Source organism: Pseudorasbora parva, chromosome 17 (genome assembly GCF_024679245.1).
Source record: "Pseudorasbora parva isolate DD20220531a chromosome 17, ASM2467924v1, whole genome shotgun sequence".
Taxonomy (NCBI): Eukaryota; Metazoa; Chordata; class Actinopteri; order Cypriniformes; family Gobionidae; genus Pseudorasbora; species Pseudorasbora parva.
Genome location: NC_090188.1, coordinates 36,453,359 through 36,525,447, shown reverse-complemented (window position 1 = coordinate 36,525,447; position 72,089 = coordinate 36,453,359). Strand labels below are relative to the sequence as shown.

At 38.4% G+C, this 72,089-nt stretch overlaps 2 long non-coding RNA genes and 1 pseudogene across 2 annotated transcripts in view; all 3 read right to left on the bottom strand.

The window, feature by feature from the left end:
* LOC137045305 (uncharacterized) overlaps nt 1-240 on the bottom strand; it is a 2,424-nt gene extending 2,184 nt beyond the window's left edge. The window contains exon 1 of the long non-coding RNA XR_010898733.1: nt 1-240. This exon is cut by the window's left edge and continues 33 nt beyond it. This is a non-coding gene — a long non-coding RNA (uncharacterized lncRNA).
* A 24,596-nt stretch (nt 241-24,836) lies between these two features.
* On the bottom strand, nt 24,837-38,485 carry LOC137044735 (uncharacterized; annotated as a pseudogene).
* An 8,017-nt stretch (nt 38,486-46,502) lies between these two features.
* On the bottom strand, nt 46,503-47,202 carry LOC137044579 (uncharacterized). The gene is made up of 3 exons (XR_010898615.1): nt 47,145-47,202; nt 46,729-46,752; nt 46,503-46,608 (listed from the first exon to the last, which is right to left on the bottom strand). It is a non-coding gene; the product is annotated as an uncharacterized lncRNA (long non-coding RNA).
* Between the last annotated feature and the right edge of the window lie 24,887 nt (nt 47,203-72,089).

Here is a 72,089-nt window from a genome sequence, read left to right as displayed (position 1 = left end):
GTGGTTGAAGGAGGAAACCCCGTGCAAGATACAGCGCTGACATTCTGCGCATGCGCGATGACGGGAAGTTATGAATAAATTAAAACATTACGTTTTCTCAACTTACTTGTTTGTGTTCAGTGGACGACATATTAGTAAACTTGCAGTGAAATCGTCCTTATAAGTAAACTCAACATTGTGGTCAAAAATTTGTCCACTCAACTTAAAATCTGAAACTGAGTCAACAATTTGCAAGTTGGATTTTTTACAGTGCTCTCAAAACAACTCCTCCCTCATGTGAACTGAACTGACAGGGGAACAGAAGCTCATTAAATATGCAAATCTTACCCAATCCTAGCCATGGGCATTTACTTCCAAGTCTCCAGTGCGGCACGATCATCAAAACCCAGTGTACAGGAGAGAGCCTCAAACCAGTGTAGAAAATAAGTTATTAGTTATGATGTTTTTGAATGTAAAAACCACACAAACGTCATACGTTGACCTCAGACAACAGTATAAAATTGAAAAAGCCAGTTCATGACACCTTTAAAGTTTGCAATGAAGCAATAAAGGTTGAGGTACAATCACCGGTGTATATTTTATTGTAGTTTTAAACAGCATAATTATAATCAAATTTTGCCGTTAGAAGTATCCTTTGGCATCATTTGTCACTTTACTGTATTTTAACAACAATCCATATATACAATCCAATCCATATTCTTGATTTCTGTTTAAAAAAAAAAAAAAAAAAAAAAAGCTCTCTTTTTCTTCTTTTTTTTGTCGAGGACACAATGGCTTTAGTTTTTCTGCCCTCAGCAAAGCCATCATTTACAATTTAGCACACTTAACCACCCTCCCTCCCAAACACACATAATTAGGAAACTATCGCACACAGGGGTGGATTGACCCACTAATGTGACCACATGAAGACTTATGGATAACTATATTATTGCATGGATGAAAAAAATAAATCATAATTAATTTGGCAGTAGTATAAAAGGAGTTCTTGCCCCTAAATAATAAGGTAAAAACAAATACAAAAAGGGAAAATAGCAAAGGTTTCTTTTTTCTTCTTCTTTTTTTTCTGTTTGAAAAAACCTTGTTTCCATTGTAACATATGGACATCAAAGCTTAAGCCGAGCAGAAAAGTGGAGAATGTAGGGAGCTATTTAGAAAGAGTGGAAATTATTAAGTCAATTTGGTGGGAAGAGGGTTCAAAAGCTGTCATCAAACTGTTTCAATAATGAGCTGTTTCCGTTATTATTGAGTGGAAAAAATGACGTTTTCCAACCCCTCAAAGATCTGCTGATAATTGGATTGGAATTTCAAATGAGAGCCCTCATCACGGCCATCCTAATAAGAGACCTATTTTACGAAGTTAAATTTACTCTGAAACCATACAAAATACATCAATGAATTACAGTCACTTCACATAAAATACACCTGGCATCCAATCCAGCTGATCTATGCCACTGATAAAATGAAAGAATCTAACATTTTCATCCACTTTTATGAGAGGATTATCAATCTGAGATGTCATCGCTATTGGACGTGCTAATAACTGGCTAGCACATTCATTTGAAGTTTTCTCAGTTCCATTATTCCCACTGCTACCATATCTAACCTGTGCTGCACCAGAGTCATCATGCATCATTTATGATGCCTTATCTCTGTATCTGAGCTCTTGTCTTTTATGAGCCCTGCTTTAAACCCTCTCATTAGCCTTCAGTAGCTTTGGGAACCTTCCATTATTGACATTTCTCACTCAGTAGCAAGGTTTGTTTGATGGGAACAGCATCTCTATTGACAAACCGATAGCCGGGGGGGCACCGAGACCCTGACAAGGCTCCACGCAGCCTGCCGCCTGTCCAGGCTACGGGCACAGAGAGGCTCGTGATTGTCTTTTGAGGCATTTCTCTCGCAATGTCTCATATTTATGTGTGTGAACTGAAGAGTTTCTCCACAGTATTTACCCTCCTGCAACATGAGTTAGCTCATTTGATCCCTCAGTGTGCATTATTTATAATGCAAACACACAACCTAACCAAACAGAGACTAAGCGTCCTTCCATAGGGACTAAATGTCCACATATTGAGCCTAAGGTGAAAACATAGAGACTAAGTTGAAAGTCCATATATAGAGCCTAAATGTCTCCACTTATAAAGACTAAACATCCTTGTATAGAGATTGAATGTCCAAACATAGAAACTGAGATGAACTTAAAGTCCATATATAGAGAATAGGGGAGAGCGGGGCACAACCTAATGCTTTTTAACTTCTCAGTTTGTGTAAATCTACTTGGGGTTCAGAGTTGGGGTTCTTTTTTTCCCACATAAATTGCACACATGTATAGTACAATTATGTGGTTTTGTTTCAGTAATAAAGTATATACATTTTTCATGTTTTACCCCGAAACAATAGAACTGATGTGTGACAACATGCCCCATTGGTGGAGTACACTGTAACACGTGACGGGTACATTGTAACATGCACAAAATGACAGTTTAAAATGTTATCTGATCTAATCAAAAAATATACAAGACAAACTAAAATATTTTGTTAATGAAATACAATATTTAACTTTTTTAAATATAATAATTATTTTAAAAATCATCAAAAATTAGCTTTTTTGTTTGACAAAACAATGGAAAACAGCTATACAGCATAGTTAAAAACAAAATAATAATTAATAGTTTCTGAACATTGACTCTTTATTCACCCATTTCTCATGGTTTCTCAAAAGAATCCATAAAATTATTCAATATACTGTAATAGTATAGTTTTAATTAGGGCTCAACGCAGCGTTACAACGCATCCCATCTGCCCAACTGAGATTTAAACCCGGCTTGTGTCTTCTATAGACTAAAGATCATTGCATAGAAACTGAATTTCCAAACAACTGAGATTAACTTAAAATCGATATATAGAGACAAAATGTCCACACATAGACTAAAGGTCCCAGCATAGAGACTTAAAGCGGACTAAAAGTCCATATAGAGACTGCATTTCCTCTCATAGACTAAATGAACAAATACACAACTATATGTTCTTACAAAGAGACCAAATGTCCAAGTAGAGTAGATGTCACATATAATAATAAATTTTATTTATAATGCACTTTATATTAAACAAAATCTCAAAGTGCTACAGAATTTAAAAACAAAAACAAAACAATCAACAACAATAAATAAATAAAACCGAAAAATAAAATAAAATAAATTAAACAAGTAGCAAGTCAATTAAAAGTCAATTAAAAGCTCTGCTAAAAAGGTGGGTTTTAAGACCACGCTTAAAAGTATCTATAGTCTGTGGAGTCCGCAGGTGGTCAGGGAGAGCATTCCACAGACTGGGGGCTGAAGAGCAGAATGCCCGATCCCCCATAGTACGGAGATTGGCTGTGGGAGTTTTGAGGCGATACAGCGAAACAGAGCGGAGGTTACGAGTGGCTGTTTGTGTGGTGAGGAGTTCCTTGAGATAGGAGGGAGCATCACCATGGATGCACTGGTGGGTAAGGAGAGAGATCTTGTACTCGATCCTGAACGACACAGGAAGCCAGTGGAGTGATTTTAGAATGGGGGTGATATGGTCGTATTTGCGCACCCTCATGAGGATCCTAGCAGCGCTGTTCTGAATACACTGCAGCCTCTGGAGATTTTTGCTAGGGATGCCAATAAGGAGCGCATTGCAGTAGTCCAGCCTGGAGGAGACAAAGGCATGGACAAGCTTCTCCGCATCAGCCAGTGATAGAATGGGACGAAGTTTGGCAATGTTTCTGAGGTGGAAGAAGGAGGTCTTACACAGGTGTTTGATGTGCGCTTCAAAAGTAAGCTGTGATTCCATTCTGACCCCCAGATTCGTGACTGAAGTGGAAAGAGGAATGACCTGATCAGAGAAAGCAATGCTGGTGATAACGGACTTCTGGACCTGAAGTGGAGTGCCGACTAGGATAGCTTCAGTTTTGGAGAATATAGTTATATATATATATATATATATATATATATATATATATATATATATATATATATATATAGAGTTAATATAGAGTTAATATAGAGATTAAATGTCCACAGATAGTCAAACAATGTCCACACACACTTAATCTAAAAGACCGTACAGAGACTACAAAGGCTATAAGTTGTATAAATGCAATAGAAACTAAATGTCTATGTAGCAAAGTTGAAGTTAAGGGAAGATGGAGGCAGGGAATGTAAAACTTTAATCACAAAATAAACAACAAAACGAAAGTAGAGCGGCAGCCCCTCACGGAGGACTGACTCACACTTAAACTAAAACAAAACAACAACATAAAGTCCCAGGCCTGGTACTCTCTCATCCTTTACTATCGTCCCTTCTCCTTTTATCCTTCTGGAGCTCCTCTGTGAGACTCGAGACCGGTGGGGTGAAGAGAAGAGATGAGATGAGGTGAGAGAAAAGGAGATGGAAAAAGGAGGAGAGACAAAGGTGAGAGGGGAAGTGAAAATAAATTCTTGGTCCTGTTCCCAAAATGCAACTGAACTTCTTTGTGATGCTGAATACCCTTTGTTGGATGGCTTTAGACTCTTCCACCCCCTGGTTGACAGGAGGATGGCAGCAATCTCAAAGGCCGCATTTACATTGCAGGTCTTGAAGCACAATTCCGATTTGGTGACTATATCCGCTTACATCATTGTGGTGTGACAGGCAGCGGAGCAGGGACCGCGAGAGCGGGCCGGTGATTAATGTTGACGAGTGCCAGCTGCGTGGCACACCGGTCTCGTCTCGCAGCCATGTGACGGGAGCATTAAAGGAGAAACAAGAGCTGCGGAAGACGAGAGAGGACCAGGCCTGGAGTTTATGTTATGTTTTGTTTATGTGTTTGTGGGCAGTCGTCCGTGAGGGGCTGCCCACGTTTTATTTTGTGTGTTTGTGGGCAGTCGTCCGTGAGGGGCTGCCCGCGGTTTTACTTTCGTTTTGTTTATTTCTTTTGAATAAATGTTGAACGTTCGCCGGATCCCACCTCCTTCCTTCCCATCTCGAAACCCGGGAGGAAGGAGGGACATGTTGTCGAAGAGCCCTCGCTGCTGAGGGGGATCGCGGTGCTGAGGAGGTCGGGCAGCGCGGATGAATGAGGACCACGAGGGCTGCCCGAGGTGATGGTGCTGGAGTGAAAAAGGTGGGACAGAGACCTCGCTGCCGTGCCCCTGGGTCGAGGTGGGGTGGCTGCCGTCCGAGAGGGAGCGGAGGAGTCGCCGCGCTTGCCGTGGGCCGGAGCCTGCTGCCATCCGCCTGATAGGGGAGGAGCAGGGAGCGCGGGGCTCGCTGCCGGGTCCCTCGGAAGGAGGAGTCACTGCCGGCCGCCAGGGGGCGGAGGAGGATCGAGCTGTCCACCAGGCGTCCAGTGCCATCGCACAGCACCGCGAGGAAGAGCCTCTCGGCGGGCGGAGGGCCGAACGGCAGTGTGTCTGGGAACCGGACCAGAATTTTTTTTTCTCTCTTTCTTTCTTTTTTCCCTCTCTCCCCTCTCTCGTCCGCGGGCTCTTCGTGCTCCCGTCTACATTTCTCTCGCCTCTCTGTCCTTACCCCCAGGTGCCGCGGCCACCGTGATCGGGGCGGGGGGGGGTGGGGGGGTGGAGTAGAGCGCAGTCTCGGGAGTGCCTAAGGCTTGCGAGGGGCGATGGGGGTATGTGGTGTGACAGGCAGCGGGGCGAGGGACCGCGAGAGCGGGCCGGTGATTAATGTTGATGAGTGCCAGCTGTGTGGCACACCGGTCTCGTCTCGCGGCCATGTGACGGGAGCATAAAAGGAGGAGCAAGAGCTGCGGAAGACGAGAGAGGACCAGGCCTGGAGTTTATGTTATGTTTTGTTTATGTGTTTGTGGGCAGTCGTCCGTGAGGGGCTGCCCGTGGTTTTACTTTCGTTTTGTTTATTTCTTTTGAATAAATGTTGAACGTTCGCCGGTTCCCGCCTCCTTCCTTCCCATCTACGAACTGCGTTACAATCGTCTTTTTAAAGAGACCCATATCCGATATTTGCATTTACACTGTACAATGGCCAAGATGTTCTTAACCGGAAAAGGAAGTAAAATGGCGCGGTATTTAATAGATGCAGACAAATTGATTATTCAATGTTTTGCTTTCAGCACTTTTCTACACATCTTTAAATGTCAGCAAAACATTTCTCTCCTAAGGACGAGAAAAAAAAGGAGAGCCCTTGATCGCAGTTCGTGTCCTCCTGAGTTGACGTCATTCGCCTCCGTCCCTTTTTCAATGACGCGAATGCACGTATCAGAATCATATCGGATTTATTACCACATAATAGTGAGGCCTGGATCTGAGGATATCGGAATTCATGCGTTTTTTTTCCTGCTTACATGTTCCCATCATATCCAATCTGTGCCACATGAGAGGAAAAAATTGGTTCACTTGAACCATGCAGTGTAAACAGGGCCAAAGTCTCCGGCGAACAATGGGCGACTCGTCCATCCCCTCAAGAACCCATGGACGGCTCTGCTTGCCACAGTTCACAAATTGAGACTAAATGACCATACACACAGGCTACATATCTATATATAATTTAAAATAAAATTGACTAGATGCCAATACAGAGAAGTAAAATTTCCACACACAGATACTAACTGTTGGGATATGGAGACACAATTTTCACACTTAGATACTAATTAGTATATGCAGGTTCAAACAGGGATAAGCACCATTATGTGGTCACTTGGTTATTGAATATTATAAATGTTCAGTCGCTGACATTTTAGCACCTCATTGGCTCATGACGTGATCCGGGTGATTTTCATATCTGTAAACAATTAGACTGGGCTGAATAATGTTACCATTTCCCCATAGTGCCGTGTTTTCTTTTCTTTTCTTTTTTTTATTGCGGATTGCATTCCTTTAGAGATATGAGAAAAATGTGTTCAGTCGACTAATAACATATCACAGTCTGAAGTCTCTCAGAAATCACTTCAAACTCAATTGAACAAAGCTATTGACTGAATCAAATTGAAAATAAGGAAAATGTGAAATGTGGTTAGCACGTATCCAGTGATTCTCATTGGCCGCCCCACGGCTGGTGATTTAATATAAAACACTGTTGATCTACTGAGCTATGTGTCAGACGCAGGTTGTTCCATGTCACAAAGGATTGACGACGGGGAGAGCATGCCCTTCATGTCTTGACATAAAAAACAGCCAAATGTATGCTCCATAATACCATTATTCAATCAGCTGATTGATTTTGTACTTCTGTTTGGAGTTATAAGTTCAGACTCATCTCCCTTATTGACTCGTACAGCAGGACGGGGGCCTTTCTCCTCTCACAGTGTAATTGCATTACAAAATCAAAGTCCTCTTCCTTTAACTCCACGGGGCAGAATGATAAATCCATGCTTACATCCGGAGAGAGACGGGTGGTTGGGGGAGAGAAGGAGACGAATGAGTCAGTGCCGCATTCAGGCTGGGGCTGATTGCTCCAGGATTTACTTCATTACTGTGTTCTTATCCAGTTAAGAGCGAGACCAGAGAGAGGAAGCCATTACAGAGGCCCAGCACTCTGAGAATGCTGAATCTGCACTTTCATTTCACTTAGCAGCCACATTTTACAGCATTATTTAGAGGCAGTGTTGAGACTTCTCTGTGCTGATCTAGAATCTAGAGTTCAACTGGTCAAGATGTGTGTTTTTAACACCCAGGTCCAGTCTTTTTGGAATGCTATTCAGACATTCTTCAACATTCTCACATTGTCTAAGTTTATTTGCTATAGATTAGACAATGGATAACATAATAAAACATAACAAGAACTCAGAGTTAAACTGTGTCAGAACAAATTCATCCAGATAATGTTGATAGAAAGGTAATTGATTACAATCAGCTGATAAAAAGTACACAATTTAGATAATACCAATTTAGGTCAACCAATGACTAAGCAATGTTTAATTCGGTTCAGTCTGTAGTGTAAAAGGTCGCACTAGCATTTAAAGAAAAAACACTTAAGCAAAACATGGTCAGGTCAAAGTGTCCGAATCATTTTGGTCATTTTATACGTTTTACTGGTAATCCACTGTAAAACAATATTTGTTGTTTTTTGTTGGTTTAACTTAAAAAAGTAAGTAACCTGGTTCCCCTAAAATTTTGAGTTTATTGAAATTAAAAATTTGAGTTGATACAATGAAGGAAATTAGTTTTATAAATAGAAACTCAAAATATTATTGTATCTGAAACACATAAAAAAAAAAATATAAATCATGCAAATAGCACTATTTGGCATGTTTCACTGCGACATCAGAAATAAAACACACACAATTACCCAATATGCTTACAAAATCTTTTTCTATAATATTTTAATAAAGGTTGTCGAATCTCAAAAAACGTTCATTGTATTAACTCAAAAGTTTAATTTCAATTAACTCAAAATTTTAAGGCAGTCAGGTAACTTTTTTTCTAAATAATTTTTTACAGTGTATGAATACTTTTTGGGTATAATATGTCATAGTTTCCTTTATGTTGCTATCCTCACTTATAGTATGGAAGCCTGTTTGCATCACTAAATAAAAAAATAAAAAGAGGAAATGTGTCTTCATCTCAGAATTCTGACTTTTTTTTCTCACAATTGCGTAATATAGATTCAGAACTTTTTTTTTTTTATTTATTTTTTTATTTAGTGTCGGAAACAAGCTTCCATACTATAGTGTCCTTGTCTGGCTAACACCAGACCAAGCACAATTTCAAACTGAACATTGGTCTGGGGAGTCTGCTCTGTATTTTTACTGCACAAGAGGCGTGATAAACAGGCATTATTCAAATAACTTAGTATGCAATTGCACTGTAAAAAATGATATGTCCAATAAGTTATGACAACATATGTTTTTACATTGTTTAACTCAATGTTAAGAAATGTTAAACTTTTTTTATTAGTTATGTAACTCATTTTTAAAGTCAGTTTAACCTAATTTAAGTTGAAATAACGTAAACATCCACGTCGATTGTACTCGAAAAATTTGAAAAAGTTACAAATTTGCCTTTTTTTACAGTGTGGATAGTCCTTCAACCAATCAGACAACAAGAGGCATGATTAATGGGCAACAACCCGTCATTTCTCTATCTGTCACCGTGTTAAACCCGCCAATAGTGTGCCAGGTGGATAAGCCATTCTGTGATTGGTTCCCGCAAAAGTGTAATAGAAGCAGTAGAAATTAATGTACAGGTTTCCAGACTAAGTTGCTGGGCGAAATCAAATCACCGGCAGATCAGGCTGGGTTTACCCAGTCTAATATTGTCCTGTACCCACTAGTAAAAAGTCTATCTGGTGATTAAATAATTTTTTTAGTACTAGATATTTGCAAGATATCTATTGAAGGCAAGTAGCAGAACCCAAGTGCAGTTTATTTAAACTCCAATAGTACACATATCCACAATAAATACTAGATTAGTGAGTGGGAGTAAAATGAGTTTTGGCTGGCATTTGATATGCAATTTATGGCGTATTATACGCTCAAACCCCCCAACCCACCCAAGAGTGTGTCATATACACACCAATAACTATGTACCATATGCACAGCAGAACTCATTTTTGTGTATGCCTGCCACAACATTGCACACTCATTGATTGTGTTTGACTGTACTGGAATAGACTGGACTGGACTGGACTAGACTAGACTGGACAGCAGGTTACAACATACAATACTCATCAAGGACCAGGTCAAACATGTGGCTTTACATACACAGATGCTGCGTCCCAATTCGCCTACTTATATCACGTCCTAAAAGTATGTACTCTTTTTGTGAAGAAAAAGTACATACTTTTGAGTGTGTAGCAGAAAAGTATGCAAGCTTCAGGACATACTACTTCGCCATCTTTAACGGACTCTGTCGCTTAGTTACGTGCATCCCGTCACCGTTTAACTGCCCTGTCAATCATCGTCAGATTCGTCACAGTTCAAATCCTCCACATTCAGATTAATCTCCTACCGTATCGGAGAGAAATGTAGCCGCTCGTTGATCTGCCATTTGTGGGTCTTTAATGCAGAGACTCTCCTCATGTGTTTGCAGTTTAAATATAATGATGCATTTAAAAGTTAATGGCCAAACGTGTCATTACAAAAGTTCACAATGCTGCTCCAGGTGAAATATAATGTGGACAACACTGAATAAATATATTTTTGTCAGGTTAAATACTGAGAGTTGGTCACTCAAACCCCTTTATCTAAAGTTCTCTACTTAACCGTTGGACTCACACATCTGCCATGTTTGTAGTTTTTTAATACTTTTTTCTAATTGAATTCCTCGTTTAACTTGCAATGGGTTGTGGGCAATATCAGCCGTTAAGAGTGTGCGTCGATCTGTACTTGGAATTCTGACCGGAAATAGTAGCCTAAACCATCCAGGTATTTTTGGAATACTCTTTTCAACATACTACAGTTTGGAACATACTAATTCTATTTTCGAATACTATTTAGTATGGATAGTATGTGGATTGGGATGCAGGGAGAGATAATGACTAACAAGACACACCTGTGAAAAATGATCAAGACAAATAACTAATGACAGCATGACACAAGATCACATGAGGGCATGGGAATCACATGACAACCAGGAATCATGACAGTGAACATGACAACATAAAAGCATGAGCATGAAACGTGTGTGTGTGCGTGCGTGCGCGTGTGCGTGTTTGCGTGTGTGTGCGCGCGCGTGTGTGTGCGTGCCCTTGTTTATATTACCTTGTGGGGACCAAATGTCCCCATAAGGATAGTAAAACCTGAGATCCCCTACATTGTGGTGACCAGCCAGCAGCAGTCCTTACTTTTCAAATGGCTTATAAATCATACAGGATGCGTTAGTTTCAGAAAGTAAAAATGCAGAATGTTTCCTGTGATGGGTAGGTTTAGGGGCAGGGGCAGTGTAGGGGGTTAGAAAATATGGTTTGTACGGTATAAAAACCATTACGTCTATGGAGAGTCCCTACAAAGATAGTGAACCAGATGTGTGTGTGTGTGTGTGTTAACAACATTACAACAATATTAACAATATTACAATGTTAGTTCATAGAACATTAGTACGCAATCACAAGTTACCTTCTATTTGAGCACTGCTTCCTTGTTCTGCTTTTTTTTTTCTCACATCAGTTTCTTTCATTTGAGTTGAAATATCAGATTTCATTTGAATCGATAAATCACTTGCTGTATTGTTCATTTGTAAGTTGCTTTGGATAAAAGCATCTGCAAAATAAATACATGTAAATGTAATGTAAATATTTACTTAACAGAGGTTATTTTCTCCAAGAATTATTTAATTTGATTTAACTTCATTTTATAATTTATATGACTGGATACACCCTGAATTTTTCACAATTTGCACACAGTTTGGTTTGGTTTTAATTTGGTAATTATTCAAATAAAAAATGGACAAATGTTACTAGGGAAAGTACCCCCCCCCCCACACACACACACACACACAGACACACACACACCAGATTGTACATGTACATGAAGTAGATTTTGCTATTGAATATAACTCAATACTTGTATTTTGAATGGTTCTTAATAATATTAGACTGATTACCAGTTTAACTACATAAATTATGCATTGCATTTTCATGGTCAGACCTTTAATTTGCATACATTAATGCAATGTTTTACAATCTGTAAAGACACTAACTAACTAACAGATTGTGGGGAAAAATGCATGTTAAAAATGTTTGCTTTAAAGATTTGCTTTTTGTGGTATAGAGTGTGCAGTCTTGCGCGAAGAAGTAAAACCTTATTGTATTGTGTTTTGTGCTTCATGGTTGAGTAAAGTGTGTTCGTCACAGTTCAGTGCCGAGCTGCAATGCCGTTTGGCAGGCGACAGGTGCGTCAGCTGCAAAAGCAACCACGTGCGAGAGTATGCAAACGTTCATGTGCCTGTGGACAGGCAGGCCGTGATGCCGTTTGCCATGCACCTTGTGGCTGCCCATTAATATAATTAAATTGCACTAAAAACTTTCCCTTTGAAACAAATTAATTAAGATGCTATTATTTAGCCATTGAGAGGTTAATGACCATCATTAGAAACAAAGGCAACATCCACCATCATTAGCCAAACTCAGTTATTTTGTCAATTTTGGTTATTTACTGGGCAGAAGATTAATGAGGGCAGATACTGGCCCAGACGCTAATTAGCTTTAAAAACATAACACAATCCATCAATGCTTGTGATTGTTACAGCGACACACACAGACGTAGACACACACAAACAGAATCACATATACACACAAAACGCATGTTCTTACTCTCCCAGACAGTATATTAAAAAAAAATCAAATTAAATGTTTAATCTAAAGAAATGTTTAAATCACTACAATGTGTGCTTACTATATAAAATGTACACTAAAATCAAAGTTAACTTTACTCTCCTTATCAAAATCCTCAGCATGGCTATAATGCTAAATGCTGACTCCCGGTAATCCAGTCTAATCAAATCCAAACTCTCTCTGGACTGGTTTTGATGGAGTGATTTTGGAGTGATTCAGCAGATATCAGATTTAAGAAGTAACTACAAACTAATAAGCAGTATAACATATTTGCCCTATACATGGCATGCACTGCAAAAATGGTTCAAAGGAAATTAATAGGTGTGACAAAAATTCTTATTGGATGACACATTCATTCCAAATTCTTTAATTTAAAGTTTAAAAAAAAATAGTTAATGTATTTTTAATCTGCACATATTTTATTATGTGAAAATAGACTTCTAGCCATGTATTACCATACTATCCTTGTATTAGCATACAATTAATTATACAATTCAATGACCAATCAGAATATAGTATTCCAGAAGGCCATGTAATAATGTCAAATTATGTTTTGCATCTCCCTGCTTGAAATGCTTTGAGACCATGCAGGGCTGCAGATGAATGAGCCTGTTTAGGAAGTCATGAAGAGGACACATGGGGTCATAGCCTGTCCCACTTCAGTCAGCTGATTGGTGGAGATGAGAGGGCATGACTGTCATGGGGAGTGACCGCATGGCAACCATATGAGTAACGGGTTGAGCTCTACAGGGCATTGAAATGACATTGCAGAAGATAACGGAACTTATTGTCAACCATTTATTCTGGAGGGGATTTATGACTACACCATAAATGTTTATTAGCATTTTTCTATTTATAACTTGAAAAAACGGAGACAGTGTGTCTTTGGTCTTTTTATGATCTGTGTGCATAGCAGGCCCCGCTCCTCACTGAGCATGTGTGAGCTCTACTCTGCTGCACATAGCCAGTGATGTAGGGGAAAAGAGAGCGAGCACAGATTTGATTTAAGACACACAGGGCCTATGACTGTCTTTTATCTGAGAGCCGGTAAATCATTCAAGCTGTACATCAGCAGGAAACAGCAGGCCTCTGGGCAGCTCCAAACACACTCCCTCAGATGTAAACCTTGCTGGAAATACTCATGTTCTCACACGTCAATGTGTTCTAAGAGAAGCTGAGGGGGCAGTTAACAATAAGGTCAAAGCTAATGCAAGGACATGGTTTGTGGACCAAGAAATACATAGCACCTCTGTTGGCTTGAGAAGTATAAGGCATAATAGGCACTCTTGCAATGCAAAGGCTATTTTACAGGGCGAGAAATCTCCTTTTGGCAAAATTCTGAGGTAGCAATGCATCTATTGTTGGCAGAGAATTCAATCCCATAACATATTATGCAACCCGATCACATGTAAATGCGTATAAATAGTATGAGAAAGTAGTATAAAGAGCGTCATGTGTATAAAGAGGCTCTGCTCATCTGCTCTTCTCTGTTGGTTCTCAGTATTGAACGTGTCCGAAAGAAACGGTTTTCGATTCTGTACTGATCTGAGACGCACGCAAGTGCTCAGTCAACCCGATCACATGTAAATGCGTAGAAATAGTATGAGTGTGCAATGTCGTGGAATGTATATACGCCAAAACTCATTTTGGCGTGCATATGATACGCTGTTTTTCGCTTGCATATGATAAGCACTTTATGGCGTGTATATGACACACTCTTGGGTAGGATTAGGGTGGTGGGTTGGGGGGTTCGTACGTATAATACGCCATAAATTGCGTATCATATGCATGTGAAAAGCAGATGAAACCATTCTAAATTTAATACAAATAATAATGTAATATTAAATATAATTATAATAGGTTCAATATAATTTAAAACAAACTATTTACCCAATACTTTATGTATTTTTATACTTATTAGTACTCAAGTCTTGGTCTTGAGACCATTTTTGAAGGTCTTGGTCTTGTCTCAGTCTCAACAACATTTGTACTTGGGTTCAGACTTAGAGGACTGGTCAACAACTGTTGGGATATTACTAAATTGTCTGATTTATTTATTAACATCATTAAAGTGATTGGATGTTAAAATGTCGGCTTCAGATGCAATCAATAACTTATTTCTAATTTTAATTATTTATTGTGCAGGCAGAGAAATTAATTAAGGATCATATCAACAATGTCACCAAAATGTATACAAATGCTCACAAAATATAAGATACTGTTGCAAAAAAGTATGTGTATGAGATCTGGATTTTTTATCTTATAACATGATATAATTAACCAATATCACAAAAACAACTGTCATGCTCAGAAATTTAAGCATGGCTTCAAATATTATATTGCTTTCATACAAACATTCAATAATAATAATAAAAAATTGTTAATATGCAATTTATCAATTCAGATGCATCTTCTGTACCACCTAAGCAATGCAATGATGATTTTTTGTTGGTGTTTCATTTGATTGGTAACACCTATTCTAATTATTCATTGAATGAAAATAAGCAATTTAGCAGGCGGTAATGTGGATCTTTATGAATTAAAAGTGTACTGGTCTGGTCTTGGTCTTGACTTACAGAACTACTTATTAGAGTGTTACATTAGACTGGGTAAATCCAGCCTGATCTGCCGGTGATTTGATTTCACCCTGCAACTCATTCTGAAAACCTGTACATTCATTTCTACATCTTCTGTCACACTTTTGCGGTAACCGCAGACTGGCTCACCCCCCTGGCACACTATTGGCGGGTTTAACATGATGATGGACAGAGAAGCGATGGACCGTTGCCCATTGATCACGCCTCTTGTGGTCTGTTTGCTTGAAGGACTATCCAATTGCGTACAGAATCATTTGAATAATGCCTGTTGATCACTCCTTGTGCAGTAGAAAATACAGAACGTACTTCCCAGACCAATGTTCAATTTTAAATTGAGCTTGGTCTGCTGATAGCCAGACAAGTGTTACATTGTTTAGTACATAGCAACATATGTAGGCAAAGTCGTTCACTTGAAAAAGAACCACTGAGTTTGAGTTATGTTCGTGAGAAGAAACCAGTCTGTTAAGCAAGCAACTGATCAATATTCTGGCACAGGAAGTCCTGTCATCAAAACCCATCTGAAAATGCATATGACATAAGATCTGTGCATCCATGCGTGACAAGCTGACGTTGCAGTAGTGGACATGTTTCCTCAAGGACCAAATCGAGTATGCGCATCTAATTTGAGCCAGAGTGTGGCCAAGCTAAAAAGCCTTTTTGGAATGACATCGTCCTCATGATCCCCCCGTAGGAAATGGGATGCAGTCCCAATGGGAGACGTTCATAATTCTGCGTGTCTTGGGATCACAGACACATGGCATTGTGGGGTTGGATGTAATCTTTCCAGAACAGTGCCTCATGCTGTTGTGTGGTTTTAAGCTAAGCCTGGCTCTGCTCGGTGTAAGCACATGTAACATTCCACTTAACATGGAAAGTCAGCATTTCCAGATTCCATCTAGGAAAAGTACATTTGAATGTCTCTTGGTCCAACTTGGAAGTTCTTGTGGAAACAAGACAGCATCCATGCACAGTTAATGATAAGCATTCACTTTTAAGCAAATCATTTAAGTTTAGTTAGCTAGTTTAACCCCCCAAGAGTCGGCTATCGCGCCAGCGTTTTTTCACGGTTTTTCACGTTTTTTCTTATCAGTGACAACGAGACTGATAATTTTATAATTCAGGCAAGTGTTATACATCATTATAATCTGTTTTAAGTTTCTATTATTTTTGAGTAAAGTCACAATAAAAACAAATTGTTTGACTTTTTGTAAAATTAAGAAAACAAACAAACTGTCAAAGACGTCTTATCTGATTCTCTTCAGAAATTGATCTCTAACTTAGTGAAACTTATCACACAGACACAAGACATTATGTCTAAAGAAACATTGAAATGCCAGGTTTTAAATAATGTAAATCAAATTGAAAACAAATATTCTGTTTATGTAATCTGTTTGAAAAGGGAGAGATGTCAGTTGTGTGTCAGTCAGTACCTCATTATCCGCTCATTATCCGCTAATGCGCCACGCCTACGGAGCGCGTGTTCTTTTGAGATTCAAATCTGACGTGCTCCATGCGAGAGCACAGTGACGCGCCCACATCAGCTCAACATAAACTCAAATAAACACATCAACCCTTTACATTGGTTTGAGACGTGGTGAGGAATGATCATGGAATAATTGAACTCCGGTGAATTTTATCTTGATCATTAAATCTTTGTGAGTACAGTCTATAGAAAAATAAACAAACCGTATTGGTCCTTGCAACACGGAGCTATTACAGTTAATGCCCAGAGCCGCACAGCAGTTATGGGGGCATAAACGTAAAGGGTGTCGTTGTGCCTCTTCACAGACATAAAATGCAATTAAAATGTCTGTCCAACAAGAACAGGGCCCTTACATGACAACGAGATGCGTTTAGCCACTTAGCCATTGTTAAAATTTACTTTTAGACAGCTAGTTGTAGTCTCGCGCTGAAGTCCCGTGGAACTCTGTTGTAGCCGGAAAAAAGGCAAATATGAATGAACTTTCATAGAAATTAATTTGAGAAGTTAGAAGACTTACATTGCTCACCATAGCTCCGTTTAAATAAGTGCCTGTAGCTGCAAGCTGAGCCCCCCCGAGAGCTGAGTGTAATCTCCCATCCCCTATGATTCAAAGATTCAAAACATGCGGAAATGGCTCCCTCTGCTGGCTGTAGTCTTTAGCCTTTGGGCAAACATTCCTCCTATGATGCAAATATCGTCAATTTGCATCATAGGAGGAATTTTTACAGAAATAAAATGCATAAATCTCTTGTCTCAGGGGGATATGAGGGGGGAAAGCACAATCATTTGAATATACTCCAGGGTTTCTACTGATACAAAGCCATATGCTAATCGCTGAAGTAACCCTTTAAAATAAACTTAGTTTGCATGTTGTTTTTTTTGTTTTTTTTTATTTAAAAATACAAATTATTTTATCATAGTGATATTGTTATTATAAAAGTGTGTATATATATATATATACACTATAGCTATATATATATATATATATATATATATATATATATATATATATATATATATATATATATATATATATATATATATATATATAGCTATAGCTAGTTCTGGAAAAAATTCAGAGCTGTATGTGTATAAATATATATAATTTCTCATGTTGCCATTCCGTACACAGTTTTAGTAGCCTATATATTGATTTAACATAAATACCTTGTGTGTATGTATATTCATTGCACCTATCTGTTCTGTTTAATGTTACTTTCATATTGAAGTCCTTGGTTATAATTATTCATAAGTATGTAGTGTCATAACTACTTCTCTGACATTCATAACAAACGAAACAGTTTGAAAATCGGTTGAAAATTGAGCAAGTTATGGTTATTTAAAAGTGCATGCACCATTAAAACACACTGTAACGAATGAGCGAGCTGCCTGTGACAAGATGGGCGCCAGTTGCGGACGGCGACCTCCATTGGCCAACAGCGCGCACTAGACATCTAGCCTTTATTATGGATATCTATGCCGGACATCACTAGAGTGATGATCCGATCAGGCTCACAAGTGAAGAAGAAATGGTTCATGTTTGTGCTTTTCCGAATTGTGGCAACAGAATGCGAAAATTTGCAGCGAACACTTGACTATCTTACACAGACACAACACAGCGGGGCCGGTTGAAGAAAAATGCCATTCCGTTGTCAAAGACAAAGGTAATGTAAACTTTATTTATCCTTCCATTTGGGCACACACGGCTTAAGGAAAGATTTGCAGTAATAAAATAATCATGCTTTACACACACAACGCTCTTCCCAACTGGACTATTTGCCTTTTTTTCCGGCTACAACTGCGTTCCCACGGGGCTTCAGCGTGAGACTACAGCTAGCCGTCTAAAACAGTATAGGTGAATTTAAACAATGGCTAAACGCATCTCGTTGTGATGTAAGGGCCCTGTTCATGTTGGACAGACATTTTAATTGCATTTTGTGTCTGTTTAGAGGCACAAAGACACCCTTTACGTTTATGCCCCAATAACTGGCGTTTTAGCTGAGTGGGGGCTCTGGGCATTAATAGCTCTGTGTCGCAAGCACCAATTCGGTTCGTTTTTTTTTTTCTTCTTCTATAGACTGTACTCACAAAGATATAACGATCAAGATAAACTTAAACATTCGCCAGAGTTGTCCGTTAACCATGCTGGGGTTTGGTGCATTTGTCAGCTGGTCATGCTGGGATACTAAACTCCACCAAGGAGACGAAGCAAGCTATTATACTGATAAGACTATAGCTAACCACCTCAGGCTAGTTTAAGTTAATGTTAATGTAATATTATAACTGCAAAATTAACAAAAGTATTTCATAGCATTTTTTATCTTGCACAATTCAGTAGCAAGGACACTTTTAGATGATAATCAAACAATTGCAAAGCTAACATTACTCGCTCGATGAAAATGATCGCACTTAATGCTGTTGAACATAGTGGCGTATTAGAGGAAAATGTGATATAAATACTGTTCAGTTTCTCACACAAATCGATCGTGCTGTGTCTTAAGACATTATTGTGTCGTCTCGAGCCGCAGGGTTTAATATGGGTTTGTATGTGCATTTTTTTAGTACTTATACTCTCATGTGTTACCATCCACATGCTTTATATGACTTAATTTGTGTTATAGTGAAGAAACAAAGTCACCTGTATCTTGGATGCCCTGGGGGTAAGCAGATAAACCACATTTTCATTTTTGGGTGAACTATCCCTTTAATATGTCCTTGTTTTAGTATGTACTATATCGTACTTGAATGATGGCTGAAACCATATTAGCACTTCTAATGTTTATTGCCTTCTTAAGATGAATTACTTGTTGTATTTAAGTCACTGTGGTATCTGTGTAAATGTGATCACACCCATTTTCTCATAGGGCCTGAGCTGAGTGTGTCCAGTGCAGCCTGAAATTCTTCACATTTATACATACGGATATAATTTGTACTGCGACCAGAGCTGCTAAAATAGGCAGTTGCCTTTCTGTACAATAACTGATTAATTAATTCTGGTTGAGGCAGGATGTCTCAGTGTCAGGTGCCCGCTGGTGTTCCCTTCGCTTGGCCATGCCAAGTGTTCATACAATTTGATGTAGACATGTTATTCTCTCCTGGCTGCCTGCCGGCCACACTCAATCACACCTCAGCCTTTAAAGTGCACGCCAAGATCAGTCATCTGCTGGGGCCGAGGTGTAACTTTATGAAATAATTACTTCACTGGCCTTTGGAGTATGCAGTGGGCTGAAAATAAACAGCGGTGGGTTGTGCAGGAAGAGGAAAAGTGTGAGGAGAAGAGATGCAAGGGGCCATAGTGTGAGATGAGAGCGGCAGCAGCAGAATTTATGGCTGACATTCATGTTATGGCAGCAGTTCAGATGTGACCTCCTCACTCACTCGGCAGCTGCCTGCTCTTCACTGCCTTTCTCCACCTGTCCCAAAAACACGCTACTCTCAAGGCTAGACCAAATAAATCTGCACGTCTAGAGTGAACACTATCAGTCTGTTGCAAAGCCTAGTGAACTGCCTGTAGGCAACATTGGTGCATTAATGTCACAAAGGCTGTTCCAAAATGTAACACTAACAGGCGTGATGAAAAATATTTGTAGCAACATTCTAGTGGACATGAGAATGTGTGCGTGTGTGTGTGTGTGTGTGTGTGTGTGTGTGTGTGTGTGTGTGTGTGTGTGTGTGTGTGTGTGTGTGTGTGTGTGTGTGTGTTGTGTGTGCTGTGTGTGTGTGCATTGTCGAGCTACAGTATTTAGGCCAGATTTACTAAGCTTGTAGCCTGACTTTCTCATAATCAGATTCTAGTCAGAATATGAGTCCGATACTGCTCCATTGGGCCGTGATTATGGGGTGTTTCAACCGAAGCAGGAAAGAAAATGCATAATCGGATAGACTTACAACCAATTAGAGCAACGTAGTAAGTGACGTGCAATGCATAGTTGTCAACAGAACTCAACTGCATGCTTGGAAGAATTCGAAGAATAAAATGAGTACAAAAGATTTTTGCCGGTGTTGTAAAAAGAATTTCAGGATAACACAATCATCATTTTTGAGAGTAATAGTGAAGGTGAATACATGTATAAACAAGTTTAGGATTATAACGAATTTAACCCGAGCGCTCTTTGGCGACGGGGATGATTACGTTACGTCACCTGTCCATCATCGTATAAAGCCCACCCTGACAATTTGATTGGTCCGAACAGCTCTGGTTCAAGCGTAGTTGCTCCACAACGGATCAAGTCCAGACCAAACTTTGCGACTTCAAATGTTGTGAACGGGGGTAAGTTCAGTTAGCATCAAGGCAAAAGATCAAAATAAAGCGTACATTTTTTTTTAAAAACGGTAACAAATTTGCACTAAAAAGGTGTGGACAGTAGCCTAGAAATCTAGACGCACCCTAGCGGCAAATCTAATCTGCCCGCGAGTGTCGTCTAGCAACTCTCAATACCCTTCTGAGCTGTAATCGCCTAACTCTTGCCGGACCAATCACATCATGTATAGAGTCGGTGGGCGGGGCCATAATGACGACAGCCGAGTTGCTCTTGCGTGCTTCTAGTAAACACAGAAACTGGCGAACGGCGGTCTTTCGAATCAGCTTTGACCGCGACTCTGGAAGACTTGGAGTTAAGCTTTTCTCTGAGAAAAGAACAAAGAACGGCACTGAAGTAATTCTTAAGAAGGGAAGATGTGTTCTGAGTTTTGCCGACCAGTTTTGTACTCTCGCTGTTTTGCTGTTTAGTAAATCTGGCAATTTACCTGTCTATTGAAGTACTGTATATGACATGGACACAATGTGGGGAAGCAAGGAAACAAATAAATAATAAATTGTGAGAATTAATTTTTAATGTAATTTATTTTCACTACATGTCATGAGCAGGGTACATAATCAGTGCTTTTTTTTTTTTTTTTTTTTTTTTTTTCGTGGTATGCACACCATGGCAACGCCAATTCCGAGAATCTCAACCAAGTACCTATTAGGTCTACGCTCATTGGAACCACGTCCTTGTTCCTATATTATTATTTTTGCTAAGCTTGTGTGTCATTACAAAATTTGTAAAACAGATTAAAGACCTGTAAAAGCAAGCTAAATTGACATGGTTGTGTCTAGATATCCGGATGTTGAAAGGAGCAAGGACCACTTGCAGGTGGAAAGGGTTATAAACAAAGACAAACAGAAACAACCCCAAGGGGGAAAACAAGACATGACTTAGACTTAGGCAATGTGTACATTTTAGGTTGTGAATTGCAATTGCACACTGCTCACCCCTGCCATTGAGGTACATAGAGAAGCTATGATGGCTGAAACAGGACAAAGATGCCATCACCTGAGACAGCAGAGAGTAGCTAACGCTCTTTAGAGCAGTTTGGCCGTTTTGGGCTACTGTAGAAACATGACGCCGCAAAATGGTAACTTCACTGCAAGGGGATGGCGTATGGAGATAGAAATGACTCATTCTAAGGTAATAAAAACATAATGGTCCATTATGTAAGGTCTTTATACTCCACTGAAAACATAGTTATGTACAGTATATTATATTGCATTTCTGTCAATATAGAGCCTCATAAATATTACACACTGCACCTTTAAGGTCAGTCCTATATTCATAATAGAAAATCTGTTGAATATCCGCTGCCATATCTTGTCCTTTTTACAATAATGGGGTTTTCCCATGTCCTGACATTGCAGCTCTCATTCATCAGTTGCGTCTTGTTCCAGTGTTCATAAGTTTTGTCCTTTCAATATAACAGTCTTCGCTATTGAGTGACACTTTTATTAAAACCCCATCAAATGGTGTAATAATGTAGCTTATGTTGCTGTCATTGATCTATATAGAGAACATTTATATAGATCAGTGGTTGCTGTTCACAGTCAGGGACTATTTTTTCGGTGGAAGGTAGGCTTAGTAATTTTACGTCAAGAAAGTTGCAATGATACATATACACTCCAAAAAATTGTTCAGGCCCTTCGTAGATATGACACATTTAAATTATGTTCACTTTACTTAAACTTATCTAATTTTGGTACAATTTAATTGAATTGTGTTCAGTCAACCTAATATCTCTAAAACTGAAGTTTACTTAATTAATTTGTGTTAAAACTACATTAAATAATTGTGTTGACATAACTAACTGGGCAGTGGATCTGTAGTTCCCAGCATGCTTTGCAGGGGACTAAATTATGAGAAATAATTATGGATTAAAGTGTTATTTTATGGTTTTCTGTACAGTGAAATATGTTAATTAATGTTAAGTGTTTAATGGTCAGTTATGTTGGACATTTAGAGGAGTTTCTGTAATTGTTTGAAATCTGTGGTTACCATTATGCTGGAGAGTGGTGCCTGGGCTGTGGGCAATCAGAGCTCTATGCTAATGTAACATTTCATTACTGGCATTACTCCAGGATTTTCTTAAATTTTCATTATATACATTGTGTATGATGATGAAAGTTTGACACGTTCAAAAAAAGTCATGTTATAAGTATAAAAATATAATTTAAACTGTTTTAGATAAAATTGAGTTTGACCAGCTCAATGACATTTCATTGCATGAATTCGATTTTAATGATTTGGGGCTACACATATTTATTGGATGGAAAACCTGCCCTCAATTAAATTTAATTTGTCCAATGAGTTATTTTTTTGAGTGTACCGTATTTTCCGCACTATAAGGCGCACCGGATTATAAGGCGCACCTTTAATGGCCTATTTTAAAACTGTTTTCATATATAGGGCGTACTGGATTATAAGGCGAATATAGGAGAAAAGTCAAACGTTTGACTACTGCAGTCAAACGTTTGACTGGGTTTGCGTTATGCATCCACTAGATGGAGCTGTGCTAAAGGGAATGTCAACAAAACAGTCAGACAAACTGACTATTCGCACGGAATTAGTATTATCTGGGGACCTCTGGTAATTTGTAATAATTGCAAAGAATGTCTGTGATCTTAATCCCGTGCGAATCGGCCATGTCTGTAATTTGTAAAGTAAAAATTCCCCCGCAAATTACCTACCATATTTCGCCGAACACCGGGGTCCTGTGATAATATTAGTCCCGTGCAAATCGGCATCTCTGTGATTTGGCCAGGATTAGGCAGATCGTATATCATTTTTGCAAGGTTTTTTTTTTTTTTCCTGTGCGCATTTCTATCTTTATCTTTCACAGAGAATGGAGGCTGCATTCATTATGCGCACCGTTATGAATTCCTGCACGGATTATACTTTCACTTTTGAATGAGTACCAATTTGGGAGCAAATTGCTTGAATGGTGTGTTTAATATTAACATCAATACTATTCTTAATGAAAAACAGAACAATAGAACAGTACAATGACAAGCTCGCTTAAATTGGCGCTTTTACATTTAGCTTTGAAACTCAATCGTCCGCCGTATATGAATGAAATCTGACTCCTGCCGCTGGTCTGTGCTCAGTTCAGTTTTTAATTGTAGCGTGTTCTCTAACTGAACAAAATAATTTTTATTACTATAAAACTATCAAAACGATATCGATACATATGACTGTTTATGATTTCATACAGCTATAACGAAAAAACATTTACAAGTCCTGACATCATATCCGGGAGAAGTCAGTAAATTCGAGTAAAATCACAGGGTTTGCCTATCACGTGCGAATGTGCCACTGCCACGCAAAACTCAGATGTGGGGGAGAAATTTCTAAATCACAGAGGTCCCCGATAATACAAATCCCATGCAAATAGGGCTTAAGTCAAACTTTATTAAGCGTTCTGACAACTCCATTCACTCCCATGGTAACGTTGTTCAAACGTTGATGTGCATATTAACAATATCTCCCCTTGGTAATCTTTTAGCAGTTGCTGCGAGACGGTTTGTTTGCATATGGAGAGATTACGTCTTTTCGTAAAACGAAAGCACCAAGAAGGACCGCCTCGAAATTCATCGATGTTCATGTCAAATAGTGACTGTAGAGACGCGGTGCGGCTTTGTAGTTTACCAGTCGTACTGAAACATTTTATTATTATTGAATCGTTTTTATTGTTTTTTCATACTGAAACATTTTGACAGAGCACCTGGATCCATGTATAAGGTGCTCCGGATTATAAGGCGCACTGTCATTTTTTGAGAAAATTAAAGGCTTTTAAGTGCGCCTTATAGTGCGGAAAATACGGTATTTTGCCTTTAATATTTGTATTGTGTGGTAACATTTTATAAAAGCAATACACTAAGGGGCGTTGTTAGGAATGACGTGGTACGGATTTTAGAGCTTATTGCTTTATTTTAGTTTCAATAATTGTATACAAGTGCATGTGAATATACCAGAAGGTAACAGTTCTTTGTCACTGCTGTCATTAAATGTTAAACGTACCTCTCCTTTCACCCCCTACAAGCCCCCAAGCCAGCTGCTTATGTAGGCATTATACTAGCTTTGAGCGTATTACCATGTTCTGTCTCTCTTTTTATTTTGTTTTGTCATACCTTCACTCCTTGGAATGAGTTTTCATGTTTTTACTTGCTACAGGTATTAAACCGCCAGTCCTCAGAAAGAGTCTGAAAGGAAGAGTAACAGGGAGAGGGGGTAGAATGTGTGGGGTGAAGGAGAGCCCATTTCTCAACAGTGATTTACAAGTCTGACTTGTTAAAATCAACACAGCTTCCTGACAGTGACAGGAGATCAAACCAACAGGAACAGCATAATCAAACGCTCTGGCACATGTGGACCCTTTATGTTCAGATGCATACACAGGCATGTCATAGTTCCGCAGAGCATGGCAGCTGTTGACGCCACTGAGATGGTGTTAAAAGGTCAAGAGTTTGTGAGAAAGAGGCAACACTTAAAATTGACCACCCCATGAAAATCATCACATATACTTAGCTAAACAAATCAAGTTTTGTTTCAGTTAAAACAAGCCCTTTTTTTGTTTAGTTTGAACCGTCTGACTGAACCTTCATTCTTAAGACTCTAGAGGAGGGGTCTGGAAACTTTAACATCAAGGGATTTTTTTGCAACAGGAATCTATTATTTACAACATATTTTGGAATAAAGATCTTGCCCTTGATCATCCTTCAAGTGGATTTTGTACAAGGTTGTTAATTTTTGGTCTTGTGTTAGTAATAACTTTTTTTTAAATGTTGTAGGTAAACCTTAAACTTGACACCTAAAGTCCTAGAATCTTAATTGTTCTCTTTGCATGATCGACTGTGATTCTTGGTTAAAATAATATAATATAATAGTATAATATACTAAATTTTAAGTTCTGCATAATACATTTTTTCATTTATATAGTATAAACTGATCTGCACTGTATACTAGAAACTCAGTGTACAATGCACGTCAGAATGTGAGTTATTTCCTTAATTTGTACAAAGTGTGGTGGAGCTGTGTTTGTGCACTTGATCCTATAATACATTATTTTCCATCTCCTAGCCTGATTTATTAATAAGAACTTTTGCTAAACCCGTAGTAGGCCTTACATTATTGTAATATGAGCCATGCTGGTGAATGGACAATGAAGAATAACTTGACCTAACTTTTACCCCAACACTAATACTGACTTAATCCTTATTTAAAACATAACCTAACCCATAATGTTGAAGGTAAGTAATTCTAACGCTAACCTAACCCCATTGAAAATTATTACTAAAACCATAGTGTAGCTTGCTTTGCTAAAACCATACAGCTTTAACGCAACCTTTACAAAAAATACGTATACATCATGTTCATTTTTTTAAGTATTCTTAAGCAAAGTTCAAGTATATTAAGTATAGGCTTTTATGTAATGTATATAGTATAAGTATACTAATATACTAGAGGTATACTTGTGAGTGTACCATTTCAATAGTACTTAGGACTAAATTAGCCCATTTTACAAGTTTAACACTGTGAAGCTGCTTTGAAAGAATCATCATTGTAAAAGCGCTATATAAATAAAGTTGATTAATTGATTGATTGCTATACTTTCATAAACTAAACAGTCAGTATCAGTATATCTATAGGTTCACTTGTAGTTGCAGTACAAATGAAAAAAATTTTTATGTGTACTTTAAAGTATACAACAGTCACACTTAAACAGGACAATATTGCAACAAAATTTGATTTGGCTGTAGTGTCGTTCTGGAGAAAACAGTGATGTTATCAGCTTATATTAATTTATCATCCCAGCCAATACGTGTATGTGGGGCCCACGTTAGTTAAACATGGACTACAGGGGTACAGAGTGGGCATGGGCTCAAAATGGGAATCTTAACTAGGGCCCACTTGGGTGAACTAAGTAGGTCCCATATGGGCAAACCCAGCTGGGCTCCCCATGTGAGACCTAGTTGGTTCACTAATGGAAAATTAGTACATGGGTTGAAAATGGGCTACTCAGTGGTCTAACTCATTCACAGTCAATGCAAGTGCAAACACAGTCAATTCCAAAGGTTGATTACATGGGTAGATAGTACACAAATATCACCTTTGAAATAAATTTGTATTGTTATTTTGACACTTAAACACAATGTGACTTCAATCTATTCAAAGTCTTAAAATTCCAGCACAATTGCAATGTTATGAAATATTCTGACATATAGTGGTAACAGGCATCAAGAGCAGAGAAAAAGGCAAAAAAAAAGTTTATTTTGTGATCACAGAACAGTGCCATGCAGCGACCATTTTAGCTTTTATTCTAAAAGTTTGCACATTGAGTGAAATATTTCCATTCTTAAATGTTTTATTGTCCATAGATCTTTAATAAATGTTTATTTTATCACAGAACAACTAGTTTCCACTGAGCAGTGAGATCTGAGGAGCTTTATCCATCTCCTCACTCAGCTGCCTGTGCTAGGGATGTTACGCCTGATACAGAGGCTTCGAAGCGTGTGTCGAGAACGTCAGGCACCTCTCATCGGAGCTCCGTATCAAGGCTTGTATTGTTTTAGTGACGTGACGTCTGATGATAACGATGATGTTGTTGATGATGTTCAAAGCCTCGTTTGACTGCAGCGCTTCGAGAAAGGGTTCACTTTTAGAGGGATGCTTCGACTATATGACGTGTCAAACTACACAAGCACTACCACTGCCCTCTCTCAAGTCAACCCAATCTAAAGAACTCCATTTCCCTCTGTTAAACAAAAGTACTCCCCAGTTACAAAATTGTGAAACACTGAGCATAAATATGTGAATGAGATTATATATATATCATGGGCGTCAGAAGCAAATAGAAAGTGTTGTTTTTTTTTTTTACTGGAGTAACGTTAGATGCCATATTTACATTAAATACTTATATACTGCCGTTTAGTAAGTGATTGATTGGGGCAGACAAAATTTCAAAAATCAATGAGTCTTTTACCATGGCTATAGTGTAGGGGTAAGATGCATGACATCAAGTTCTGTCGCAAATCAATCAGAGGTTCGAATCTGCCTGTAGCCACACTAGTTCTACATCATTTTCCCAGGGGCGTAGCACCAAATTTTGGGCCCTGGGTACAAACCATCTTGCTGGGCCCCCGTACCATGTATGTGTATGTATAGAAAACTGACTTCTAAGGCCCCCCCCCCCCCCCCCCCCCCCCCCCGCCTCGGGCCCTGGTTACTCAGTACCCTTTATCCCCCCAGTCCCACGCCCCTGCATTTTCCCATCAGATATCAGATCGGAAAGGCATTTATTTTCAATAAAAATTGAGAAAATATTAGAAAAGTGGGAATAACGTGTCTAACGTGTTTAATAATAAGTGTTTTTTGGTTAGGGGTAGTTAAACAGATGTACTGAATTGGAGACGATAAAAGTGAATGGGTCCAACATCATTGGTCGTAAAAAGTGGGTGGGTCTTGTCTATATATATTATACACACACATATGTGCATGTGTGTGTATAATATATATGATAGATATATTGGCCCTCATTTATCAATCTTGCGTAGAAACTGGTGTATATGTTGGCGTAAGATTATGCTTACACTCCTCTCACCGCCTGATTTATGAAGCTGTGCGTACCCCTGCAATCCAGGTGTACGCAATACTTGCCCTTGATAAATGCGGCGGCTGAAAACGATCGTCATTAGAATAACACGCCCCTATATATTCAAGTCTCCGCCTCCCCCACGCCCTCATTTTACGCCATGGACAAACAGAAGACGGCAAAGAAGCGAAACTTCTCCGACGTGGAGATCGGGCGCGCTCAATCATCTCACTAGTCCACTAGTCAGGGCACTGATTAGGACATAAGTCAATGGGCTGACTCCCTGATCACTGCGATATTGAGATGATTGAGACGCGCGCCCATCGAGATCACCAGGGAAGTGGAAAAAAAAACGAAATTGTTTTATTTGGGAGTTTAAAGAGTGGAATTAAAGGCACCTACAAAAACAAAATATGGACACAAATAACGAGTACTGTTATAGTGTGGAGGTTGAGAAGCGCACTCCAGCAGTTTAAATAGCTGTTTGGATGATAAATTACCATCACTGCATTATTTTACAGCACGTTTTGAAAAAATTAGCATTTAATTTCGTATCACGGCACATGTATTGGGGTGTACAATAGTGATGATGATGTGATGTGGAGTAAGATTCATTCACATTAATAATTACTTGACAATTTGTAAGATTCTTCTTTTTATTATTATGATTATTATTCTTAATGACGCTTGTTATTTAGAAGAAGAATGTCGTTTTTATTGATTTTATTATTATTTAAAAGAAGAAGGTCATTTTTATTATTTTGTCAGTCTGAATTATTTTAGTCCCAGTCCGTGCGCAGCTGCCGGGCCAGACGGGCCTGAAACGTCAGATAAAGCGCACAGGCTCGCGACTGGAGGAATACATATGCCTACAAATCAAACGCTTTGGTAAAGTCACAAAAATTAAACATTGACGTTCATGTTGCACAAAAATAAACTATGAATGTTGTTTTTTGTGGTTTTTAACAGTGGGTCATATAGCATATCTTGTCAGTGCGTTTTGTAGTGTTAGGAATTGCTTTTCTGCGCATTTTCCCACTAACTCAAACGTGCGTACACCACCTCCTGAGCTGGCGTAGGATTTGAGCGTGCCGTACGCCAACGTCCATATTGATAAATCTCAAAGTCACCGTGGGTTTGGGTGTACGCAAGGTGTACGCTGGAAATTTGGTGTACGCACTTTTGATAAATGAGGGCCATTGGGTCTTGTCTATATATAATACACACGCACACACACGCCCTTCTCAAAAAATTAGCCTATTGTGATAAAGTTCATTATTTTCCATAATGTAATGATAAAAATTTAACTTTCATATATTTTAGATTCAGACACCAACTGAAATATTTCAGGTCTTTTATTGTTTTAATACAATAAAATGGGCACCTGTAGCCCATTTCCTGCACACGCCTGTCCACAATCTTCCTCAGGGTCCGGTCACCTTTTCTCGTTCTGCAGCGGTTTTTGCCACACTTTGTCCTTCCCACAGACTTCCCACTAGTGATGTTAACAGTGACACCAAAGCTCCGAAGCGTGTGTCAAAAAAATGAAACTATTTTCTGTGAAGCTTTGTATCGATGCTTGATTCGTTCTATCAAAACCACGCGACCAATGACGTCCGAAGCTTCGTTTCACAAACACCCACGTGACTGATTCAGAAAGGTTTAAAAATGCGCGACACAGGGCGTGCCTGTGAGGTGTATTGCGTTGCATTGAGCGGGTTTTTTGTATTGCGCGAGTTTGTTATGGACCCTGTTGCAAAGAGAGGGCGTTCTGAAATGTAGGAACACTTTCATTTGATTTCGCCCAATAAAGTTGATCATTTATTTGGCTTTTGTTCTGCCGCATATATTTATCTATTTATTTATTTAATCCGCACTAGCCTATGACTTCATACATTAGAGACAAGTATAGGCTTATCCTTCTATAATCATGTGAAAGTGTGTGTGTTTTTCCTTGTGTGCATGTATTTATTTAGCATACTTCCTTTATTCGTGAGTTTTATTTGTTTACAAACAGGAAAAATGTTCACATTCACAATACAAAATCATATCTTTATTGGTTTAAGTTACTAGGAGTATGCAATGGAACAGATTGTGTCATATAATGTCATATATAATATATTTATTAATTTATTAATCAATCCATTAATTCACTTTTTGCTTCTAGATAATGCGTCGGTTGCAAAACATTTTGCGACACAGCGCTTTCCCTCACTTTCACCAGCAGAGGTCCTCGTTGAGCTCTGACTTGAAAAGCTTCGAGTAATGAACCTTTTTCTGATACAACTGTGCTGAAAGCTTCACTGGTTCAGAAAGCTTCACTTCGCCATCACTACTTCCCACTGAGGTGCCTTGATACATCACTCTGGGAACAGCCTATTCGTTCAGAAATTTCTTTCTGTGTCTTACCCTCTCGCTTGAGGGTGTCAATGATGGCCTTCTGGACAGCAGTCAGGTCGGCAGTCTAACCCATGATTGCGGTTTTGAGTAATGAACCAGGCTGGGAGTTTTTAAAAGCCTCAGGAATCTTTTGCAGGTGTTTAGAGTTAATTAGTTGATTCAGATGATTAGGTTAATAGCTCGTTTAGAGAACCTTTTCATGATATGCTAATTTTTTGAGACAGGAATTTGGGGTTTTCATGAGTTGTATGCCAAAATCATCAGTATTAAAACAATAAAAGACCTGAAATATTTCAGTTGGTGTGCAATAAATCTAAAATATATGAAAGTTTAATTTTTATCATTACATTATGGAAAATAATGAACTTAATCACAATTTGGGAGAAATATGCTATTTTTTGGAGATGGACCTGTATATACCACTGTCAGAGTCCTGACAATTTTAAGCACCATTTTTGCATTAACCAGCAGTTATCCAGTGCGTATTCGAAGCCTCAAGAAATGAACCACATTTCAACACATCTGGCTGGAAAACTTCAAAGCTTCATGAAGCTTCATTTCACTTTTCCACCACTAGCCTGTGTTTTTTTCCCTTTTTTTATTTAGTGCTAATTCAAATAACAAATGCACAAAAGATATCCAATATACTAACTCTTTAGAGCAGTGGTTTTCAAACCTGTCCTGGAGGCAAACAGGTTTGAAAACCACTGCTTTTGAGTACTGTTCCAAATAATTTGTAATGTCTTTAGAAGGATTTGGAAATACTCAGTCCTTATAAGTAGGTTACACCAGGATCTTCACTTTATAATTAATTATATAATTTTGTACGTCTCCCTCATCTATCACACCTGATTCAACTCATGAGCTCATTAGTAGAGACTGCAAAACCTGGGTGTGTCAGATATAGGGAGATATACAAAATCTGCAGGGCTGGGGGTACTCCAAGACAGGTTTGACGCCATAACTATGTATTTTACAACATATCTACTTGTGACTCAAGTGGGTTAAAAAAATTTAGGATTCTTTAACTGAAGTCTCGAAAATCCTGACACCTTGGACTTCTGGAGACTCCAGGTAGGTTGCAGTTCTGGAAAATTGTGGTGCTGGAGATTAAAGGGTTTCTGATGGTCACACTTAATTCTTCACCTTAATTCTTAATTATTTGGCAGTTAGTGTGTTTTGTTTCTTTGCCATCTGTTTTTGTCTGACCCTTCTCAGTATTTCATCTAGATCAATTTGATGTGGGGTACCAAAAGGCTTTAACTATGAAAAAGGGAATAAAAAAAAAGTGGCACAATGGTTGATTTTAATTTATTTGGTCTTTTTCAAAGGGCCGTTGGGAGAGCGCTGACTGACAGGGGAGTGTCGAGGTGCCCTGTTTGTCTTTTATTTGTTTGTGAAATACATTTATCTTGGACTGTACTTTTTGATACTTTTGTATTATAAAGTTGTAAATGTAGTAAGTCATTTTCAAATCATTCCTAATAAACCTTGCATAATAAACTAAAGCATGAACTACTGGTTTCTGTTCATTGACTCATTTTAACATTTTTGTGTAGCTAGTGCATTACATGTAATGTTTGTGTTTAGGGGTTTACTATAAGACAACCCAAACAGAAAATACGGTAACCCATATATATAATCTCTATATACCTGTTGTGGCCCATAAGAGCCCTACATCACACCTATCTGGGTCCCGTCATCAAACCATATGGGTAGGCCCCAAATAGGTGCTACCTGGGTTACCCATGTGGGCCCGGTATGAGCCTATCAAGAGACCCATCATTAACCCATCTAGGCTAACCCATGTGGGGCCTCCATGGAAACAGAGGACAAAATTAGTTGGGTAGCCCAGGTGGGCCTCAGATATCAGCCCATGTGCAACCCCTTTGGGCCCCACATGGGCGTGTTGGCTGGGATATAGCGACAATGTTGGCAGAGCAGTATTATAGTTTATATTTTATTTTTGTATATTTAGTGGAATAACTTAGAACATAATTTTAGTGTTCCCAACTGAGCAAGCCAAGCAAAGCCAAAGGCAACAGTAATAAGGAGCTAAAACTCCACCTGGGCATGATGGAGAAACATAAACCTTGGGAGAAACCAGACTCAGTCGGGGTGCCAGTTCTCAGATTATTATTCTGGCCAGATATAGGTCAGAAATCATATTAGATTGGAATTTTCGAAATTTATGGGAATCACGCAAGAGACGAGTTTATTGAGGATGGTGTGTTGATTACACAAGAATATGAATATTTGAAAAATTGAGTCGTCGTGCTGGATACAGGTTTATTAGGAGGAGACACTAATTGACACTGGCTCAGCAGACACTCCAGATTGCTCTGGTCATGTCTGGGCGCAGGTCAACCATCTGATCCGAGATGGCCTGGATCCGGCTAACTGCAGTAAACCTCGGGATAAACAGAAAGACTAACATTAGTATAGATGCCACTCTTTTTATGATGTAACAAATACCTCAGGTGTTATGGGAAGTTTTCCCAGCACCGGCTGACCTAGTTAATGCAGCCTAACAATCAGTCAATTGATTTTAATAATGTAAGTTTAAAATGTTCTTTGTGTATGCCATGTAAATGCATTTTTAGTCTAGATTTAAACTGACAGAGTGTGTCTGCTTCCCGAACAATGCAAGGAAGACTGTTCCAGAGTTTAGTTGCTAAATAGGAAAATTATTAATTGGCCAGAGTTTTGAGACCGCAATAGACATGATGGAGTATAATGTGTTAAGAGCTTGCTTAAGTAATGGAGAGCTAAACCATTTAGTGCCTTGTAAGTAATAAGCAAGATATTAAAATGTATGCAATGTTTAATAGGGAGCCAGTGCAGTGTTGACAGAACTAGGCTAATATGATCATACTTCCTGGTTCTAGTAAGAACTCTAGCTGCTGCATTTTAGACTAGCTTGAGTTTGTTTATTAAGCGAGCAGGGCAACCGCCCAGTAGAGTATTACAATAATCTAGCCTTGAGCTCATGAACACATGTACTAACTGTTCTGCATTTTGTATTGAAAGCATGTGCCGTAATTTAGATATATTTTAAGATGGTAGAATGCAGTTTTACAGATGCTAGAGATATGGCTTTCAAATGAAAGATTGGTATCAAAGAGCACACCCAGGTTCCTCACTGACGACGAGGGCTTGACAGAGCAGTAATCAAGTGTTAGACAGTATTCTAGGTTACTACTTGTGGAGCTTTTCTGTCCAATAATAAATTAAAATTCAGTTTTATCTGAATTAAGTTGCAGGAAATTAATATTCATCCTATTTTTATATCAGCTATGCATTCCATTAATCTTGTGAATTGGTACATTTCGTCAGGGTGTGAAGAAATATAGAGCTACGGTTTTGTCAGCATAACAATGAAAACTAACACCATGCTTCCTAATGATATCTCCCAGTGGTAGCATATACAGGGTGAAAAGTAACGGTCCTAACACTGAGCCTTGCGGTACTCCATACTGAACTTGTGATCAAATCAAATCAAAATCGGTGTAACATCTCTTCATTTACTGCTACAAACTGATAACGGTCAGATAAGTACGATTTAAACCATGCCAATGCAATTTCACTAATGCCAACATAATTTTTCGAGTCTTTTCAAAAGAATTATGCAATCGATAGTATCGAATGCAGCACTAAGATCGAGTAACACTATTAGAGAGATACAACCACGATCGGATGATAAGAGTAAATCATTTGTAACTCTGATGAGAACAGTCTCAGTACTATGATACGGTCTAAATCCTGACTGGAAATCCTCACATATACCATTTCTTTCTAAAAAAAGAACATAATTGTGAAGACACAGCCTTTTCTAGTACTGTATTTTTGATAGAAACGGTAGATTTGAGATTGGCCTGTAATTGTCTAATTCTTTAGGATCAAGTTGCGTTTTTTTAATAAGTGTTTTAATTATAGCCAACTTAAAAGTTGTTGGTACTTATCCTAATGTCAAGGATGAATTAATGATTTTAAGAAGATCATCTATGACCTCTGGAAGCATCTCTTTTAATAGCCTAGTCGGTATATGGTCAAGCATACATGTTGTTGATTTTGATGATTTAACATGTTTAGCCAATTCTTTTTCTCCTTTAGCAGTAAATGAGTGTAATTTTTCCTCAGTGACACTACAAAGCTCTGTCTGAAGTGATACTAGTGATACTGTAGTAGATGACTGCATGGTTATAATTTTCCTAATATTATCAATCTTACTAGTAAAGAAAGTCATTACTGCTGTGCTGTTTACAAACATCAGAAGTTGAAGCTTTATTTTTTGTTAATTTAGCCACTGTATCGAATAAATACCTAGGGTTGTATTTGTTTTCTTTGTTTTCTTCTAAATGAGTTGAGAAATAAACAGATCTACCAGTTTTATTGCCTTTCTGTATGCAATCATGCTCTCTTTCCACAAATTGCGAAAACAACTAGTTTTGTTTTCTTCCAGCTGCGCTTCATATTTCTGGCTGCTGTTTTAAGGGCCTGAGTGTGCTCATTGTACCACGGTGTTGGATTATTTTCTTTAATCTTCTTTAGGCGCCTGGGAGCAACTATGTCTAAAGTGCTGGTAAAGAGAGAGTCAATAGTTTATGTGGCAAAATCGAGTTCCTCTAGGCCAGTGGTTCTCAAATGGGGGTACGCATACCCCTGGGGGTACGTGAAGGCACTCCAGGGGGTACGTGTGATTTTAAAATATAGCCTATATATATTTAAAAAGTAGCATCCATGCAAAAATCCTTTAGAAATTATTTTTTTCATAAATATTTCTGTGAAATATAAGTTCATAAAATTAATTTTCTATTCAGTAGGCTATTCAATTTCATTATCCTAAAAACCCAGAATCTCCCCCATACCTGGATGGTTTGACCCAACCTGTCATTTGCCGCATGGCATCAGCTGTCAATCACTTGGATCAACGAATGTGTGACCAGATGTCCCGTTTCCCGGGGACAGTCCTGGTTTTTAATGTTCTGTCCCTGAATTGATCTGTCCCCGGAAATGTACCCGTTTTACAGCTCATTCCAAACAACCCGCAGATATATTGGGGAAAAAAGCGTGCAACCAACACCATACAGCAGCCGCTGGTTTTAGGAGCAAGAGTTTAGTGATCATTTCACCAGCAGATGGCGCTGTGAGCTACGCTGACTCTACTTGGTCGCGTGCGTGTGCCGCTACTACTTCATGAAGAACGTCAAGAGCAGACAGAACGGCATTATCGTCAAATATCAAACAAAACCTAGTTATCACTTTCAAGGTAGTAATATACTAACTATTGGCTTTTAATGTAAAGTAATATTGTTTGCATGTACTTTATAACGGAGCCTCAAAAAGGTGCGGATTGATTTGCCCGAAAAGTTCCGCAGTCACAATGAAGTGATTAACGTTACCATACCTCTGAAATTTAAAAACAGTACATGTGCAGAATACATATACTTAAAATGCCTAGAAGCCTAAAATGCAAAATAACATGACCATTTAAGGATACTAAGAATTATTTTCAAGCATAAACATAAAACTTTTGAAGTAAAAACAGTAATTTATATAGTATATAGCCTAAACTTAAATACAATTATACAAAATTACAATATTTTTTTAATAGTTTTATTTATCATGTTTGTTTTATTTTTGTAGTGTTTTTGTTAAGTCATGTTACAACATTGTTTTAAACTGCTTATTTACAATGGTTAATAGCTTAACTGTTTTCATTGTTTGCTTGTTTTTAATTATGTTATTGTATTAAATCCAGACCAAAAATCCTAATAATCAAACTAAATCATAATGATTATTAATGTTAATAATAATACAGGGACTCCACAACAACAAAAACTTTTTAAAAAAAATATTGTCCCTGTTTTTTAACTAAAATACAACAACAAAGGAGATTTTAGTGATATTTTGACCACTGAAATAGGACATGTCCCCAATTTCAGAATTATGTACACTGTTTGAATCACTAAATTTTAGTGACAATAAATATTTGCAATAAATTTAGCCATGGAATACTATCATCTAAAATGTTCGAAATAGTTAAATTTTTTCAAATGTTTAAATTTTGTGTGTGTTTATCTGTTCAAAAGTTTAATAAACCAGACACGGATGGCAGTGCTCTGTTTTAAGTCTTTTTTCTTTTCTTTTTTTACCAAAAATACTTTGCGCTGGTTAGGGGGTACTTGGCTGGAAAAATATTTCACAGGGGTACGTCACTGAAAAAGGTTGAGAACCACTGCACTAGGGTATCTGTTATGCTGAGGAGATGGAATTGATGAGGAAGATTTTGTACAAAGCAATCTTTAGTTGCAGCAGTGATAGTCCTGCCATATTTGAAGCGAGGGGATGGCTTTGCAGCCTTAGCTAAATTAAGTATACATGATACTAGGTAATGATCTAAGATGTCATCGATCTGCTGCAGAATTTTAATGGTATCAACATTTACTCCATGTGACACTATTAGATCTAAAGTATGATTATGGCGATGAGTGGGTCCTGCTACGTGTTGTCTAACTCCAAGAGTTTAGAATGTCTCTAAATGCCAATCCCAATGCATCTTTTTCATTGTCTAAATGGATATCAAAATCACCAATTAGTACTTTATCTGCAGCCAGTACTAACTCTGATAGAAAATCAGCAAATTATTTGATAAAGTCTGTATTGTGCCCTGGTGGCCTGTATACAGTAGCCAACACAAATGTCAAATGGGATTTTTCATTTACACTACAAAACGTTATGTAAAGCAACATAACTTCAAAGGAATTATATTTGAAACTATACATCTGAGTTATGCTGAAGATATTATTACAAATTACAGCAACACCTCCCACTTTACCTTTTAGATGTGGCTCGTGTTTATAACATTAATCTTGAGGGAATGGACTCATTTAAAGTAATGTAGTCGTCAGGTTTTAGCCAGGTTTCTGTCAAACACAGCCGACTAGGTTATGATCTATAATCATATCATTAACAATAAGTGCTTTTGGAGAAAGGTACTGAATATTCAGCAACCCGAACTTTATCATTTGTTCATCTGTATTACATCTGTTGTTTATTTGTTGGACATCAATTCAATTTTTACTGTTGAATGGTTTTGCTGTTTTTTTGTATTTACTAATTCAGGGAACAGACACAGTCTCTATGTGATTATATCTAGGTGAAAGAGTCTATATGTGCTGGGATTTAGCTGACTCTGGTGATGTGAGACAGCTAGCAGATGGTTGGTTAAGCCAGTTTGTCTGTTTCCCAACCTGGGCCCCAGTTTAGCTCTAAGACTATATGCCAAATTACTCGAGAGAAGAGCAGCACCAGCCCAGCTGGAATGAATGCCATCTAGCTCCAACAGGTCAGGACTGCCCCAAAAACTTGTCCAATTGTCTATGAACCCTATGTTATTTTATGGACACCACTTAGACAACCAACCATTGAGTGATGATAATCTGCTAACTATCTTATCCCTCCTTTTAACAGGGAGGGGACCAGAGCAAAAGACTGCCTTTGACATTGTACTTGCGAATTTACACTGTTTTTTGTTAATTTATCTGTTTAATGTTAATTTTAGTGATCTCCGACTCGCGAAGTCGAACATCATTAGTGCTAACGTTAATAATAATCTTTTATTTACGATTAGCTTTAGGCAACACTTTTAAATTTGCTTTGATGTCAGGCGCTCTGGCTCCCGGTAACATGTGACTATGGTGGCTAGTGTCTCTGTTTTCATGTTCCGTGTAATAGAATCGGCAATAACTAGGGCACTTTCAACAGGATCCTCAGTGACTCAGAACCTGTTTGATGTTCTAATCTGAGCCGAAGAGTGTTTTTTTGATCTGCGACTATGCTTTCTCATCGTCACCAAGGCCTGTTGCAAGGGCTCAGCCGGGACCGAACAATGTACAGAGTTCACTATAGTCGCATCCAAAGTAGTGTCTAAAGCTGTGGCATTGTATACTTTTAAGTATATTCTTAGTAAACTACTAGTTTAGTAGTTTTAAACTGCAAGCATCCTTGAATATAACATGATACTTATAGTTTGCTATTTCTATATTATTTTTGCACTAAGTTCCTATTTAAAAAATGTTTGCAATCTTTGCAATTTGAAATCACATGTACATAAGCTTTCACAGCCTTTGCTCAATACTTTATTGAAGCACCTTTGGCACCATTTACAGCCTAAAGTCTTTTTGAGTATGATGCTACAAGCTTGGCACTCCTTATTTGGGCAGTTTCTCCCATTCTTCTTTGCAGGACGTCTCATGCTCAATCAGGTTGGATACGGTGCATCGGCGCACAGTCATTTTCAGATATCTCCACAGATGTTCAATCAAGTTCAAGTCTGGGCTCTGGCTGGGCCACTCAAGGACATTCACAGAGTTGTCCCATAGCCACTCCTTCGTGGCTGTGTGCTTATGGTCGTTGACCTGTTGGAAGATTAACCATCACCCCAGTCTGAGGTATATCCCCAGTATGTCTCTGTACATTGCTGCATTCATCTTTTCCTCGATCCTGACTAGTCTCCCAGTTCCTACTACTGAAAAACATCCCCACACCACGATGCTGCCACCCCCATGCTTCACTGTAGGGATGGTATTGGCCAGATGATGAGCGGTGCCTGGTTTCCTCCAGACATGACACTTGCCATTCAGGTCTAAGAGTTCAATCTTTGTTTCATCAGACCAGATAATTTTATTTCCCATGGTCTGAGAGTCCTTCAGGTGCCTTTTGGCAAATTTCAGACGGCCTTTCACTAAGGAAGGGCTTCCGTCAGGCCATTACAGCGTTATATTTTGGAATAACGCTGTAACATAACAAAATTTAGAAAAAGTGAAGCGCTGTGAATACTTTCCGGATGCACTGTACATAAAAAGTAGACTGGAAGTACACTGATCAGGCATGACATTATGACAATCTTCCTAATATTGTGTTAGTCCCCTTTTGCTGCCAAAAGAGCCCTGGCCAGTCGAGGCATGGACTCCACTATACCCCTGAAGCTGTGCTTTGGTATCTAGCACCAAAATGTTAGCAGCAGATCCTTTATGTCCTGGAAGTTGCAAAGGTGGGGTCTCCATGGATCAGACTTGTTTGTTCAGCACATCCCACAGACAATAGATTGAATTGAGATCTGGGAAATTTGGAGGCCAAGTCAACTCCTCAGATTTGTTGTTGTGCTCCTCAACCCATTCCTGAACCATTTTTGCTTTGTGGCAGGGTGGATAATCCTGCTGAAAGTGGCCACAGCCACTCGGTCATCCACGTGATGTAAAAGAGAATGTGATTCATCAGACCAGGCCATCTCTTCCATTGCTCGATGGTCCAGTTCTGGGGCTGTATTCACAAAACATCTTAAGGCTAAAGATGAATTTATTAAAGGAGAATTTATTAAATTTAGGAGAAACTATTAAAAATAAATGAGTTTCAAGCAACAGTCCTGATTCAGTCTTAATTCTAGGACTCCTACATTTTTGCTCTTAGAGCAATAAAACTAGCTCCTAAATCTGTGAAACGCTGGGAGTAGTCAAGAGGACTCCTAAGTCCCTATAAGACCAAATCCTAATGGCTGTTGCGGACCTCTCCCCCTTTCTCTCTTCCCCATTGCTTCCTGTATACTCACTGTCCTATCATAATAAAAAGGCAAAAATGGCTAAATAAATAAATAATAAAAAAAAAATTGAATATCTGATTACCTGTGGCAGTTGTTTCACAAGTTCACACTTACAAATTAATGTATAGAGTAAAAGATGAAAATAAACCTATTTGCCATGTTGACTCAAGGTCTCCGAGCCCAAACCCTAGGCATAATCCCCTGAATCCCCGGCTGGGCCGAGAGTGAGGAGTCGGGGTGGTGGAGGGATGCAGAAAGCCTTGGAGGTAACTGTGATTCAGCTGTTTATGGTGTATGTGTTCCTCCCGAACTTTGTTTATAAAACATAATTTGTTGCTTGAAGGCTGATAATTAGCTGAACATATGCCATTTTATATGGCATAATATTTATTTGAATATTGCAACTCCTCCCATATCAAATCAAATCAAAAATACATTTTGGTCCAAAAATAACAAAAATTATGACTTTATTCAGCACTCTTCCTTGTGTGTTTGGTATGTCATTAATTACATAAATTCCATTGTTGGGTGAACTAACCCTTTAATGCAAAGTTTACACTGTCCGATTTTAGCCCCGATTTTCCAAAATCACAGACAAATGCCCGAAATCATAGGCATGTTAACTTTTATGTATATGCCCGTGTACGCGAAGAATGATCAAAGATGTGATCAGAGAGAATTGCAGGCGAGTCACCGACGCCCAGCAAGATATTTGGCATGTTAAATATCTGGACCTGTCAGTGATTGAAACTTCTGCTGTGTGAAATGAGTTCTGACTCAAAATTATACCTGCAATGACCGACAGCCAATGAGAGAGTGAGATACAGGGCAGCGGGAGATTCAGGGAGGAGTTATAGACAGAATATCAGTATTTTAAAGGGGGGGTGAAATAAGTCAATCTCATGTCAATCTTGAGTACCTATAGAGTAGTATTGCATCCTTCATATCTCCGAAAAGTCTTTAGTTTTATTATATTTATAAAAGAAATATAGGCTGTACCGAGTTTCCGGAAAAAAACGAGCGCCTGGAGGCGTATCGTGGGGGCGGAGCTAAAGAATGACGAATGCGCACAAAGCGGTGACGTCCTCAAGCGTGGAGAAACCCATGGCTATCGTTCCAGAATCAGATTAGGAGGCTGAAATAAATTGAACAGGAGAAAGAGCAACAGCAGGATGTCCGTCTCTGTGGTATGTACTGTATTTAGTGGCCTGTCAATTGTGTGTGTTTACTCGCAGTTTATGAGGACATGATTCGGTTTATGGACTATTGTATGCGACTAAACCTAAGCAGTAGCAAGCAAAACGGTTTTGCACGTCAGACTAGTGTAACGTTATACATAGAACAACAATGGAGTAACTGTAGCGCATTTGAATGACGAAGCACGCAATTGTGTCGTTTACTGATGTTTACTCACGCGACAACAGCATAGACATTTGAAGCAGTTTTACTCACCGGCTGCTTCCAAAGCAGGACCGAACCTTTATCGCTGGGACCGCTCCGTCAAAAACACTTCTTTGGTATAATTTGGTGAAGTCCTGTGACAGCAGTGGCGTGGAAATCCACTTTGCGACGCACAGAAAGCGATGTTGTGAATCTTCCTGTCATTTCTGTGTTCAAATCGGTTCAAATGCAGCGCTGCCGTCCCGGAATGCTGTGCTGAAGCGTTGAAGTCGCTTGATGTCACCTGTAGGAATAAAGTGGAGCGCGGCACGGACTATGTGTTCATGGACGACTGGATCTGCACCTGAGCGAGTGTTTATGGGTGTGCATTTCCTCTCTCGCTCTAGTCACGCGCGTGCGCGCACCCTACCAGGAGGTAGGGACGTCAAGCCGACCGATATTTGAAAAAAACTCTCCGAAACTTGTGAGAAACCGGAAGGAGTATTTTTAACACAGAAATACTCCATCAAACGTCCAACATTAGTTTTTGAAACTTTGTCTATGTTTAGGAAGGGAATCCAAGTCTTTAAACGTGTAAAAAGCTCAGTATGCATGAAACAGCATTCTGGTTATGCAAGTGCTGCAGTTCAAGTTTCCTGATATGACTTTAGGGGGACGTTACATTTTGGGTTTTTTATGGTCACACAGCAACGTTACAAAAAGGACATTTCGGATGTTAACAGAACATTCCCACAAGGTCCTCTGTTGGTCATACAATAACATTTCCGATATTACTTAGGTGGACATCCCATATTGGTTAATCTATGATTACACGACAACGTTACAAAGAGGACATTTCCCAGATAGCGTGTAACCGTTGAAACAATGTTGATTCAGTGTTGATGTGTCAACGCTAATTACATTGAATTAATGTTACAGAGTGATGTTGCTTTAGCATCACTCTTGCACCCTCAGTTAATGTTGAAACAATACTGATATTTCAACCATAAATCAATGATAATAGCATTGATTCAACATTACAAAGTGATATTTTTTAACATCACTCTTGCACCCTCAGATAATGTTGAAACAATGTTAGATTTTCAACCACAAATCAATGATAATAGCATTGATTCCACATTACAGAATATTTTTTTCAACATCACTTTTGCACGCTCAGTTACTGTTGAATCAATGTTATTATTAATGTTAATATTTCAACAAAAAATCTATTATAACATCATTGAATCAACATTATGAACTGATGTTAGTTCAATATAATGCAGAAAAAGCGTTTTCGAGTATATGCAGCTATAATCCATGTAGGTGATTTTGAATTTATATTTCATGTTGATATACAATGGTTACACACTTAAAACTGATTCTACTGTTTAAATCTTTGTAAGCATTGCCAATCTATAGAGCAATGGCAAGGGAAACTAACTTTATTGCTCTCCGAGAGCCCCTCGTGGTCGGGAGCATTTCCGTTGTGTTGTGGGGATCATAGATATCCATAATAAAGGCTAGATATCTTACGGCGGAGTCACCATCGTCATCACCGGCGGCCATCTTGTCACAGGCAAGCTATCCGTCGGGCTCTGTGGAACCTGATGTAAGGCGAGTGATCTGTACAAACTTAAATACTCTTATCTTGCTGACATCTTGACGGATTTACAAATGGTTTGGTTTCTTACAAACATTGTTAACATGGCTACAAATCTGGCTGCTTTAACACATTGAAATTGCAGCTTTTCGTTTCGATAAACGACTTAATCGTGGCCTGGATAATGTGCAGCATTTCAAAGCATGAGTTTGATCCAATAGCTTGTGTTGGTGGCTGTGGTGAAGAATATGGCTTTGGGCTAACTAATGCAGGCAAAATGACATGCTGCCACAACCACACTGTACATTAAACTGACCACAGGGAGATGGATGCAGAGAGCTAATGAGTGTGACAAATAGACTCCCCATGCAAAACTGCAAAGGTAAATTCCAACACTAAATGCATGTGTGACAGCTACAGTGTAGACAGTGGTGATAAATGAACACTAAGTGCTCGGCTTGGTGTGCCAGGACCCGAATAAATTTCCCCCATCCTGTGTTTTCCTGCCTTCAAAACAGAGAAATTTAGGCACGATGCAGTGTAAATCATATTAAAAGCGCTGTTATGATATGCAATGGTGTAAATTAACCTCAAACCTTTAAGCAGCCGATTCAGTGGCATTTAGCTGAGTGAAAGTCCATCTGGAGTGGATCTATTTTAGGGGGCACAATACGTTTCCACAGGAAGGCATATGTCTGGTGGACTCTGGGAATGCAGGGAATTATGGGAGCAAAGAGGCTTGCTTTCCCTCTGTTTGTGAAGGTTAATGGTGACAGTTAGAGGCAGCCTAATGAACGTCATTAATTAACCACCAAGCCCTCCTCGCATTTCAATTACTCTGAGGACTGACGGGGTGCCAGAGGTAAAGAGGGGAATGTACTTTGTTAGATATCCTTCCCTACGGGTAGGACTTGGTTGTGAAATCATATTGCTATATCACATCATGCTTACCCAACCCCAAATCATGTTCACACAGTACTGCCACCGCAAACCACTGGCATGAAACATTAGAAGTGACAATATAGTTGTGAATAGGAGTTCTGAAGGCTCTGTGATGTCAAAGCCAGGAATGTGTGGCCCTCAAACATCTCTGCCACAGGTAGAGTCGTGAGAGTCACCAGCATCCGTTGTGTTTTGGGTGGTGGTCCTAGGTATGCACTGTTAAACTTAAATGTACTTGGGCATCATTTGGTAATTAAATTGTCACATCAGCAGAACCCTTTGGAGAACGACACTAGGGATGCTCATATTGACCGTTTAATCGTTAACCGATAGTAAGAATTGTTGAAAATGTTTAGAGCAATTTTTTGTTGGTTAAAGACATTTTAAGTGACGACCAAGCGACCAGCAGCCGACAGAGAGTTAACTGCATCATTTTAACTTCTCAGATCTAAAACACTTTAAGCATCACAATGTTTTTAATATTACCTCCACAGTAAAAGGCATTTTGACAAGCTGATACAGCTCGCAATGCCGCTCGCAAACAAAACGAGCTAAACAAATAATAAAAAAAGAACTTTATTGTCTTATCTACCTTACACCTTCTGCAAAATGAATAGCCTATAAATCAAATGTTCAATTCCCGCAGTATGTCCTATATTTAACGGAGTTCACAGCAATGAAAGCAGCTCATTTCAAATTCAAAGACCGCAATATAAGAGCATCTAAGCATATTTAAGCATCTAAGACTTATTTTAATTTACAGCCATTTGCTTTGGCATGCTTTACTCATTTGCAGCGATGGGTCTATCTGACTACAACAGAACACTCTCACGTTTTTTTTATTTGTTTTTTTTTTATTTGCCAGGAGTAAAATTTACACATGGTTTAAACAACCAGATACATTTACACATGTCCGGTTTTGTCTGAAATGCTTTCAGACCACCTTCTGAATTGGTTTGTTTGAGTAAATGGAATTAAATACGGCTCAAGAATTTTAGAAGGCATGTAGGCCTACTCCTGGTCTTGTCGCAATCAGAGATACCTGGTCAGAGAAAACGAATGAAGAAACCAGTTTTAAAAAGGACATACCTAGCAGCTGAAGAAACGCACGCTGCTGGCGTGGACTCTTTAACCCTGTGCGAGCCTTGACAGTCGCGTACGCTATTATGGTTTAATGTTGTTTCCACCAGCGCAGCACATTGTTTCTTTTAATTAATAAAATAAATATAAAACAAAGGAGAAGCCTAAAAAGGTCTGAAGCCCGGCCCGCATTTAGGCATGACGTGAAAATTGGCCCGAAGCCTGGCCCTATAGGGGCGCAAAATAAAAATAAAATAAAAAAAGGTCTGGTCTCGTTGGGCCCTGGCACAAATGCAGGCCTCTAGTGTGAATCTAGGTTCTGTTGTTACGCCGTTCTGTATTCTGCTGCTTGCACAATAAAATAAACACGTAAAAGTATTTAACGGGTCACAGACACTCAATTGTATTTTTATGTAATGCCAAGTCAATATTATAATCTTACCAGTTAGCGTTATTAAATTGACAAATGAGCATCGGTTGTGAAAATTAACCGAAATGAGCATCCCTAAACCACACAATCTTTTTGAAAAGGAGAGTTCTTAAAGAAGCTACAATATTTACACCATAACTGTCCTAAAATAAGAAAGAGACTTTCAAAAGTTCCACCAGTAACCTGGTTACGAGAAAAAGGATTTTTGCCCTGTTTACACCTGGTATTAAGCATTTTGGTCGATCGGATAAGTGGATGAGGGAGACACATTCCCATTTACACCTGGTGTTTTAATCCGGTTTGTCTACGGTCCTAATATCTTCAAGGGTAGGGTCTATGGGCAAAATAAGCTTTTGCAAGTTACATATGAACACAACCAAATGAAAAACAAATTTATTCATGCTCTGACAGCCGCAAGACCATGCGGTGAGTGAATGCTAGAAATCAGGAATGGTGAGAGAACATTGTGCTTGGTGCATTTTTTTCCACTTTCAAACCAAACATGGGTCTTCAGCCTGCAAAGTTTAACTGTCTAAAATCTGTCTAGCATGTATTCCACAGTAGACATAGGCATCTAAAGTAGGCATCTGTTGTGCTGTTGAAACAATTCAGTCACATGAGCATTTATACTGTGAAAGTGTGATGCTAGGTAGAGAGAAAGCTGACTACGCCACCCTGGTCACTAAACCGAGGAAATATCCTAATAACGACACAGGTTCGATTTCCCCGTTAACAGCACCTGAAACAAATTACCAAACAATAAAAGTTCAAAAGGTTAAAGATGCATAAAGGTGGGTACGAAATTCAAAGAAACAAAATATACTAAATTAATCCAACGTAACAAGGGAAGACCACAAACCACTCAAACCTGCAACCACTGGTTTGAGAGAATATATGGAGCACTGCCACAGGCCGGGTACGATTACCACACTACCTCTGCAGTGACACAGCAAAGACCAGTGGTCAAAATAAGGAAAACAAAAATACTAAAATGAACAACAATGAGAAACCCACTCCAACCTGGGGTTCAGTAGTTAAGAGAGTGATGCTACATACCTCAAATAACCAGAGGATCACTCACTGCGACATATCCGCCAGGGAGGTCAAGAAGTTATCATCATTGTGGAATAAAGAAATTTAATACAAATACATATAACGGAAACTTGCAATGGCCACAAACAGAAACACCAAAACAGGAACCCAGTAAAACAAGCAAAAGAATAATAACAAAAGCACAAGCAACAAACAAATGTCAAATATTACAATAAAAAAATAAAATAAAAAATAAAGCAACAAATAAACTTAAAAAAATATTAAATAGGAACAAAACAGCAGCAATTTATGTCTTAAGCCAGGCAGCACAGTCCTTGAATGCCCTTAAACAGGCAAATTAGTTCACCTACAAGAAACTAAATGAGAGCTAAAATATCAAGATGGACACCAATTCATCATTATATATTGGTCGCACATACCAATCATGCGAAGACCACGTCATTCAGCCGACAGCCACAGATAACGAGTTTACAGGTGAGCTGGAATACAGGAATACAAAACTCCCCATAACCACACACATATACTAATAAAATAAATACAGCAGGAATGAACTTACCATGAAGTCAAGCAGCAATCTGTCAGCGGCGTTCAGAGCAATTACAACAACGTGCACTGGTTGTTAGATGGAGCGTCACAACAGCGAGAGCAAACCTTCACCACATTGTGCACTTTATCAGCACAACGCGGGTAGCACTGCACAGCGTGTAACAGTAACAGGTTAACATCATGTGAGCCCGAACACAAATCACAACCAGAAACAGCACTCACCTACAACAGAGGAAACCAGGGCACCGTAAAGACAGTCACACAATGACGTCACCCCTGGCAGCACTACAGCCACCCTTATATACTGTTGGGAATGAGACGCTGATTACCTGGGCCTAGGGAAGAGTAATCGATCCCAGAGAGGATGGATGTCTTGATGAGAGGATGGCACTTCACTACAAAAGCCATCTGGTTAAATGTGTTTTCAACTACCTCTGAAAGAGGTCGAAAGTGGACAAATATCTCCATGGCCAGTCAGCCATATTTCCAGTTGGATGTATGGTTGGAGGGAAGCAACCGAAAGAATGGGGGCAGAGCTGAAGTGAGGCTGCAATATTCCTTTAAGTCAAGTCAGTCCCTTTGTTGGCCATCTTGGCAACCCCTAGGTAGTTTCCTGTCTTGAAAATAGGTATGTGATAATGCAAGTAACCTACAATTATTATCTACTTAAATGTGAAAAGACATTCAAGAAATTTTAAACTGTTGGCTAAGCTTAAGTTTTAATAGCAACAGTAATGAAAGCACCAATGAAATCTGACTAAACAGAATCATAAATATTTGTCCTTGAGTTAAAATTAGGGCAAAAACATTTTTCAATACATTTGTGTGTTCTAGAGAAATAAAACAAGGTGACACATTTACCATTAAGACAATTGGTTCTTTCAAGGTGGGACTTCCTTTCCTAAGCTGACATTAAGTGCTGCAATTTCTACCATTTATCTTCCACCATGTCTAAAGGCAACTTCACTGATACCTGGATGAGGTCAGGAATGAAAAAGGGTGATGAATCATTACCTCTTTATTTGCATGTCTCACATCCTGTGTCAGAATGTTTAGTTTATCTTTGCCAAGTTAGCACATGTTTCCTGTGCTTAGCCACAGCAGTGATGTTCCCTATTCTGAAGGGGGATGAGCACCTAACACACCTGTGTGTTCAATCTCTCAGTCCACAGGCTTAGACACATGCTGTGGAATAATGCATATCACACAGATAGTGAATCAGCAGGCCCCACATACCCACACCAAACCAACTACCAGATCAAGTGACTGTCATAAAACTACAAACACATCACTAAGTTGCCCTTAGGGTATAACTGTTCTGTTCTTTGTCTTTATTTTGTGCATTTTGAGAAGTCTACTAGGGATGATATGAATTTGTCAATGTCCTATCCTTTCATCCTATATATGGATTTCCAGATTCAGGTTAACCACTGGTACCATATTGCTAATTTTTGGCCTGATGAAATTAAAAATGTTAGGAAAAGGGTGGCTCTTGCAAGTTCTGAATGGTAACTTTTTGTTACTGTAAACAACAATCGTTAATAAGGTATTAGCCCTACTCCAACAGGTATTTGTCATGAAGAAGCTGAGAACAAGTATGCCATCAAAAGGGTGCTTCTGAAAGCATTGTATCCTATTTTTAAAAAGCTTGTTTGAATACAAACATTTGATAAACAACTTGAATGTTGGATTTACAAATATTCTAAATTGTAAATGTGAATCTTATCCATCTCACTGCAGCTTTTCTACAATGTATTAAAGATGTGATTGTCATCCTTTTGAAAAAATGAACAACAAAAAAAACCTTCAAAAATACATCTTAAAGGGACAGATGGAACTGAAATGTAATTTTTTTTCCCTCAAATAAAAATAAAACAACAACTGACTGTGATCCTGACTGTCAAGCTCCAAAAGGACATAGGCCTAGAATCATGAAATTTGGCCAGCTGGTAGGCCTCAATTTGGGAAGACATTGACATGGTTAATTAGCCAATAGCTAAAGCAAACAAAAACGTGAAACTGCTCATAACTCTTAAGGCGGTTGCACACTGAATGCGAGGCTCAAAGCCGCGCCACGTCTTTAAAATTCAAACACATTGTTTTCAATAAGTGTACACACACCGGCAGCAACATTTGGCGTCTGTCCGTGGTGCACAGCTACAACTCAGGAAGTTGTTCAAAATCCTGCCGCGCGATAATATAATATTAAATGTATATTATATTTCCCTCAAATTGCCAATGTACATACTGATTTCACCCTGTGCTACAGGATACATTTGTTTTACATTCTGAGTTCAACAGCTTGAATAAAGTCTAAACCTATTTGGGGAAAATGTATAATAAACGCAGCCCTTTCTAACAATACGTTAATAAAGACGTGGTGTGGCGCTGAGCTGAGCTTCGCATCTGGTGTGCGTTCCCTTTAAATTAAAATTAAATTAAGTTAAATTAAACATTTATATATTGAATCTCCTTCTTCTGAACAACTTTGCTGCAAGAACCACTGCTGTCAATTAAATTGTCCATTAAATATTTGTAATTAATTGAAATTAAAAAAAATTCTAACTCCTCGTAGGCCGTTTGTCCGATTTGCTTGAAATTTGCCATGCATCATCTAGAGACCCTCGAGGCAATAAGTTATCAAAAGAATGTTAATCAATTAAACTGTTCACAACCGTAGCAGATACAATTTTATATGTATTTTGTATGGCTTATTGTGTGCAACATGTCTATATATTTTGTACACAAAGTAGAAATTTTACAAAACTGTGTAAAAATAAGTCATTTTAAAGAAACATGCCATGTTTCATGGATTTATGATGCTAAAAATATATATTTTTGAATTATTGTGCACTGGTAATATACCTAAACGATTATTAGTAAAGCCATACCAATACTGTGTTTGACCCCCTTTCGCCTTCAAAACTGCCTTAATTCTACGTGGCATTGATTCAATAACGTGCTGAAAGCATTCTTTAGAAATGTTGGCCCATATTGATAGGATAGCATCTTACAGTTGATGGAGATTTTTTGGGATGCACATCCAGGGCACGAAGCTCCCATTCCACCACATCTCAAAGATGCTCTATTGGGTTGAGATCTGGTGACTGTGGGGGCCATTTTAGTACAGTGAACTCATTATCATGTTCAAGAAACAGTCAATTTGAAACAATTCGAGCTTTGTGATGGTGCATTATCCTGCTGGAAGTAGCCAACAGAGAATGGGTACATGGTGGTCATAAAGGGATGTACATGGTCAGAAACAATGCTCAGGTAGGTTGTGGCATTTAAACGATGCCCAATTGGCACTAAGGGGCCTAAAGTGTGCCAAGAAAACATCCCCCACACCATTACACCACCACCAGCAGCCTGCACAGTGGTAACAAGGCATGATGGATTCATGTTCTCATTCTGTTTACGCCAAATTCTGTCTCAACAGAAATCGAGACTCAATTTTGGTGAGCTTGTGCAGATTGTAGCCTATTTTTCCTATTTATAGTGGAGATGAGTGGTACCCTGTGGGGTCTTCTGCTGTTGTAGCCCATCCGCCTCAAGGTTGTGCGTGTTGTGGCTTCACAAATGCTTTGCTGCATACCTCGGTTGTAACGAGTGGTTATTTCAGTCAAAGTTGCTCTTCTAGCAGTTTGAATCAGTCGGCCCATTCTCATCTGACCTCTAACATCAACAAGGCATTTTAGCCCACAGGACTGCCGCATACTGGATGTTTTTCCCTTTTCACACCGTTATTTGTAAACCCTAGAAATGTTTGTGCATGAAAATCCCAGTAACTGAGCAGATTGTAAAATACTCAGACTGCCTGTCTAACACCATCAACAATGCCACGCTCAAAATTGCTTAAATCACCTTTCTTTCCCATTCTGACATTCCGTTTGGAGTTTAGGAGACTGTCTTGACCAGGACCACACCCCTAAATGCATTGAAGCAACTGCCATGTGATTGGTTAGATAATTGCATTAATGAGAAATTGAACAGGTGTTCCTAATAATCCTTTAGGTGAGTGTAGTTTTATATAATTAGTTTACAAAGAAATATGTGAAATGCTTATAGACCATTCAAATATATTTTCACAATTACATATCCCAATGATGATATGTAATTGGATATAATATAATATAATATATGAGAGGTCTACCATGTACAGTGTGTACTTTGGTAACAAACTCCAATTACCATAAATTAAGCTCCATCCGGAGGCTACAAGTGTGCGTCCATCAACAAACGTGTGTGTGTGTGTGTGTGTGTGTGTGTGTGTGTGTGTGTGTGTGTGTGTGTGTGTGTGCGTGTGTGTGTGTGTGTGTGTGTGTTTCTAATTTATTGTGGTAAACATGCAGTAGCTGCATCAATAACAGCACATTAGCCGAGCACTGACATGAATGACTGATGTAACGTTAAAGTTTGCAAAACAAATCTTGCTCCATCCTTAATCTTTACTCATAATAGTAAGAAAGGTCTGCATTAATATAGTCTCAGTTTCAGGTAATACTGCAGCCCACAGCTGATTTACAGCAGTATTTCAGTAAGATGGTAATCACTTGAGTTAGCCGGTTAGCCAGATACCTACATGATGTGAAATACACACAAAAAAAATCACATTGTCAAGCACAGCGTCTTCTTGACATGATGCTATCCAGTATCCGCTGCAGTGAAAGAGGTGGTTCAAGGTTTCCCTGGTTTCTGTGTGCGCATTGTGGATGGGCAATATGCTAATGTTTCGTCTTAACATCACAACGAAGTGGATTGTGCTTTGAAAAACATTCAAAAAAACTATTTGTTTAATTGACTCAGAGTCGACACTTACTTTCAGATTTACAACTTTGCAGGATCTTTTCACTTGGAACTATGTTACACACTAGATGAAAGGTCATTTTCAAAAATCCATAATAGGGACACTTGAAACATTTCATTCTTTTGTGTGTGATTGCGCATATTCTCCATCATGGATATTTACAGTGTCAGGCTGTGGGCCCTACATTTCAGGTTGGCCTAGACCCTAACAGCATAGATGGCATAATGGCTGCTGTTGTTATATTGTATAATTTTTTTCATTACTTGTTTTGAGTATGCTTAGGCAGTATATTATGTAAATACAATCATGCCAATAAACTACTTTAAAAAAAAGTGGGACAAAAAAGGACTGGCTTATCTTGTATTCATCTTGCAATTTAGCTGCATTGTTGCATATTAATGTAATTTTCACCAGTTATATTTTCTTAAATAAAAATTATGAAAAAGGCAGTTTTAATGTCTACTACATTTGCCTAATTCCCTCATGACTGGGAAGTTGATCTGCTACACTGACCACACCAAATCATAAACAACAGACATGTTTCTGAGAAATGAGAGGGAGGGGAAGAGCGAGAGAGATGACTGGCAGGATTAGGGTGGGGTTGTGTGACCGCTGGAATCCAGCGCTGACAGACAGGCCTTATTAAAGCGCAGAGCTCCAGCCCCATCACTGCCGCCCATTGAAGCCTGCGGCAGGGCTGTGCTTTAGACAGGCCCACAGAAGAATGGAGCGACTGTAGGGCGAGAGGGAGGATACCAGGGCAAAGAGAGGGGACTAAGAGTACTCCTCTTATTTGTCTGAGATGTATCTGATTCCTCAGTACAAAGAGTAGAGGAGGAAGACCTGCACTGATTGTTCATTCATACGTGCATGAAAGAGAAATAAGTCCTCATTTTTTCAATGCTTTTTTCTGATGAGCAGGGGAATGTGTAATCTGAGCATCACAACTTCCAAAGCTCATCCAGCACGCACAGGAGACTAAGGAACGTTTCATGTTTGAGAATGTAACTCATCTTCACTTTGTTTAATGTATAATCCATTAAAAATGTCTGGAATCTCTCCGCACTGATCCGATGAGACAGTGCCAGTACATAACTTACTGACAGAGCTCAACAGAGGTCCTCTCTGAATTGAAACATTATTCATTTAAAGTCGAAGCAAGTATTATTCTCAAATACAGGTCCACACAAGATTATATAAGCTTTAGTATTAGGGGCTGATTAATAGAATTAATGTGAGACAATAAAGAAATCTTGCACCACAAAATTGAAATTCTCCCAAACCCCACACGATCTCAGACCCTACTCATTACATATTGAGTCACTACAAATGGCTGTCCCCTCAAATAATGCCCTATTTGATGGTAAAGTGGGCGATTTCAGATTCAGCCTTAGTCGTGGTCACGTCGGAAGATACCGACGTAGGGACTATTTTCAGGTGCTATGTAATATCATTGCGCCTGCTGCACTCCTGCATGGTACAAGAGCAAAGTTCCTTGATTATTACACAGGAGTGAGAGTATAGTTCCTGGCTAGCCTGACAATTCAGACCCACATCAAGATGTTTGGTCTGGAAACTCACCATTGACAGGGCTCAATCCGAGGGGCAAGATAAATGGTTGTCTTTCAAACTCCCTCTGCACGGCGTGCACGCAATTGGATAGTGCTACAACCAAGCAGAGCTAATTAAAAAGATTAAACTTTCGCCGCATCCAGTCAGCAAAACTCATAACACATCTTCCTTTCTTAAGAATAACTTCAGTGCCGTTCTTTGTTCTTTTCTCAGAGAAAAGCTTAACTCCTTCCAGAGTCTTCCAGAGTCGCGGTCAAAGCTGATTTGAAAGACCGCCATTCACCAGCTTCTGTGTTTACTAGAAGCACGCAAGCGCAACTCTGCCGTCATTATGTTAAGCCCCGCCCACCGACTCGTGATTGGCCCGACCAGAGTTTGGCGTTTACAGCTCAGAACTGTATTGAGAGTTGCTAGACGACACTCGCAGGGCAGATTAGATTTGCTGCCGCTAGGGTGAGTCTAGATTTCTAGGCTAGTTCCTAGCCATATTGGCCTAGAAAATCACAACTTTTCATTTTCTGTCGGTCTCAGTACGCAATGTAACTACAGAAGAGTCTTTTTTAAGGAAAACTATAGAAACTCTTTGGTCATTTTTGAGCGAGTAGCTAAATGTCAAATCAAATTCAATGAATTATACTTAGCTATGCTAAAAGGGCAACTGCCAGATCCAGAAATCGCCTGAATGTATTTGAAAATTTAAAACTCAACTGTTTACCTCTGAGGAGTTGGAAAATGGGCCTATTTTATTTTTATTTTTTTTAAGTAAAGCGTTCCTTTAACCCATACAATATCTATATGGGAATACCAGAGTGAATCTTAAAGGGGGGGTGAAACACTCAGTTTCAGTCAGTGTCATGTCAATCTTGAGTACCTATAGAGTAGCATTGCATCCTGCATATCTCCGACAAGTCTTTATTTTTTTAATAATTATATAAGAAAGATGCGCTGTTCCGAGTCTTTCCGAAAAAAGCCGAGCGGGTGGGGGCGTGTCATGTGAGCGGAGCTAAATAATGACGTGTGCTCGCTGCTGCTATGTTGAGTCGAGTGCGTCGTAAAGTTGTGTCATCCCTAACAACGGGAAAAAAACTTTATTCAAAATAAAAATATGGCTTTTAATCAGATACAGCCATACATCTATGATCCGGAATCAGACCCAGAGGCTGCAGTTGAACAGGAGCAGCAGCAAAAACGACTAGAGCAGGACGTCTCTATGTGGTACAAGTTATACACTAACTATATAATATGCTTAGCGACTTGTGTTATTTACATATTTATACTTGAATTATATCGTCGTATTTTTGTCTTTGAAGGTCTACATGTGGGAAGTGCAGTTGTGCACGTGTGTTTGTGTGTTTACGCGTGGTTTGTGTAGACAGTAAGCGGACTAAAAAAAACACAGACATTTGAAGCAGTCTCACTTACCCTTCTAACGTTGGGACTGCTCCATCCTTAAGCATTAGGCGATTGGGAAAAGCCGGCGTCGAGCTGGGCCTTGTTTATGAAACAGTCGGCACCGAAATGCAGCGAACAGATATAAACATTCGCGCAACTCAGTTGCTGATCCGGAAAAGCAAATTACATCCACTGTTGCCTTAACGCGGGGTTTTTAGCGAATCTGTGCAGGACTGTCTTGGTCTGGCAACCAAAAACGCACTTTTTTGGTGACATTGTTATGTGCACATCACCTGTCCAGCATCCTACAAGCCAGCGCTTTGATGGGCGTAGCCTGTTACTTTCGCTCTCTCCCTCTCTCTCTCTCACGCTCTTCCGGTAGAATTGTCCGTAAGGCCCATACAAGGAAATTCCGCCCCCATTAACGTCAAAGGGGACGCATGATCTCAAAAAACTTGCCGAAACTTATGACTAACCGGAAGTAGTATTTTTGACAAAGAAATACTCCCATCAAACGTCCACCTTAACTTTTGAAACTTTGTCTATGTTTAGTATGGGATTCCAAGTCTTTAACAGTGTAAAAAGATCAGTATGCATGAAACAGCATTTCACCCCCCCTTTAATGTTTTAATTGCTTTAATACATTTTTGAATGTGTGCATAAGATGGACAGTGATCACTTTTGGGTCTTTTCTTCACACAAATCAATCGTTTGGCCTTGGAACACTTGGTATATTTAAACTTGTTTAAATAAATTGTGCCTGTAGTCGTTTCTACCTGTTTTATATCATATAATACGCAAATGGTTAGATTTAGGGCTGGGGCTGGGTTACGTGTTCAAGCATATATAAAAAAATAATAAATGTTCATAAAACTATGATGTCTCATTAAATTGAAAATCAAACTCCAACATGTCATCATGGCAAAATTATAACACAATATATCATTTAATCATGATAATAACACTCCCACACCCAATGTGTATGATGGCAAAGGTTTTTCATTGTAAGCCTTAGGGTACCCTGCATGTTAAAAATGACACTAAAGGGGTACCATGTGCATTAAAAAGTGATGCCGAGGAAGGGTCCTGAACAAGCGTCAATATGTGATGAGTTGGGAATGTGTTGCCAAACCCGGTTTTAATCCAATGAAAGAATTTGAATGATCTTGATGAACACTGTGGACAAGCATTTATCAAAGAGGACAAAACTATCCCAGCAAAAAATCCAGCTTTGTGCTAGGAACAGACTGACATTTTAATTATCTGCCAAAAAAATGTGCCTCTTAAATTCAATAGGGCACATGATGTCATTATTGCATTTTAGAGTCTTGGATTCGTTACTACAACATGTCACACATAACAAAGACAAAGCATGGAAACAGCCTAAGCAAAACATAGGAACTATACTATAATGACAAAAGTATTGGGATGCCTGCCTCTACATGCACATGAACTTCAATGACATCCCATTCTTAATCTGTAGAGTTTAATATGGAGTTGGCCCACCATTTACAGCTATAACAGCTTCACATCTTTGTGTTTATGGGATTTTTTGACCATTCTTCTAAAAGCGCGTTTGTGAGGTCAGGCACTTATGTTGGACGAGAAGGCCTGGCTCTCAGTCTCCGCTTTAATTCATCCCAAAGGTGTTCTAACAGGTTGAGGTCAGGACTCTGTGCAGGTCAGTCAAGTTCCTCCACAAGAAGCTCCTTAATGTCTTGGTATGCTCTATGCTGAAGCATTAAGAGTTCCTTTCACTGGAACAAAGGGCCCAAGCCCAACCCCTAAAAAATAAAACCACACCTAATCCCATATCCCCTAAACTTTACACTTGGCACAATGCAGTCAGGCATACCGTTCTCATGGCAATCACCAAACCCAGACTCATCCATCGGATTGCCAGACAGAGGAGTGTGATTCGTCACTCCAGAGAACACAGCTCCACTTCTCTAGAGTCCAGTGGCTTTACACCACTTCATCCCATGCTTTGCATTGCACTTGGTGATGGATGCAGCTGCTCGGCCATGAAAACCCATTACATGAAGCTCTCTACACACTGTCCTTGAGCTAATCTGAAGGCCTCACGAAGTTTGATGGTCTGAAGTTATCGACTGCAGAAAGTTGATGACTTCTGTGCACTGCACGCCTCAGCATACTCTGACCCTGCGCCGTGATTTTAAATGGCCTACCACTATATGGCTGAGTTGCTGTTGTTCCTAATTGCTTTCACTTTGTTATAATACCATTAACAGTTGATCGTTTAATATTTAGTAGTGAGGAAATTTCAGGACTGGACACATTGCACAGGTGGAAACCTATCACGGTACCACACTTGAATAGAGGGAATGCATCGACGTCACTTTCCCGCCGGAACATGCCCCCTCAGCCGGGGCTGAGTGGCAGAAGAGTTGCTGTGTGACCGCAGCTATTAGAGGAAAATGTGAGTTAAGCAAACAGTTATCAGTTTAAATAAAGTTTGGGCTCGATATAGTGATAAGTACAACTTACCACAGATTCAGTGATCCATGGATAATGACATGCAGCCAGGAATCGTGTTTTCCTGACATTTTTATGAGCCTGATTTTGACAAGATTATTTATAACTAATCAGTCATCACGTTTTTCGAGTGAATCCCGCTTTTATATATGGATGGGTCAGTGTATCGAAGCATCTATGTGGCTGCTTGTCACGAATGGAGAACAAAAGTTGTATTCAAATTCTGAATATATTATAGACTGTTAATAAAAAATAAAAACAATAATTATATTGCCCAGGCAGCTCGCAAAGAGTGCTCCCTTTATAATCACTAAAAGTGGTCACTCATTCAATAAATGCAATCTCACAGATTTCCGCAGTGAAACTGGTGTATAATGAATCTCTTATTTTCTCATTGTCTGCATTTATAGAGATGCGTGTTAACTGAACTCAGCACCTGCTGGACAAACACTCAAGAGTGAGTGATGCGGTGAGTGGATTCCATGTTCCAACACCTGTGTTTGGCCAACTGCGTTGTAGAAATCTACAAACTTGTCTGTGATTGGCTACATTACTCACAGGGGCAAAAACACGTTCGAAATGAAATCATTTGACGAGTGCAAATACAGATACACACTGGATCATTTGCTAGCTTCTTTTTGCTAATAATATGCTATTACGAATTCTTTCGGAGGATTACATATAGACAAGCAGTTATGGGCAGCGTTTCCCTCCTAAAGCAGAAGCAGCAGCAGGTTGGCTGTGGTTTGAGTGAGAAAATTACAAGCTATTATCAAATCAGTCTCAAGCTCGGAACAGCGATGTCCATTGGGTCCGTGGATAAGCCTCCCCCTACCCCCCTTCTGGCGCCGGGCCTGGTTTTGTGTGTTTTCGCCGCATTCATGCTGTAAACCAGTGCTGTCCCTCAGTCTTTTTGCCACTCAGTGAGGCGTAATCGCAGTCGCACCAGCTGACAGTGACGTCACGTGCATTCCCTCTATTCTCTGAGCTCCTGAGAGCAACCCAATTCCATGCCTAGGTGTTTGATTGCATACACCTGTGGCCATAGGCAATATAGTGTATTTTATGATCAATAAACCAAAATAACGATATAATTTTAAAATGATGAAAATTATTCATTTCTATCATACAAGGTAATTAACAAACATAATTTGTTTTCATAAAGGGGTGAACTCATTGTGAACTTCATACTTTTATTTTTTTGTCTGTAAGCTTTTCTGCTCCTTTAAAATGACTTTAAAATGTTCCATTTCATAAAATTAAAATAACTTACTAAATCAATCATTAAAATTCCCTTCATATTTTGCTTTCTGTAATGTTTCAAATTGACATGCCCCTTCCAAAGTCACATTTCAGCAACTCATGTATCATCTAGAATTCCAAGTTTCCCACTCAAACTATGCATGGTCGTTTATGCTCAGAACCCAATATATCCAACTTAATTAAAGGACACAATAAGGGCCTGTTTACAATATGTTTTTCATTTAAACATGTGAGACATCGGTCAGTGGAACGAAAAATATGTACATATGAAGTCTAGAGACTTTTTTGAAAAACAAACAAGTTTTGTAAAACTTGAGCGCTGCATTTTTAGAATCCTGCATCATGCACAAGACAAAAGACACAATTGCAATGGTCAAGCACATCTTTCTAGCATGTGTTTATATATATATATATATATATATATATATATATATATATATATATATATATATATATATATATATATATATATATATATATATATATATATATACTTTATTGATTTATTATATAGTTTATATTTTAGTCCTCCTTGGACGTTTGTATTTACGAGTTGGGAAATTATGTTTATAACATCAGGTGTGACTTTTGGACGATCAGCAAGACGATTTTTTGGTTTCACTTTATTTTGATGGCCCCTTTAATACATTCTGTTGACAATAAGTAATGTTACTTCTACATTTGTCTTTCTTTACTAACTCACAATTCATAAATTGTGCAACAATTGTGCATATTCAATACAGTGTATCTATGTGTGAGCACTATGACAAACTCCTGTACACTGCACTTAATAAGCAAAAGACACAAGATAAATGTGTTTTACACTTTTCCCCAGGGTTTGTGTGTGTAGTTGCTATATAACAATACCATTTTTATGTGACATTGGCGATCCGAATCATTGATCGATTCACTGATTCATGGCCGTTTTAATCTTTATTTGAGGAACACAGAAGAGAAGACATGCTGAATAAAATCATAGTTTTTGTTATTTTTGGACCAAAATGTATTTTCGATGCTTCAAGAGATTCTAATGAACTAACTGATGTCACATATGGACTACTTTGATGATGTTTTTATTCCCTTTCTGGACATGGACAGTATAGTGTGCATTGACTGCATATGCTCTAGGACTAAATTATAAAATATCTTAAACTGTGTTCCGGAGATGAACAGAGGTCTTATGGGTGTGGAACAACATTAGGGTCAGTCATTAATGACATCAATTTCATTTTTGGGTGAACTAACCCTTTAAAAATAGTTTTGAATAAAGCGTTTGCTTTTGCAAAAGATCCACAATTCTTTTACATGTTGTGTGCATGTTTTGTGTGTAGATTTTAGAGAAATGGAGCCATAGCTTAAAAAATTGTGTATATTATTTATTATTCAATAAAAAGCTTATTATTGTTTTTCAATTTTATTATTCAAAAATAAGCAATTTTAAAAAACTGTTATTTAAGAAGACTTTATCATTACATATCATATGTTATAATACAATGTGATCACAGTGGCCCTCATTTATCAATCTTGCGTAGAAACGGGCATAAATGTTGGCGTAAGATTATGCTTACACTCCTCTCACCGCCTGATTTATGAAGCTGTGCGCACCTCTGCAATCCAGGTGTACCCAATACCTGCCCTTGATAAATGGGGCGACTGAAAACGTTCGTCATTAGAATAACACGCCCCTATATATTCAAGTATCCGCCTCCCGCACGCCCTCATTTTACGGCATGGACAAACGGAAGACGGCAAAGAAGCAAAATTCTCCGACATGGAGATTGGGCGCATCTTAATCATCTCACTAGTCCACTAGTCAGGGCACTGATTAGGACATAAAGACATAAGGCTGACTCCCTGATCAGTGCCCTGACTACTGAACTAGTGAGATGACTGACCCATCGAGATCATCACCGGGGAAGTGGAAAAAAAACTAAATTGTCTTATTTGGGAATTTAAAGAGTGGGATTAAAGGCGCCCACAAAAACAAAATATGGACCCAAATTACGAGTACTGTTAATAGTGTGGTGGTTGAGAAGCGCACTCCATATCTTTGTCAGTGTGTTTTGTGATGTTAGGAATTGTTTTTCTGCGCATTTTCGCACTAACTCAAACGTGTGTACACCACCTCCTGAGCTGGCGTAGGATTTGAGCGTGCCGTACGCCAACGCCACCTCAAAGTCACCGTGGGTTTGGGTGTACGCAAGGTGTACGCTGGAAATTTGGTGTACGTACTTTTGATAAATGAGGGCCATTTTGTCCAGGCATTCAGCTTATACAAATAAAAAGACTGACAAGTCACTGTTAATTTCCTGTTGGTATATTGTGGCATTCCGCCTGATTTCTCACTGACTCGTTCCCGACCCATTCAGATCAAGGGGCTCAAAGAAAACACTGGTATTTTCATGTTGCGTTCATATGAGTAAATACAATCTTTCTGACATGATTTGAACACACCATTAGCTCCAGCTTGTCAGTGTGCCATTTTTGTAGTCCACATGATTTTGTAGTCCATTTCAGGGCTTTGGTGAACTGGCGAACTTTGACTTTGGTCTGTTTATCACACAAAGCCTCCGTATGGCTTCAAAACTTAGACTACTTTTAAGTTATTATTGTCTATTTTTCATATGGTTGACTAAAGATTGTAAATAATGCCAAAGTGTTCCATTTTTATGCAAACTACCTCTTTAATTCAATAGATCTGATGAGCTTTGGCCTAGAGCAAGGCAGGCCCATGCACTTATCCATACAGACCAAGTACTGACCTGTTAAACGGAGTGCCGTAGGTTTCTAATTTCTCACGAAGAATGTGTGTACCAGCAGACAGAGAACACACAAACACACACACACACACACAACGAGTTTCTTAAAATGTAGTTCAGCCAATAGCCGCTAGCACAAATGATCTCATTTCCTCTCGTTATCTGAGCTGAAAGTACTAAGAACATATTTGTTTAGAGATCAATGTGAAGGGTTTAAAGGAAACTAATTTAGCATTGTTATGAATCTTATAAACATTCACATAGCTTTTTCTCGCTCTCTTTTTTCACATCGGCACTATAGAAGTCAGATATTTGGTAATTGTGCTTTGTTTTCTTTCAATTGATGAATCTTAACTAGAGTGCCTGTGATTTATCAGAGTGACAAACCAATCAGAGTCCACCTAAAACTAACACAAATTACTTCCATAATATCATATTACTGAGATAAATGCATGTGTTAAGCTGTACACTGTTTATCACTAATCATACTCTTTTACTCAACAGAAGTTAGGATTTCATGACTGAAGATTTAAATGTGATATAACAAAACAAGTTAACACCATAACATTTTATTTATCTATAATTATTATAGTAATATCAGTTATGCATGGTTACATGCAACCAACCCTAAACCAAATTATATCCCTAACCCTAATTATATAGTAAGTATATGTAGTTAATTCATATTAGTTATTACTTAATTGTATAATTACACTGTAACAAGGGCACCTTAAAATATAGTAACCTACATTTGTTACAGTATATATTATTCTTTGTTAATGTTAGTTATTAAAAATGCAGTCAGTCATTGTTTGTTCATGTTTGTTCACAGTGCATTAACTAATGTCAACATTTGATTTTAACAATGTATTAGTAAATGTTGAAATTAACATTAGGTTATTAAATGTTGTAGATGCATTGTTTATTAAGTATTAAACTTATAAGTATTAAACTAATGAAACCTTATTGTAAAGTTTTACCAAAAGTAACAATTATTTTTCTTACTGCTTAAATACATGTGATTGTTTTTACAAATATCTTATATTTCCATTGCATTCTTGAGGTCATAACATTTTGAATTGTAAACTTGAACTAACCTTGTCATGTCACGAAAGGATTATTTTAAGATACAACAAAATGACTTCCTCATGACTTTCACACTTCCATAGATTTTCAAATTTAAAGACCTTAACACAAACCTGCTTAAATATTTCCATGTAAAAGCTAATTTAAAATGTAAAGAAATTTGACCTTTTAATGAACCATTTAGCCATTTATATATGGATCTGAACACACAAATTGATTTAAATGTATTTTGTAAGTTGTTTTAAACTGCCTGCTAAGTGTAAGTGTGTATTTTTTAAAGAAATTATTAGCTTCAAAAATGTAATATATTCTATACTTAAAATCACCATCTTAGAACATGTTAGACGATGATAATATTATGAAGAAACTGGAATCTTTTGAATCTCATAGTTTTAAATTGGGCTAATGGTGATCTCCGACTGACCTGCACTTCATGTTTAGTGTGTATCCTGAAAAGGAAAGGAAACTGTTATAATTGAAAGTCTTGGGTTATGTTTTATGGTGACTTCCTAACATGTCTTCTACGGGCTGCACAATGACCTACGGCTATAACTCCTTTATCACATCTCAACATTCCTCAAGAACACACTACTCTATATGTTGACATTACATAAATATATTTCCATATACAGCTGAGAACCATGAAATATAACATTCCGCCTTTGTCTCTTTCGTATTCCCTTGAAGGCTTTTGCTAGGTGTGTGAGATTTATGGCATACTCTAATAGATGTGGAAAATGTATTATTTTTCCTTAGAGCAAAAAACATATGAGGACTTTATCTATGCCCCCCCCCCCCCCCCCCCCCCAAAAAAAAAAGTTGGGCGTGTTTTTCTCTGATTTCTGGAGGAAGACAACATAAATCAAGGAAAGGCCAAATCCACTGGGTCTCTGGCAGTGAAACGCAAAACCAGCCAAGGTTAATGGAAGTGCACGTGAAGATTTATTTTAATTGCTCCATTGTAATTTTTTGGGGGGAATTTAAACAAAATGTCCTCCCTGTTGAAGTGAAACACTAAATTATTCCACATATGTATGGAAAGTGTAAGATGTCACCCAACTTTTTAGCCCATTGATTGGGTGGAATGAAGCAAAGATATGTAGATGATTAAAGCCACAAGTCTGAGCCAACAGGATGGATTCTGGAGGCAGGAGAAGTTGGTCACATTTAGCTAGGCATTACATTTTAGGATTGTAAATCTTTCTGTAATCACTTCAAACACAATAATCTTCTTTGTGCTCTGTGATATTTAATCATAATTTGAAAATAGATAATATAAATTTAAAAAGGAAGTAAAACAATTAAATAAAAAAATAAATAATAATAATAATAATAATAATAATAATAATAATAATAATAATAATAATAAATAAAATATATAATGAATTAAATGTTAATAAAGGTTGTTAATTTATGTCCAACTTTATATTAAGTGCCTTTATTTATTTTTAATTATTTGTTGTATTACTATGTATTATTATTATTATTATTATTATTATTATTATTATTATTATTATTATTATTATTATTATTATTAATAGTAATAATAACAATAATAACAATAATAACAACAACAACAATAATAATAATAATAATAATAATAATAATAATAATAATAATAATAATAACAATAATAATAATAATTGATCCAAATGTAGTTGGGCAATAAAGACACACTTAAAAAAGTTTGTCTTGTTTTCCTAAAAACAAAATACACTTACATGAGAAGCAAATTTCTGATTTATAATTGCTGTCAGAAAATATATAATTAATTAAGTGTAAATGCATGCTTTTAATTTATGTGGTCCCACTTTTTATTGTTTTTATGTATTCATAATTACTTATTTATTATTATTATTATTATTATTATTAGTAGTAGTAGTAGTAGTAGTAGTAGTAGTAGTAGTATTGTAACTATGCCTTATATACAGTATGACCATTGACCATTCTAAACACACACACACACACACACACACACACACACACACACACACACACACACACACACACACACACACACACACACACACACAAACACACACACACACACACACACACACACACACACACACACACACACACACACACACACACACACACACACACACTTAAGTCTTAATATATCATGCAGCTTTTACTCAGGTAAAATCATATTGGAAAACAAGACAAAATGATTATATATATAGGGGTTATGTAGGTACATAGATAACACGTTAGATAAATCACATATCAGCACTGGTTAATGTTCTAACCCTAGAGCATAATTTCAGTCAATTTCACCTACAAAGATTTATTAGGACCTCAGGAGGTTTCTAGAGAGGGAATATGTATGTGTGCCCTTGTTGTGCTCAGCATGTGTGTTGCCTTCAGGAGCAGCTTGCAGGGCAGATCTCCGGTTGACTCGTATGTGTGTGTGTGTGTGTGTGTGTGTGTGTGTGTGTGTGTGTGTGTGTGTGTGTGTGTGTGTGTGTGTGTGTGTGTGTGTGTGTGTGTGTGTGTGTGTGTGTGCGCCGCCCTTCAAATGAACGCAGATAATAAAATGATGCAGCAGCTCTGCTCAAGACACAGATAATGGTGCCTCCCAGTGGAAACATTTTGCAAAGGTTCTGAAATGCAGAAGATAGATTAAACTAACACGCCATCAGTCATTTACTGTGGCTACACCACAACTGTGATTCACTACTCTTTTGAACTAATAAAAAATGGATAAACTTGTGTTGTAATTTGCACAATTATTTCCATAACCTTTAGGCCAGACTTTCAGGCACTAATTATACATGTGAATTATATTATGTTCATTAAATTAAATATAACTTGATTTACAAAATGACAAGAAAAAGTGCATGATGCCAATCAGGATGAAAAGCTAAAGTCAGGGAAATCTCATTGAACATATTACTTCACCTATACGTGTGGTTACACTTTAGGTTATTTTAATATTTTAAAAGCATCTTCTGAATATACTTTTCAAGCAGAACTGGATGTTTTTAAAAAATCAGATGGCTAATCCATGTCGAATTTAAAAAAAACGTAAGAGGGGTGGAAAGAAAGAAAGAGAGATAATCGCAATAAATTGCAAAACATTAAATATATTTATTAGAAAAGAAAAAAAATACTGGGCAGTTTTATTTTAAATATGGCAACATCTCATGAAATTAAAGTTGTGAAATTATTAACCACTGAATTTATAATATATATATACATATATATATATATATATATACATATATATATATATATATATATATATATATATATATATATATATATATATATATATATATATATATATATATATATATATATATATATATATATATATATATATATATATATATATATATTATCAAATATATTAAGAAATGTATCATGGAATTTGTATAATATAAAGCTCATCGTGACTTTTTTGTCCATGACACTTTCTGGATATAGCTTCCCAAACACACAGCTGTGAAGGGGCTATTTTTACAACCTCAAAGCATGCTGGGATATCTTGACACCCTGCATCAGCATGTGTTTCCCCGGGCTGAGAGGGAGCTGATGATATTATTACTTATTATTGAAATAACCTACCGCCACCTGTCTCCCAGAACACTGCCAAAGTATACCTATAAAACACCTCTCCTCACCAACCATCACACCCGCGCTGCTCACACGTGCATTGCTGTATTAAATATTGACTGATTACTAATTTTCTCAGGTAATTAATGAATCTGTGGATCTGGTAGGTGTTTCTTGTTGCTGGATTCTGCACGGTGTTTCCATAAGATACTAAAGAAATGTAATAGCCAGCCACTCAGCACCATGATTGCACAGTGGATGCTGTAAATATGATTTGAGTTACATGACTTTTAATCATTTCATTAATTTTTATAATCATTTATTCTCTCTTCTTTGTCCTTAAAGCACTTTATATGAGGAGGGGAATCTCCTCAACCCCATCAATGTGCAGCACCGACGGCATGCGACGGCAGCCATATTGCTCTGTGTTCACAAGTTTCAGTCCAACATAAAAGTCTTTGCAACTGACTGACTCACTCATTAAGACAGTCTTATCCACCATCTAATGCCGTAATAATGTAACTTTTGTTGCTGTTTATGTTCAGGGACTTTTTTTTATCTAGCAGATAGAAGATTTTACTCCATGAAAGTTGCATTGATACATATTTTTTTTTCGCTTTAATATTTATATTGTGTAACAATGCCCTTTAGCTGTTATAAACTAATTTTAAACTACGGCTTCTTGGTGCTTATTTCTTAATTGTATTATGATTGTGATTTAAAGGGATAGTTCACTTTGAAATTAAATTTTGATGTTTTAGCTTACCTCATAGGCATCCGAGATGTAGAGTGAATTTGTTTCCTCAGTAGTTTCAATTTTGATCATTTTAGGTCAAACCGTTCTTGACTGTGCCTCACATAATGCAGGTCTACGTCCGACTGAGCTGAGGGCGCGCGTGCGTGTTTCCTGTGGTGTACAAGAGGTAAAAACGATATAAATACTGTTCGTTTTCTCACACAAACCGCTCGTTTCGTGTCTTAGGCCATCAGTGTGTACTTACGATGGGGGATTGTTTCATTTGGACTTCTCTGTGTATGCTCTTTGAGGTGGTGACCATAGACCTGCATTATGTGAGGCACAGACAAGAACGGTTTGACCTAAAATGATCAAAATTGAAACTACTGGGGAAACAAATACTCCTACATCTCGGATGGCCATGAGGTAAGCTAAAACATATCAAAATTTAATTTCAAAGTGAATTATCCCTTTAATTGTATTATAACAAATGTATATATATATATATATATATATATATATATATATATATATATATATATATATATATATATATATATATATATATATATATATATATATATATTGTATACTAGTATAAAATGGCATCATATTTACTGGCACTGATAGTTTCAATGTTAAATGTTTGTAAAATATTTTTAGATTTGAAAGCGCAATTGTTGCAAATCAGACATTAGCGCTAGCTATCCAGTCAGATGCCTATCACAAAGAGGCCTTTAATGGTGTGATGGAGACATGCATTTTACTGTTTTTGAGTGGCCTGTCACGCTAATAAGAAGCTAATCCCTCCATATTTTGGATAAAAGTGCCTGCCAAATCCATATTTACTTCAGGGTACACAAGCGCTATAAGTTGTGGCTTCTCCTCTTCGATACACCCCATCGCACCGCACCTTCTAAGAAAACACAGTGTCAGGCAAATCGCATCTGCGTGTTTGGAGAGAAACTGGTGCCAGAGCACTTCAGCAGAGCCGCTGATCCACCACCTCATCCATCAAAGCTGTAGAAAGGCCTGGCCAGAGGCTGACCAGAGCGGCACGCCAGGCCACCTGCCCCTGACTAAAACACTTTTGACGCTGTAAAGTCAAGATATTAGTCCAAGCATAAACCTCATTCATCATCACCAAAGCGGCGAACATAGTAAATGAAAGTGCTCGCAGACAGCACCATAGCCTTGGCTGGCACTAGCCTTCACGTCTGTGTTAACCGCCGTGGATGACTTCACAATGAACAAAGAGTGCTCTCTTTTTCTCAGCACTGACACATGCACCTTTCCTCTCCCTCTGTGATGTCATGTATTATTTCAGCTCTTTGAAGAAGGGCATTTCAAAGATCACAAGGAAGCTCCATTCCACCACTGGGAGGCTTATAGCATTAGCACAAGTTAGGATGGATTGCTGCTGTTTTATTAATTTTATTTAATAATTATTATACTTTTCTGAAGATTTCTGAAGTTTTTCAGTTTGGTGGCAATGTCAATATTAAATGTAACACTTTTGAGCTGTATAATTTTTTTCATAATACAGCTATGTCATAATTATTAAACCCCTTCAACATTGCTGCTTTTCAATCACTACCCAGCTATCAAAAATATTTTCTTGTCCCTTTAAGTAAATGCATTACGTTTATATCACAGCATGGCCAGAGCCATTGAGCTTCATCAAGCTGCAGTTTCCCCCTAACTGTTTCTCCTCCTAATCTCTTCTATATCGGTTTAATATACAGCATTCTGTGCAGAACTCAAATGGGTCCGAGACATTTTGTGGTCTGCACTGACTAGCTTATATGATCTGTTCTTTGCTAGCTGTGGCGTTTCATGTGATGCAAACTTCATTTGGCCCAATGGAAAGCATGTACACTCTCTGAATCATTCCCGATCCCCTATATAGTGCACAATGTGTCATTCACCATGTAGAAAATAGTAAATATGTGAACAAGTGACGGATTTCTGCCACAGATTTCACATCTATTTAGAATGAAGGGGCAGGGATTCAAGAGAGCCTTTGATTGGACAAAAAATCTGATGAGAAGCCGAAGTGCAGAGTGATGTCATCAAAATCATTGATCCATATTGGCGGAAGTGAGAGACTTTTTTGAATGCTTATTTCTTCTAAATGTGACTTTTGTAAAAAAAAAAAAATGGTGCACACCTTATATACTCACCTAAAGGATTTTTAGGAACACCATTCCAATACTGTTTGACCCTCTTTCGCCCCCTCAGAACTGCCTTAATTCTATGTGGCATTGATTCAACAAGGTGCTGAAAGCACTCTTTAGAAATGTTGGCACATATTGATAGGATAGCATCTTGCAGTTGATGGAGATTTGTGGGATGCACATCCAGGGCACGAAGCTCCCGTTCCCCCACATCCCAAAGATGCTCTATTGGGTTGAGATCTGGTGACTGTGGGGGCCATTTTAGTACAGTGAACTCATTGTCATGTTCAAGAAACCAATTTGAAATGATTCAAACTTTTTGACATGGTGCATTATCCTTCTGGAAGTAGCCATCAGAGGATGGGTACATGGTGGTCATAAAGGGATGGCCATGGTCAGAAACAATGCTCAGGTAGGCCGTGGCATTTAAACGATGCCCAATTGGCACTAAGGGGCCTAAAGTGTGCCAAGAAAACACCCCCCACACCATTACACCACCACCACCAGCCTGCACAGTGGTAAAAAGGCATGATGGATCCATGTTCTCATTCTGTTTACGCCAAATTCTTAACCTGACAAGCCAGACCCACATCAAGATGTTTGGTCTGAAAACTCACCATTGACAGAGCTCAATCCGAGAGGCAGGATAAACGGTTGTCTTTCAAACTCCCTCTGCGCGGCGTGCACACAATTGGATAGCACTACAACCAACCAGAGCAACGAAGGTGAAGCAGAGCTAGTTGACAGATTAAACTTTCGCCGTATCCGGTTGGCAAAACTCAGAACATATCTTCCCTTCTTAAGAATGACTTCAGTGCCGTTCTTTGTTCTTTTCTCAGAGAAAAGTTTAGCTCCAAGTCTTCCAGAGTCACGGTCAAAGCTGATTCGAAAGACCGCCGTTCGCCAGCTTCTGTGCTTACTAGAAGCACGCAAACGCAACTCAGCTGTCATTATGTTAAGCCCCACCCACCGACTCTATAGACGATGTGATTGGCCAGACCAGAGTTTGGCATTTACAGCTCAGAAGTGTATTGAGAGTTGCTAGACGACAACAGATTAGATTTGCTGCCGCTAGGGTGCGTCTAGATTTCTAGACTACCAAATTCTGACTCTACCATCTGAATGTCTCGAGACATCGAGACTCATCAGACCAGGCAATATTTTTTGAGTCTTCAACTGTCCAATTTTGGTGAGTTTGTGCAAATTGTAGCCTCTTTTTCCTATTTGTAGTGGAGATGAGTGGTACCCGGTGGGGTCTTCTGCTGTTGTAGCCCATCCGCCTCAAGGTTGTGCATGTTGTGGCTTCACAAATGCTTTGCTGCATACCTCGGTTGTAACGAGTGGTTATTTCAGTCAAAGTTGCTCTTCTATCAGCTTGAATCAGTCGGCCCATTCTCATCTGACCTCTAACATCAACAAGGCATTTTCGACCACAGGACTGCCGCATACTGGATGTTTTTCCCTTTTCACACTGGCACCAACAACCATGCCACACTCAAAATTGATTAAATTACCTTTCTTTTCATTTCTGACATTCAGTTTGGAGTTCAGGAAATTGTCTTGACCAGGACCACACCCCTAAATGCATTGAAGCAACTGCCTTGTGATTGGTTGATAATTGCATTAATGAGAAATTGAACATGTGTTCCTGATAATCCTTTAGGTAAGTGTAGATAACAGTATTTTAAAAATTGTCCGTCAGATTACTGTTCTTTGCACACTGACTGACTATATGGAGTAGCATTCAGTTGTTTCTGTGTACACACTAATGGATCGGCGACGGGGGGTTACACATCACATGACTTTACAATTGGAAGAATCGCCGACAATTGTGGTCCGCAAACTACAAGTGATAAGGAAGTAATGCAAGATCACGCGTGTTATTAAAAATGATAGAAAAAGTTTGCGATACAAAAAGTCTGTGCGCCGATTTGCAACGAAAGGGAGAAAAATATTATGCAGGAGGAAAGTGTTGGAGAGGCGGAGAGCAAGGATTGTGTGCATAGAAAGGTAAATATAAATTTGAAATGTGCTGCTGTTGCCGCTGGTCAAGCTAATGTTTGTGCTTTGTTTCGGTTTGGTATAATTGTAAATAAAAATCTCTTCCCTGAACTTCTTGCTACCCTGTATCTTGCTCTTTCATTGGCTGCTGGTCATCTCATCGACAATGTTGAACCCATTTCACACAGCAGGATTCAGAAATTCAGCGCGCCAAATATCTCATGGTCAACGGTTCACCCTGATTGAATCTTTGATCATGCATTGTCACTCGCATGAGCAGCGATTTGCTACTGATATTTAGGTATTTGCTGCAATTTCGAAAAGTCTGTCGCAGAGTGACAGTGTGAACTCTGCATAGAATTAACATATTCATTAAAAAAGACAAAAAAACGTATCCTTAGTGCAAGACCAACATAAATGTTTCACTTCCACAAACAATGTATTAATAAGGTTTTTGCGCTCATGTTTTGAGAACATTATTAAAGACCAGATAACTTATTAATGTTACTGGAATAATATTTGTTCATAACTTTGAGAAAACCTTGCCAGAATTTTAGTCAAAGTTCTGAGAACGTTCCCAGTTAGCTGGGTTTTTAGTACGGTACGATAAAAAAGGGGTTAAAAATCAATAAAACTTTTGGAAACTTTATAACGACACTACATTAATAGCATTACACACATATAAATGTTGCCCATTCATGAGCTAAAGTTGAGTAGCACATAGGGCAAGGGATATTGTCACCTTCATATCTTGTCTAGTTAATATTTCATTATCTTGTTAATTGTGCTTCTTCGTAGCTTTATTTGTGTTCTTGTTTGTTACCATGGTTTCTAATTCGTTCTCACAAGTTGCCTTTTTCTTTGATTGTCTGCATGTTTGTAAACCTCTCTGTTTCTTCAGTTCAGTGTTCTGAGTTGAAGATGTACATTCTTGTTTCTTGGTTTATCGATGGTTCTGCAACGTGTCT